At 36.6% G+C, this 72,089-nt stretch overlaps 1 protein-coding gene across 1 annotated transcript; it reads right to left on the bottom strand.

Moving 5' to 3' along the window:
- Positions 1-11,838: 11,838 nt before the first annotated feature.
- Positions 11,839-43,181, bottom strand: LOC134530612 (translation initiation factor IF-2, mitochondrial). Its single transcript, XM_063365605.1, has 15 exons — positions 43,119-43,181; positions 42,561-42,705; positions 39,732-39,846; positions 38,861-39,044; positions 36,850-37,010; positions 31,595-31,771; positions 31,365-31,414; positions 22,862-23,076; positions 21,780-21,984; positions 20,666-20,770; positions 15,459-15,582; positions 14,711-14,851; positions 14,419-14,583; positions 14,006-14,146; positions 11,839-12,266 (listed from the first exon to the last, which is right to left on the bottom strand). Exons 1-15 carry the CDS (start codon positions 43,151-43,153, stop codon positions 12,094-12,096), a joined length of 2,136 nt encoding a protein of 711 aa, XP_063221675.1. The 5' UTR covers positions 43,154-43,181; the 3' UTR covers positions 11,839-12,093.
- Positions 43,182-72,089: the final 28,908 nt, after the last annotated feature.

Here is a 72,089-nt window from a genome sequence, read left to right as displayed (position 1 = left end):
TTTCTAAAATGGCTTGTTCAAAACTATTCTATGCATTTTTTTTTTTTAAATATTTCCTACAGTTTTCTAATTGGGGACATCAAAGAGCTCTGTTATCTTTTTTTAATGTTTAATCATAAGATATTTACGTAGAATGGCCTCCGCGTAATTTTAGACAACATAGTTGAGTGGCATGTGACGAGGCCTTGTTATCACACACACTATTTACATAAAGTAATTTATATTGTTTAATATGGCTGAATTGAAACAAATATAAAAAAAAACGGAAAACAACTTAATTCTCTATACTTTTTCTGACGTGTTGTTACCGCCAATTATGGAAAATAAATTATTTTACGACAGCGATACGTTTTGCAGTGGTTATACAGTTTTGGTTCAATTTAAAATTATCCATGCACATAGTGTTCCATTTCTATTTTAAATAATTTCACCATTATTTTTCCATTAAAATGTTGTTAGGCTCGGGAAGAACATTAGACCATTAGTCTTTTCCAACTTATATTTCGCGATGAACCTAAGACAGAAGTTTTGTCAGCGGAATCCCGACTCATTCTGCACAACACTTTCATTAAGCTTAAGTTGGTGTGCGGCGTTTCGTTTCAACGTAGACAGCGCCTGAGTAACGCCTGAATGCAGACAACACGGCGCACGGTGGCGTATCACATTCGGTTCCCCACCCCGGGCGCCGGAACAAGGCAGCAGCTGAACACGCAATCAAATGCACGAATCCACAGTGAGGTGACCGAGGCCGTTTTCACAGACAACAAATGTTTGCGCGGTGCAGTAAAAGCAAAAGACAGCGATATAAAAATAAAGGTTCACTAAAAACCTCACTAATAGGAAGATAGTTTTCCTTTCCAGTCCTAACGATGTTTTGACCTTTGAAACTCAAATACAATATCAAAAAATAATTATTTCATTTATATTTTTTTTTGGTAAGTATGACTGGGCTTTGTTGCGACATTGACCTTTTTCTTTATCAGATACATATTTAACTATTTTTTTTAAGCAGTTAGTATTAAAAGGAAAGACCCATACTTCAGACAAATCCATCCCTTAAAAAGCCTTGGTCTTATGCTGTCCAAGAAGATATAGAAAACAAACGTATCCGAGTGGTTCTGTTCACGTAATAAGTCTACCATTTGTACCTTAAATTCAACTGTTATAACGGTACACCCACGCAAATACAAGGAACGTTCAGATTTTTGGAGTCCATACTATTGAGAAAACGTTTTGACACGAAATCAAGCCATCCGCTTGATAGGTGAGAGGTAAAATATTAAATATTCCACTTCCGGTGATCAATCTCAGGTAACTGACGGCGAACCTGATGTAATAACCCGAGCATTGGTCTCGCAGCTGCTGGATTACACCATCGATAACTTTCAACGTTGACTCAACGTCCTCCTAGCTTCACGTGGTGTTTCACACGTCCGCGTCACTGTCAGCGTGTTAATGTGAGGCCTGAAAGCTGTCCGCCAGCTCGCGTGCTACATCCAAAATAATTTAATTCATGAGGTAAAAAAGAAATTCAAGTTACTTTAACTGAATTTATACCATTTTTTATTTATTATTCCCCTTTTAAATACTCTTATTAAGAGTTTTAAGACTTAATTTTATTCTCAAAATTGTACCCACTATACATAGTAACAAACCGCCAAGTTCACACAGTTCACGCCGACAATACGCAAACCCAAATTAAAAAAATTCCCTTTTGGCACAGCCTACAGGTGTAGGTAGATTGCGATGTATCTATTTCTCCTGGAAACACTCTGAAATCTTCTATAAACTTCTGGAACAATTTAAGAACTTAATGCACATGACATCCCATACATTGTATAATTATCCAAAATGATTGATAAAACATTTTATCATATTACATGCAACGAATATAATTTGAATGTTTTTGACTCAATACATCCAGCATTGAATAGCTTAGAATGAATGCTTACTACGGTAATTATATATATATTTTTTTACTTTTATACACTATTTTTCATCCCTTGCACCAATACCTACAAGTATAAAAATTTGTTTTGGACTAAGGTATAAGTAATACTAGGATGGTTCAAAATATATTAGAAAGAATTTTATATTAAGGAAGTATTTATTTTTTTATTTCGACCCAAGTTTTTATGGTAATAGTTTATTTAATCCAATATTGTTTTAGCCAAAGGTGTTAGGTAATGTTTAGAAATTTTACAATAAATAATAACTGTTAGTTTAATTATTAAAAAAGTTATATTTTTTGTCTATCAACCCTGGTTATTTCTGCCCCTTGCAGTAATGGTTGGTTATATAAAAATTTACTTAAGATAATAACTTTAGACAATATGTAGAAAGTTTAAAATAAATAAGAACAGATTAAATAATGTACATGGTATGGAAGTTTTATTTATCTTTTTGTTCTAAAACTTGTATTTTTCAACTACTTGTAGTAACGGTTCGTCTTATCAAAAATTTTTTTTTCAGACCACGGATTTAGATAATTTTTAGATCTACAATTAATATTATAAATTTTACCAGTTACATAATAAGTTAGGAATTCTTTAACTCTTATCCCTGTTTATTTCGCCCTTAGCAGCAATGGTTGGTTGCATCAAAAATTGTTTCAGACAAAAGTTTTAGATAATATTTATAAGGTTTACAAACAGTTTGAACGGATTTGTTAGTGTACTACCTACTTACTAAAGGAGTTAATTTTTTTTGTCTTCCAACCTGTTATTTTCTACCACTTGCAGTAATGTTTGATCATATGAAACATTACCCTATTTAGGAAGACAGTTGCAAATAATATTTTAAGTTTTCACAAATAATACTAATAATAATAATAATAATAATAATAATAATACAACAACAATAATAATAATGGATTTAATAGCTTCCATGATACGGAAATTAATTATTTTTTTATTTCTACCCTTTTTTTTCCAAGCCTTGCAGAAATGGTTTGTCTTATCAAAAATAGTTTTAAACAAAATTTTTTAGATAAAAATTATATGATATACAAACAATTTGAATGAATTCAATTGTGTCCTTTGTACAGGAGTTATGAAATTTTTGTCCTCAAACCTTATTTCTTCCACCCATTGCAGTTATGATTTTTTGTATCAAAAATGTATTTAGACAAAAGATTATGGTATTACTCCTACGAGTTATGAAACATTCAAACGGAAGCAATATTCGTTATATTATGGGAGTTATAGCAATTTTTTGTTTTTCAAAAATTCTTCCCTATTCCTACCCCTTTGAACTCGACAGAGATTTTCCATTACTTTATTTTATGTATCAATTTGGAAGTGATTTGTGAAAATTTACGGCAGTAATCGTGTCTATAAATGTGATATATACACACACAAATTTTTGAGTTGATGATGGTTTTGGGGTCTGTGGACCATGAAACGAAAAACTGTGTACAAATTTTTCCGAAAGTCTCACCATGGTAACGGTTACAATAGGTACCTTTTTTCGAATTCGTTTTAAAGATATCGGAATACAGACCACAGAGTTAGTCATTGTCAGGACATGGAATGCTGTGACGTAGTTGTAGCCACTTTTTACCTCACCATCACCACTCTGTCATGACCATAACATTGCAAAACATGGTGCTTGACCACGTCTCTTGATGGTTAGTAAGTATGAATTAGAACCTCCGTAGTTTAACACAAGTCACTTTCATGAAATACAGCCATTTAAAACTGTTTCCACCAATATTTACTTAGTGAAATTTAATGAGTATAAAAAGTGTTTGTATGAGATTGTTAATACGTGCTTTCTTTACTGATTATCCGTTGAAAATATTTGTGACAGAACAACAAATCAAGCAAAGTATAGGGTTAAATCTACAGAAACAGCCCTTAACCAACAATAATGATTAGGGGCAAGATTATATAGTGAATAGCGATAAACCCGGAATAACAGCGAAATTAACTCAATATACACAGCCAAACACAGAAATGGAAGTCAATAAACCACCAAACACAGAAATGGAAGTCAGTAATGCCACGTAAGACCGAAATACAGAGAAATTCATATCAATTAATTCATATCAATGACTTCATTATATAGATATTAACATATATAGAATTTATTTCACAAATCATTAACTTAGGGTTTTATTTAAAAACCTACAATGTTATGTCCAAAGTATAAAAACATTACTTAGTTTCTGTCTATGGTTTTTCAAAGTAAATTAAATAAATGCAGTCTCTAGCTGTTATCATATAGTCATGCATGGGTAAAGGCCTATATAGAAGCATTACAAAAAAATGTATATGTGTAACAATTTTCTTTTAACATTGCATACATATTTTTTTTGATTACTGAATGTTTTAGTTGCAGATTTTTGATTAACTTACTTTCACATCTGAAGTGTCTTAACACAATTGTTGAAGCAGTTGATCAATGTAATTGTTCTTTATATGTACTCATTATTAAAGTGTTTTAATTTTTAATTATGATAAAAAAAAACCCACTGTTTTTAAGATGAAATTTTCTTTTTTATAATACTATAAAATTGTGGCTCTAATGACAAGATGAAAAATTTAATGCATGAAACCCCAGTTTAATAGTAAATGTTACATTTAAGTACACGCAGTCAGCCAATAAAATTACACATTCATAAAGATCTTTAAAATAATTTTCTCATTGTTAGTGTAGTTGTTGCCAACTTGGCAGCATGACCGAAATGACAAACTGCAGATTCTCTACCCAAACAAGTCCAAGCAACGGCAGGAATATTCCAGGGTTTGGCAAGAAATGTAACGCTGGCCTATCACTCTAGAGGTGGCTACCGGTGGTCCAACCAATTGGAGCTAACGTTACTGACCACGGTGACAAACCCAACGTTATTTCCTCCGGCCAATTAAGAATACTTTGTCAATATTGTTACAATGAAAGTTCAGTTTAAGGTAAAATCTCTGTGTATGTAAATTTCAAGTTAAGGACAAAATATTTTTGAGTGTTGGTGAAAATATGCAATTTCAGTTCATTTGTCCACAAATAACATTTATTTAGCTGAGAAGGCAGCTGGCTGGTCCTCTAACGGAACTGTGCGAGCAGGAGTAGGGGCTCTTGGAAACAGCTACAAAGGCTTCTTGCTCTGAACAGGGCAGCGAGTCAGTGGCGTAGGTCTGTATTCTCCGGGGTGGGGGTCATGCATCAACTGTCAGCAATGACCTCTCAAAGCTAAAATTACACACACATAAAACTGTTTACAATTAATCTATATTATTCTCCAAGAAGTAAACCTAATAAAAATATGTTGTACATATTTAGCTAATATTGTCTATCTCTTGCTGATAGGAATGAAACTGCTGTGTTTATCAAATTTTCAGTTTACTGGTCTGAAACTAAAACTCTACAGATTTTTGGTTTTACATTCATACATAATAACCACACTAATTATTATGAGCGGTTAAAAATATTTTCTTAGGTTCCTGATAGGGAACACATCACCCATATCCTATTCCATGGCTATGCTACTGGTGAAATCAAGCACACAACAAGGACTAATGACTTGGTCTTCGACGATTGTCCGGCGCAATCAATGTTACTGACTAATAAGTAGTTAAACAGTGAGAGCACCGAAGCTAAATCCATCTTTTTGCAGCACATTCAAATTACCGTGTTTTATCGCATAATCGTGACACATTTTATATTAAAATCAAGATTTAAAAGTAGGGGTGCGACGTTTATGCGTAAAAAAGTTACTCATAAAAACAAAACCCATTCATGGAAAGTACGTTTATTTAAAAAAGTTGAGTATACAAGAGCACGCCAAATAATTTAAATCCATAAGTCATGCAACAAAAACCTTTCTTCAACTTTAAATAGAAAAACAAAATCTGTGACTCAAACGCGAGCCACTTGAATCTGTGACGTGAACTAACGCTAAAACTATCGCCGTAGTACACACGTACCACGAAAGAGTGCGGGCTATCAAATGCAGCTAACTTGGCACTTGACAGAGAGCGCGCATTGCATGCAATCAGCGAAATATCAATATCGATATTTGACTATGTGTGTGCGCTCTATACAGGAAGCAACATAACAAAACATAAATGATGCCAACTAGTGCTGGCTATATTTTTATAAGCGGTACACCGCGGCGACGCAGACAAACAGATAAAGGATATAACGTTTAAAAAGTCTTCAAAAGAAAATATACACATCAGACAACTATGTATTTCTGTTAATTAAGTAAGTGGTAATATCTGAATAAATATTAGATTTCTACTTTAAAATACATCGTTTTATAGGAAAAAACTAACTATACAAAGTGCTCAGAATCTAATAGCTGGACCAAAACATCATATGGGTGCCACGATTATGCGATAAAACAGGGTAAAAGATTACCTATCTGAACCACAAAACATGCAGAGGCCAGATTCAGTACATATCACTTCCCTTTACATCCATGTCTGCAAATTGATAAGATGCTTGGATGCAATTTTTCACTCTTAAATCATTTAAAAACAATGTCTACAAAATTGATAAGGACTTGGCTTGCGTTTTACCAACTACAAGCTTATTATGACAAATGAGTCTTCGGTTATCTACAAAAAGGGTTTCTGAATCATGATATGTCACAGTTATATTTTTGCATACAATCCACCCTTCTTAATTCATACTCATGCATATTAACTCAACACCACTTTGAACTACTACATCCTTAGCTTATTAAATTTCACAATAACTTCATGCAGTTAACACAAATTTTTTATCTCATACTGGGATAACATTACGTTTTCCTAGCCTATTCAAATTGGTATCTGTATTTTGCTATTTTCAATGTATGAGATTGGTAAATCTTTAACTCTTTTTTCCTTTCAACAGAAAATAATGATGAATTTTGAAATTTTTTCTTTCAGTTGTTGTTTTACAGGAATGAAATATATTTTATATAAGCAACTGTATCTAGTTAATTTTAATAATCCAGTAATTTAGCAGTAAAGTAATATATTTTTTAACACATGATTTAAAGTTTTTGCAAGCTATGTGAGAAAAATATTCACACTTCCTTGGATTTAAACAGAAAGTACGTTATGCATGTACTTCTTACTTATAATCTTAGTAGGAGACAAAAAAAAAAAAAACTAATGAAAAAATGTACATTCCTAGCAGAAGGGAGAGAGAGGAGCATATACAAAATTTCATTTGGAAAAAGGGGGAGGGATGGGTAGAATCTCTTTGCTTAAATGTCTTCTGTTTTGTAAATATAAAGACATAGACATACAGAGATAGATATATAGAGAGGTATAAAGGGAGAGGGAGATATACAGAAATAGAACAAGAGATGCACTATATAGATACATAGAGAGATATGAATATAGACACACACACACACAAAAACTATGCATGCACATGTACATGCACACACACATGCACGTGCAAACACACACGCAATTACAAACATGCAAATGCAAATACCAGGGTGTCTACCCATGTTGAGTCACAGAATTCCTGTACAATTCCCGTACATTCCCGTACACTAATAAAAAAGTTCATGTACATTTACAGCTTACACTATCACTAATTAGGATAATAGCAATGTTAAAAAAAATTGTATAAAAAATGTTCAAAAAAAATATTTTTACCAAAAACTTGGATTTCAAGAAAATTTGTCACAGAAAAGTTAGGCCTACCTTTATGTTGATAAAATTTAGCTCATTCTAAGTTACTTTGCACTGCAGCCAAACTTTGCCACATGGCAACTGTCAAATTTTTGACTTTTATATTTAGCGGCTGTATATATACCTGTAACAGTTTTGTTGTTATTATTTTTGTTTCACATCTCTGTATTTTTGGTATATTTAACTTATACTGTTTGTGTATTAACTTATATTTGTTGACGTGCCCTATACCATTTGTCTGTATGGTCAAATGGCTGAAAATAAATAAATAAATAAACTATACGCACCCAAAACAATCGTGGCAGCAGAGCTGTTTTAGAAAGATGCATGTGACTCGCATGACCTTGCGCGCGATATGCCACTTGCCAAATGCCAATTTTGCCAACCAAGTTCCTGTCCAACAGAGTACAGTACACCCGCCCCTCGAAGTAACACAGTAATCCATCCAAAGAAAAATGGAGCACTAATCAAAACAGTGCTAATAAAATACATTTGAAACATAAAAGAGTGCATGTTAAAAAAATTATTGGTTTTACCACCTTTGAAATATGTATGTTTGCTGAACCATACTCCACATTTATTCTGTTTAAAAATTGGTTGTCTGTAAAGTCGGTTTACAGACGATAGTTTAACGTGACAACGTCATAACAAAACATTGATGAAATGATTGCATACTTTTATGAATAAAATTGAATAATTGTTATTTTAATAATAAAGGAATAATAACTTTTCACTTCACTTTATAAACAGTCGAGTGGAAGAGAGATAGATGCGGCGCAAGCGTACAATGAGTGTAACGGGACACAGCGTAACGGAACAATGTGCATAATGGGACACAGCGTACCGGAACAATGTGCGTAACGGGACACAGCGCAACGGAACAATGTGCGTAACGGGACACAGCGTAACGGAACGATTTGCGAAACAGGACATAGTGTAACGGAACAATTTGTGTGACGGGACACAGCGTAACGGGACACTTTTTTGTGCGTGCAGCCGGCGTTCATCGATTTATTAGACGTTGTCACGTCAAAAAGTTTTTTTTTCTGGAAACGTAATGTGCTGTCAACTTCAACTAGCGCAACCTGGCATGCATGAGATTAACTGACCTCGAAAGCTTCTGACCTTTCTCGCCAGATGGAAGTAGTACCATAAATATGGTTGTATAAACACGCTCCACGGATATATTAACGTAATTTTATTGCTTGTAAAACTTTTAACTAGACATAAGACAACAGGCATAAAAAATTGAATAACTATTACGGAAAAGTGAAAACTAATGTATTTTTTTTAATTCGTTCTTTTATTAAAATTATACAAGTTATCAATGTTCTGATGAATTTAACTGGTATTTCTGTAAGTAACATCAACATAATTTAATTTTGTAAATGACAGCTGTATGTCCATGATAGTTTTTTCTCTTGTTAAGTAAGCTAAGCACAACTTAAATTGTATTTATAGATAAAGAGATTTATTATGTTGCATTGTGTTTGATACAAGAGTGCCATTGCCATTATGCGTGCGTGTAAATTAAAAAAATTTGTGGATGAAAAATAACGCTACTTCAAAAAGAGCCCTAATTAATTGGCGCTAATCGAGCAGCGTTACTTCGAGGGGTGGATGTATACTCACACAGAGCAAGACTGGCTTGCAGCTGTCGCCGGCCGGCGCAATTAACTTTGTCATACGCGGTTAATATACACACGTGATAATGGTCGCTGGTATACAAAAATAATACGACACGGCATATAATATGATTTTTGATTCGAGACCACTGAAATCAGCATAAAATTCTTGCATTATACACTGGCAAATATGATATATTTTGCAGGCATGTTGTCTACATTTGTGGCCATAGGTGGCATGGCCACTTGATTTTATATTTATTTTAATTAATGTTGAATTATGGCTGTGACGTAATTTTAGTTTTAGTATTTGCCCTTTTTCTTTTTTTATAAGTATTGGTCTTTTATAAGTTTTGTTAATCTTATTTTTAAATATGTTTTTATATTATGTTTTTTTAAATGGTTTAGTTTCTTGATATTTAATTATATCGTTTTGGACTTTGAATCATAATACGGTGTACGACGCTCCCCCCCCCCCCTCCCCCTCCCCCGTGAAGATTGAAATGGACTGTTCCAAGGCAATAAAGTGGTGGGGGAAATACGTCAAGAGGGACAGAATGAGCTGTAGGAGTGAGTCGTCAGCTGATCGCCGTGGTGGACGTGTATGCGCTTCGGGCGTGACGAGCGCGGGTGATGGCTCGTGGTATTGGGCCTGCGGGGACTCGTGAATATTTTTTAACATAAATCAGCTGACGTATATTGAACTTCGGCAAATACTTAGATTGTGGCGGGTGCTGCCAAAGCGATGAAGAGTCTACGCTACTTTTTTCGTTAATGAAGCTTTTAGCATGTGTGCTAAAGTACAGCCGGCTAAACTCCGGGCCAGGAGGTCCGGGGTGGGATGCGACGTACAACGTTTAATCCAAGTAAGTGATTCCGGCTCCGAACTTTTGCCCCTGTAACCCCGGGGCGTTGATATAAACTTTGCCCACCATAACAGTGAACAATTTAAAAATGATTTTTGCCAAAAGACCCTGATTCCCACGTCGAGTGTATGTTGCGTCCTCGTACTCATTTTTACCGAACCTTCCATCAAGCATGCCATGAAGCGCCGTAAAATAAATTCACCCGGGTGTAATCAAGATGTTTTAGAGAGACATTAATTTTTACTAACTTTTACTTGAATAGTATTGTAATTTATTATTTATATATATATATCTATATTTTTAGAACGGTTTTTGTATCAATGTCTGAATTTATTTATGCGTTTATTGCAGTATTTATTATTTATTGGTATATATTAAAATGTGGCTATATTAAAAGCCTCTTATAACTTTATAGGGCAAATGGTTTTAGATATAATTGTAATTTTTTTGATATTTGGTCGTAAATTAAATTCCTTACCATGCTCATGCGCAAATGGTCTCATTAAAGTTTTTCACATTTCGAGTAAGTACGTTCTTTTCATTTTAAATACTATTAATCTGATCTCTTCCTTTTCTAAAAACTTTTTGAATAATTTATTTATGAATTTTGGGGCACTCGTTTTTCGGAGCAGCGTGCAAAATAATAATTTAAAAAAGATAAACACGATTGGAGTGTTGAAGGCTGTTCCCAGACGGGTGTCTAACTTGTGGTGGTGTGACACCGGGAGTGTCAACCGCGACACTTTCTTCCGATGTTCACGAAACAAAACAATCTTTTAATAAAAAGATTTATCATAAATAACTTCTGCACACACAAAGATGCATTATTATTATTACTTACCATCCGGACGAACTTTAACAATAACCACACTATACAACACGCAAAAATAAACTGGATGGAAATTTAAGCATGAGCGGGAACGACCATTAACGAACGACCACGCTAACAAAAAAAACTGGGCGAGTCCACGCGCCTTACGCAAATGGTTATCACGATTACGCGGCAACTTGTGTTGGTTGATCCCATCGCCTGCATTCAGCACTGTGCAATAAAGCACCAGTATATTGTAGAGAAGCAATAATCACACGATTCACTATTGTGTTGCAGTAAAATCTTTGCTTTTTAATATTAATATATAAATGTTGTTGACGGGCGGGGAAAAGTCAAAAGTTCCCGGACATCGGGATAAATTCCCGCACAATCCCCGTATTTTTCCTGGGCAGTATAATTCCTGTACAATTCCCGTTATTCCCGTTTTTCCCGGTTGGTAGACACCCTGAAACACGTACCTAAACACACAAAAAAAACCTCACACAAACAAACACATACAAAAACAACACACACAGAGAGAGAGAGAGAGAGAGAGAAAGATTTTTTCCATAGATGGAGAAATATAGTGAGTCTCATAGAGGAATATAATATACAGAGATAGAGATTATTTGTGTGTACCTACTTCAAACAAATACAAAAAAATTGAAAGAGGCATTGCAACGCATGCTGATGTGAGCATTAGCTAGTATGTACATAATTATGCTTGAGTTCATACTCTGAAGGAAATAAGGTAAAATTTGAGATCATACTATGTTTTAGGGAGGGTTCATTTAGATGATACAATTATTTTTTTAGGGGATTCTTTAGAAAATTGGAATTAATTTGAAATTCTACTTCCTTCATGCTGATTATGAAATAATGAAAATAAACATTCCTCATAATTTTTTTTTTAATAAAACCTTTAATGTTAATTTAAATTAATTTTTATAATTAGTCATTAAAACTATTGGCAACCAAAATTTTTTTGCTAAATCAAAACCAAAATTTATTTTTGGAATATTTGCACAGCCATATCAATATGCTAACATAATAACTTATGTTATTTATGACATAATAACTTATGTTATTTATGACAGAATAATTCATTAATACAGCTTGGATGGCTCAGTCTATGGTGCACACACTAAGGACAGTGTTCAGAAGCCCGGGTCCCAGCGAGTCTCTTGCTCTATGTGCCTCACGCTGTAGCACTGGAGCACGTCACCTGGCTCAAAGCCGACACTGTCGTCCACAAAACGCAACCCACACTCCACATCTTTCTTCACAGAGTCCACTTCGTTCTTTAAGTGCCGCATGGAGGCCAGCGTGCCTGGAACATAACCACTGTGCTATTATAACTAAAGGTAGATCACAGGTTACGTTGTTTATTTTGTATCTACTTCACTTAAAAAAAAACTGTAATAATATTTTTTTTATTAATTTATTTATTTATTTACAACTTAAGTGCCTTCCAACAGTCAAAGCCTCTTCGAGGCAGGCATTTAACAAATACAGTAAATACACACATAAACATTACAATTGTAAACAGAGTATGAAATAAACATAAAGCACATGACAAGGGCAAAAATATGACAAAGACATAGGGCACCAGATCAGTATATAAAAAAAACCACAGAATAATGCAGATAAAAATAAATTAATAGTTAAAATTTCATTAGCAGTATTAAAAAGTATTTAATTTTTTTATCTTTATCATACAAAATAATTAATTATGTACTTCATTGATATTTTTCATTTAGTAAAAGGTTTCAGAACTTTAAAGAAGTATGTATTTGTACAACACTATGTCAGTTCATGACTTTGTATTCTGTAGCTTTTTTGAAATAAATGAGTTGTTCTTTGTTGGAAAACAAGAACTCTCAAAAAAATTTTTAAAAAATTTCAGAGAAAAGGTAAACATTTTATAAACAATTTATCACAAAGAAAACATCTACCACTATTCTTAACTGCAGTATATGCGCATACAGAGCTTCGAGGGTTCAGTCATAGTTGAATTTCTCAACTTCAACCACAATAAGCATAGGAATACAGTAGAGCACCCCTCAACCGTAATTCCCACAAACGGAACTCCCGATATCCGGAACTAATTTTCCAAAAAAAATTAAAACATTTCCGCACTGGAACGAGGAGTTTTTGCTTTTGCCTGACTGTACATGTCTTGTAGGCGCGCACGCGCACGTTTGTCAGAGAGCTAATTATAGCCAGTCTTTCCCGCGCATTGCGTAAATACACCGCTGGTTTTCGCGTCGGACGTGAATTACTATAAAGATGTTTATGCTGTAAGTAGTTTAATTTTATTGTTTCACTATGTCAAGTAAACGGAAAATTCCGGCCGGCCCGAGAGTACACACGCTGACACACGTTATAGCCAGTAACATTTACTTCCAACGTGTGATGCTTTCAGTTTGTAGACAATAATTTAGTGTACAAATATGTATTATGTATATATTTATACGTTAATATATGGTTAAACAGTCTACATTTATCTGTATTTCTCTATCTCTGTGTTTTTAAACGAGATGCTTGAAGTGTTATTCTTGTGTATGTGAAATGTAAACTGTGCAACTGTGCGTGGCAGTGACTATACACTCTCCAGGAAGTGTGAATCACTAGCACGTCAACACAGAAGTAACACAACACTGCAGCTGTTGTCCTACTACCTCCCCCGAACCTTCTACATCTTCCTCTTCGCTCACGCATGCATGCACCCACCCACATAGATAAGAAACACCCGCTTTCCAGCTTGCTAGAATGAACAATGAAGGTCATTCATAGGCTCGGAGGCCGGCCCTACCGCAACTCCCCTTACCCGGAATTTTCCCATAACCGGAATAGACCTCCCCCCAATGATTCCGGTTGAGGGGTGCTCTACTGTACTAGTATTCTTAGGTAGCCTATGAAGTTAATATTTGGTCTGGTACAAAAGTCTAACTTTAGGCAGATTACATAAAATTTAACTAAATATTCAACTTATCTAGCTGTTGCAAACAAAATCTGCTCAAATAAAATGTAACCACTGACTAAACTACATCAGAAAGCCAAACCCACCTTCGTGTATGACTTCCCCTGCGCGCAGCACCCTGTAGCGAGCCGACTTCTTGAGCACGCCCTTGGTGCATCTGCAGCCAGCCACGCTCACTTTCTTCTTCCCCTCTGTGATCCGAAACTCTTGAAGCACAGTTGCCTCTCCTGCAAGACCACGCTTCTTACCGACTTTTCTTAGCTCAAGCCACATTTTGGTGACTTTTTGAGCAATGAAAATGGTTTACATTTGACTATTTGTGCATTTTACTTTTGCGAACAAGAAAAGTATAACAAAGTTATACATATTTGTACCAGCACATTTTTATGCCAAACTATAAAACTTGAATGATTCCAAAAAAAAAAAAAAAAAAGTTAAATTTTGCAGTATGTATCCTTAATTCATTAAACAAAACTAACATGACAAGAACAAAACTTACCTAGTACATCTTCCACAGGCTTTAAAGGCAGTCTTGAGTTGATTTCTTTCTTTACGTCTTCAAACAGCCTGTATATTACATTGTGAGGTTTTATTGTCACCCCTTTTCTCTTAGCCAGGGATTTGATCTTATCAGGTATCTGGGTATTAAATGCATAAATTATTGCTATAAAAGAAAAAAAAAACAATAAAACAAAATGCAACTATCTTATACTTACTGATTCTACACTTTTGCACTAATTAACAAGAATTTTTTAAAATAAAAATTACTAATACATATACAATTCCTGTACCATTGAATGCTTCTGCCAGCTCCACATCTGTTTCAGACACAATTCCAACACCATAGTGAACCAGATTCAGTTCACAGTCAGCATTGCAGTCATAAGTTTCGAGCACATCCAATATTGCTTCCACTGAACCGTCCACATCACCTGCAAGCCAATCACAAAATTGTTTACCCATGCCTTCAATTGCATTAATTTTACATGTTTAATCAACTGCTACAAAAGAAAAAAGGTTTTCCTCACTATTAACACTAAAACACAATGAAACTAAAAATCTGCAGTGTGAGCAACAGGATACTCATTGATTAAAGAACTAAAATAAAGTTAACAGTACTGCCAGAATGTAATTCTGATGAAACTTTTGATACTTTGATACCTTGATAACTGATTACGTGATTATACTACGTCAAATCATTAATATCTACGTTGTGCCAGCTAGCAAGGATGTGATCAGCTGTTCAGCAACTGAACTTTTCAACAAGAAAAAAAGTAGACTTGGGTTCTGAAGATTTCTTGTTTTTCACAATTTTTTTTTGTAAACTTTGAGGAATGTTGCAGACCGTCAGTGGATTTCTCAATGTACTCCCGATTCCACCACTAATTTATTCCTTCAATGTCTCATAAGCATCATAATCTCTTAATGGCTCCAATGTCGATGACACGTGAAGCACAATCCACTCCCTAACATAGTACTTTATGTAACACTTTCTGTACATAAATAAAAGCTACCATATCAGAGACAAGCACAACTAACCCTTAACGATGACGCCTACTTTTGGTAAGCTATCGTCCTCCTCGTATTCCTTCTTCCGAGGGCCGGTTGGCCTCAGTTTATACCTTCCCATCATTCTCTTCTTCTCCAAGTTTGCTTTGTAAACCTACAACACAGTAAACAATTTAAACGGTTGCTATAAAGTTCAGAAACAATTCTTGAATATTTACTTGACTTTTAAGTAAGTTTCTTTTAAAATTAATTATTTTTCAGTAAAAATTAAATTTCTCTCTCGAGTTTAGCTCAAAAAAAGAATTGTTTATGGGCTGTTATTTATAAAACAAAAATTATACGTATAAATTAACATGATTGAATCCTAAGTAACCTACGGTTTAGTGCTAAAATATGTAATAACAAATCCTTACTAATATTATAAATGCGAAAGTAACTCTGTCTGTCTGTCTGTTTGTTTGTTACCTTTTCCCGGCTGAATGGCTGGACGGATCATAATGAAATTTGGCAAGGAGATAGATTATATCCTGGGGATGGACATAGGATATCTTTTGTCTAAAAAAATAAATTTTAAACGGGTTAAAAAAATATATCTCAATTTTATGTAATGTGTGTCATAGTCATAGATATACAAACTGTTAGTGTCATTCCTCTATGTCTGCCGAGCAATAGCTTTCAAGCCATTACATTACGTTTTGCTATTGTAAGGAACTAAGTAGAGAGTAAGAAAAAAATAAAGATCTTGACAGTTTGTAGTGTCGCCATATTTGTTTCAATTTTCAATACCGTTTTTGTATATTACAATTTAAATTGCAGAAAAAAAATCATGTTTCATAGACACATAAATAGTGAGTGTGTGTCATTTCTCTATGTCCACGAGGTCTCGCCGCATCAATTTTCTCCTTGCGGCGAACCCGTCCGCTTAATTAAATAAACAGCTTTTATCGTTGAATGATTTCATGATTTATTTCATGAAAATCTGCTCTCATAAAAAAGTTAGTTTTATAGACATTTAATAGGTCTCTCTCTCTCTCTCTCTCTGAAGATCAATCTATGAATCGTTACAAATTTATTTCCTTTATTTTTTTAGTTTGATTTGATACAATATGATTTCACTAAAAATCAATTTCTACCCCTTCCTATTTTCATTTCTACATTACGAAGTTTCACTTTTTCCACGTGGAGGGACTCCACGCAATATTTTTGCATGCGATTAAAAACTATTTTTTAATGATGCCGAAGAAGTATAACTTCTCATGCGCGTACCTAAGTACACGCAACCATTTTTTAAATTTAATTTCTTCTTATATATTTTCTCCCTACCTAGGGCACTCATAATTCTTTTAAATTTCAAGTGTATGTTTTCAATGTCATTCGAGTTGTACAATTTTGGAAACATACGTATTTTAAGTATTATGACAAATAAAAATAATTAGTTTCACTAACATTCTTAGGTTTTTATTGTGTGGATAGTTTCAAGTTTAATATTATGTAGGTACATAAATTCTTAAACTTATAAATTTCTTCAAAATTTATTCATAGGTTGGTAGGGCCTACTAATATTTTCTATTTGTCAATATTGTAATTTTTTTACAGTACCTACTTATTTGCAAGGAGTTTGGTTTAGTGTTTATAATTTATCTGCTGAGCGTCAAGAGTCTTAGGGCTGCCGAGACCGAAGACCAGAAATATTTATCAATTATGTAATATATTGTTGAAAAATTTGAATTTTACTATTTCAGGAAAGTTGATATTTTTTATTAATTAGAATAGTTACGTGTAATTGCCATCTTCCTTTATTTCATATTAAACATTATGTTTGTTTGAGTGTGAGATAATTTTATTTATGTATGTTTTAATTTCATTTAATTTCTTATATATATTCTTACCTACCTACGTCTATTAAATTTCAGGCGGATGTTAACATTGTCATTCCAGTTGTATACATTTTTTTGTCAAATTAGTTGTTATTTATGCTTTTTGTTTCATTTTGGACTATGTTTTTTTTACTTAATTCAAAGTTTTGTGGTGTGTACAGGGAGTGATATCTCTATTAAGTTCTATACTCCTTTGGATAAGCGGAATATTGCCACCACAGTTTTACATATAAACAAATCCTACAAATGTTTTAAACATTATGACAAATAAATAATAGCTTCAAAAACATCCTTAGTTTTTTTTGGTGTGTATAGTTTGAAGTTTAATATTATGTATGTACGTAAATTCTTAAACATACAGTTATTTATTAATTTATTTAGATAATTATTCATAGGTAGGTAATAAGCTTTCTATTTGTCAATATTGTTATTATGGTAGATAGGAGTACAGTAAATGCCTACATTCTTATATTCCTTTATATCTCTTTCGATTTGGAGTGTTTCCGTGCCATTCGGATTCCCCCCCCCCCATAAGGTGGTTAAAGCCCCAAAATTTCGAAAGTTTAAAAATTTTTAAAAATCTTTCTCTTTCGATTTTAAGTGTTTTCGAGCCATTCAGGGTACTCGAACCCCCGCCCCCCTCTGGGAACAAAGCCCCAAAATTTCGACAATTTCAGGAATTTCAAATATCTATTCTTTCGAGATGGAGTGTTCCAAACCATTCGAGGTCCTGAACATTCACTTTCCGCAAAAGTGAAAGCCCCAAAATTTCGAAATATAAGAATATATATAATTGGATGTTGGCATGTATGACGTCGATAAACTCTTACACCGTTTGACCGATCACCATGAAAGTTGGCACATCGAAGTGTTTTTATCATGGAGAAGGTTTTTATGCTAACCATTTTTTTTTAACTCGCCGCTAGATGGCGCTGTAGCGCATCAACTTCTAAACCTTTCAACCGATCGCCATGGGTAAACAGAAAACCATAGGTCACAGATACACAAACAGTAATTATGTGTCATTTCTTAATGTCCACCACACTGGACATATCGCTATCCATTTTGCTGTAACTCGCGGACAATATATCACCCGGTGTTCAGCCCGGGCAAAGCCGGGTACTGCAGCTAGTAAGTATATATGTATCTAAAGCAATTGCAAACATTTAGAAAACTTAATGCCTAAAAGACTTATATAGAACATAAACTAATTTTACATAATGCCCAACAGCCATATATCATAAGTATGAATGATTCCAACTAAGTATTTTACAGGGTTTCATTTTAAATTCTTTTGGTTGCTGATTCGCAAATGTGTAAGAAGTCAAGATGTAGGGTAATCTCTCACCAAAACAGCGTACATTCATGAACAAATTTATCACGACTCCCATGGCTACACCTGACGTGTCCTGTATGCCACTTTTAGTTAATTTCACACTAATATATATATATATTTTTTTAAATTTAATGACTTTTTTCGAATGTATTAATTATAAAGAGAGTTATTTTTATTTGTTGATCAAATTATAATATTTTAAAATTCTTCAATTTGTACTTACTCCAGGCCTTCGTATTTGTATACCTATCTCTCAGTAACCACAGACCACTGCGTGCTGCATGGCTGCTTAGACAAGTGCGCCTTGCAGTGCCGCCTTGCACATCCTGTCTTGCGTTGCGAGACGGTGTACCACCATTTCTTGTGGTGACAGCACGGCTCCCAGACACACTAGATTTTTTCCCCTAGCCTGTCCGCCTAACATTTTCTGGTCACATCAGCAGCGTGTTTCCTTCCTCTTTCCTGCGGTGTACCCTAACTTGGTCCATCCGCATGCAAAATTAGTCCCCACCTGAAGCCATGTTGTATTATTTGCAGAGCCCCCCTGCTCTCTCCTGGCCAGAACTAGGAACTACAGCCCTCCCTCTTGGGCTTTTCAAGGCACACTTAAGAGAACTATGTGGCGCTGTTCCAGCACATGGGTGGCATTTTGTCGTTGGGCCGGCTATTAAAACACTTTGTTAGTGATTCTCTTAGCATAATATTCGGTGAAGTCATCTGCTACATAGATGCGTGAAGAGATATTTATTCCCTATTTTTTCTTTTATTGGTAATAATTTAGTGAAATTATATTTATTTTTTATACATGGATTTCACTTCAACTTCATCTGGTCTTCTCCATTTTCGCCATGTCTTGATTCTGAACTACCACATGATTTGGTAAGTGGATACAATATCATTCTAAATGCTCCCTTAAAAGCTAATGTTTTCCTCATTTTTGGTGTAGCATCATTTTGTTCATCACGCTGTATGGCACGTCTGTGCATTAGATCCAAAAGTACTGCATCTGATTTCAGTGCCTTTCTGCTCCATGTCGGCTTCACCTCCTTCCAGTTTTCGAGCTTCCACTCAATGCTTTGAGGATGAAAGCAGAGACTAAATTCTTTGTTTTGAGATCTGTCTCCAGTTTTAGCAGCTGGTGTGCCATCCGACGACTCTCATAAAGACTGCCTTTGTTCTTACTTTTAAAATTCAAGATGTAATTCACGACTTCGGCTTAGAATCCATGACGTTATGAAATTAATGATCTGTACTTCCTTTTACATTTAAAACATTTTTGAAAGAGGCCTCCTTTTTAAAATATTTGTCAACATTAGCCTTTTGCTGGAAGTTGTAGCTTTTTTAAAACTAAGTCCAGGATATTTTTCTTTTATTTAAACTATCTTGCAATGCACATTTTTATTTCTGATAAGTAAAACGATCAAAAATGGATTGTTAAGTACATTAGATTCTAATGAACTAATAATGTTTCATGGAATTAAATGCGGTCAGTATCCAAAATTTCTGATGTATAATTTTTACATGAGCATTAGAAGGTCCAGTATTCATCCACATATGTATCTAACTAAAACATGTTGTGGGAATAATCAAGGGACAAGGTTACATCAGCTCTGACTAGCAAGGAAATAGGAAAAAAAACCAAAGCAAGAAAATTAGCTGAATAACTAAATATTTAAGTCATATATAGCATGTGTGACTTACAACTTCTCAGACTACAGACAAAGTAACATGCCTATATGTTACGGGTGTTTTGGCACTTCAACACCAACTCAACTACACAAAACTATTTAGGTATTTTCCTTCTATTTATGTATAAGTACATAATGACAGAGAATAAGGCAACAGAAAAAACAAAAACACTCAAACTAAATCATCAAAGTGCCCAAAACTTCAACCACACAATAACCTTCATAACAGGCAGAAAAATACTACTAATTTCTCAGTGCAAAACAAAGCAAAGTTACACCTAGGCAAGCTAAACATTTGTTACTTATGAACATGAAATGACAGAAATGGTTACGCACTTGCATGTGTTCCTGAGCCTTCTTCTCTACCACCTCCCTGGCTGCTTCCATCTTCATTGCCTGCTGTTGTGACTCCCTCCACCTCATCACCTCGTGAGCCCGCCTCTGCAACATTTACTCCAATGCTTGGACACACAGCATCCAACCACTGTTTGCCAAAGAACATACAGGTGATAACCAAGTAACATTTATAAAAAGATTAATGGCAAACAATATATTAGTCCAACCACTAATTTGCCATGTATAAAAAAAAAAACTAACATTCTGTTATTTACTAGAATTTTTTTTCTCTATATTATAACCTACCTATCTGAATTTATATTTGATCCCTCCAATGCTGAGTCATATAATACAATTTTGAGAAAATACAAATTTCAGCTTCAAGTCACTGTGACATATTAATCATTTAAAATAACTTCAAACTGTTCACAGAACCTATAGTTCGACTGAGCCTAAAATACAATTCTGTTGGTATTTGCTAAAGCAGGCTTTTTTATGGCCAGTGTAGCTTTTCTATGAATAACTGATTCATCAAGCAATACATTAATGCATTTTATTCCATATATTGCTGGGGAGTATATTCCTGATTGAAAAGTCAAGAACAAATTAATGGAATATATTTTATCAAAATAAATTCTGGCTGGCTGCAGCAGTGGCATAGCCAGGATTTGTGTATGGGGGTGTTAAGAAGCATGCCCCCTCCCCACCCCTTCACTGTATTAAAGCGGGGGGTCCGGGGGTCCTCCCCCAGGAAAATTTGGATTTTAAGGTGTAAAATAGTGCTATTTTAGCAGTTTTCGGTACTTAAATTTAAATATTGTAATGGTAAAATTTTTTATTAATTTTTAATATGAAATTTGTTTGAGTGATGAATAAGAAATTTAATTAAAGATTTGGTGCTAAGGGGGGGGGGGGGGGGTTTGAACCCCTGAAACACCCCCCCCCCCCCCTGGCTTAGCCCCTGGGCTGCAGCAATCGAGATGCAGCAAGACTGGCACTCCGGCCTCCCACTGAAAAAAGGCCGTACCACAGGCGTGCGGCAGGATAGCTGATCAGCAATCCACGAAATGTTTGTCCGAGCGCGAACCAGCCTACGAGCAGCGACCAGCCTCACCTCCGACTCCACCTCGAGGAGCTCGTCGCCGGGAGAGGGCAGCTCTCGCCAGCCCAGGACCTCGACGGGCGTGGAGGGTGGTGCTTGCTCCAGGTGCTGGCCGCGCTCGTTGAACATGGCGCGCACCTTGGCCCAGGCCAGGCCCGACACCAGCACGCAGCCCTTGCGCAGCGTGCCGCGCTTCACCAGCGCCGTCGACAGCTTCCTGCCGATGCCACACACTGCACTTTCCCTTCTGCTATTGATGAGTCCACCAACAGTTCTGTACCAGGGTGAAGATCTCTTCTGCGATAGTGCCTCGGAAACATCACTTTGTGCACAGTTTCCAGGCTTCTTGTCAATGAGTAAATTTATGTCATAAAATGAATAATTCATAAAACAATTTAAAACAGGTTATGAAGTAGCACAAAAAAATAATAATGGATATTTTCTATACAAATATTACCTGTTTTAGTCAGCTAAAAATTATTAATGACCAGAAGAAGTGAGGGAAAAGTCAGGGAATTCAGTTTTGTGGGTTCCATTGGACACCTTTCATTCAATTATGAACCAAGATAAGATATGAAGTACAGTTGTAGAGTCCTGCTAATCCCAAACCCACTCATCCGGACATCTGGTTAACCTGGATGGGATGTAATCATTATTTTGTTTTGTTTTGTTAATTCTAAATCAGTTTGAAGGTAAAACATATTGGATCTATGAGTAAAATTAAGCTATAGGAAAGTTATATTTATGAAAAAATTTTTTTTTTTATAGTTATTGACTTATTTAAAACTTGTATTACGTGCAATTTAAGGCAATTTCCATTTGATTGGTTTGATCTCATCTAGTCCGGAGAAGCGAGACTACTGTGTCAAAATAACAAAAAATAGCATTCCTTAAAACTATAGTTTCGAAGTTGTAAATTCAAGGTACTACTAGAATTTGCAAATATTTTTTTCAGGTACTACATAATTTTACAGTACATTTGATAACCAGTATAAAATATAATTTTTTTCACCCAATGGTACTGGACAAAGTATTGCATTCAGCAATCAGCAGGTACACTATATAAATATATTATAGAGTCGGAGCCGGCCTACCCTCGGTACGGGTCCGTCTTGGACTCGATGACGACCCCTTCGACCGGCCCGCGGGGGTCGCCCCGCAGGTTCATGAGCTCCGCCTGCAGCACGATCGCCTCCATGAGGAGGTCAAGGTTGGTGCCGTGCAGCGCCGAGATGGGCACCACCTGGACGTCACCTCCCGCGTCCTCCACCTGAATGCCGTGCTGGACCAGCATGCGCTTGGCACGCTCCTGCGACAGCCCGCCCCGCCTCGCTCAAACACAGCCCATCTCTTCACTGACCGAGCTTCGATCAATAGAGGTTTCATGTTATCCTAGCCACCTAAAGCGCCATTACCAGCAAGGACCATTGAAACATTTGTTTGATGAACAAAAAATGATTTTAACTGTTGTCAAAAGCCTAGAAATAAATAACCTTATAAATGACATTTACTGGTTGGGCAAATCATAGAGTGACGTGAAAGAATCTACACTGAAGAAAAATTGGTAAAACACCACCCACAAATATATTACTTGACCATCTGAAAACCCAAGAAGATTTTCTTATTATGTATATAATGTTTTCCATGATTTTACTTACCCAAGGTTGCTGTGGTCCACATTAATTTGGTTAGTCAAAACTATACTGTATTCCTCTAATGAGCAAGACCCCAAAGTTAAAATAAAATTTTTACCACATTTTACTTCTTGCATTATTATTTACACTAAAGTAAAATGACTTTACTCAGGCATTCCAGTATAGTAATTCTGCATTAATCGAGATGCTGTCATGCAGATTTTTTCAAGTTGGATTCAGACTGTTGACTTTGGATGGCTAGCCATTTATGTTTGCTCAGAGCTTTTCATTAGTATCTGATTTAATTTCATAACTGTTTTTCCTGTTTTCTAGGGGGTATATTTCCATAATGATTTTTGTAAGAAGACCAATGCATGTCTGTATTTTTCTTTCTATAGTAAAACAGCTTATTACAACTTGTTTCAAATACAGCTGTACTGTACCGTATATTATTTTTTCTTTGGTATTCCCGTTAAAACTATTATGACACACAATTATATGGCAAAATCACTAATCTGGAATGGGAGTAGTGCCTAATGTAACAGAATAAAGAACTTTCACTGTACCCCCATTTACTCCATAAAAGAAGGCACACATTTCTTATGTGTGTGGTTGCGTAATTTGTCAACAAAATTTTGTTTTGTACAATTAATTCTAACGCAAATCTGATGAGCCATCATGATACTGAAGATTAGAACGTGAGGCATTTGGTTATTCAATGGGTAGGAAAGGAAATATAAGAACCCTACGAAGCTGGAAGATTAACTAAATAATGTATGGTATAGACTTCCGTACCTGAAAAGTTTTGTGAAGCGCAATGTAACGAAAAAAAGCTGCATAAGCAGAGCCATAAATGTAAAGAAGAAATAAAGGCAAGCAGACCCCAGCTAAAAATAAATCCCAACAAAATAAATAAATAAATAAATAAATAAATAAATAAATAAATAAATAAATAAATAAATAAATAAGAATAGTGTGCAAATGACTACTGAAAATCGAGGTTAACATATATATTTGTAAAATGATGTACCTTTTTTGCCCCTCTCCATCACTCCACTGTCACTCTGTCTCACATTACTCATTTCATATGACAAACAAAAGATACAAGTCTGTCTCTCATCTCACCCATCCAGACCCTGCCCCAGATGGTAAAATACATGTGGATGTAATGTTTCTAATATCTTACATGGGCATAAATAATGGTCTTTATGTCAACGAGTTATGCTACTGTAAGAAAAGTTGGCATCTCTAACATAAGCCCTAAAAATACATCTGACAGGTAACCCTTTCATACAATGGAAATCAGTTTAGTTCTGGAATTTCTATCCAACTAAATAATGGTACTTCATGTTTACTGCTTCATGTTCATTTACTAGCACATTATATTGAAAGATTAATTGCTATCGACCATTCTTTTCTGGTTTCAGGACATGTCCAATCCGTCTCTTTAGACACCTTTTTGTGGCATTTTGCGACTGGTGCAACCGAAATAAGAATGCAAGATTGTCGCAGATGGTTCCTCATACCGTTTTAATTTCCCTTGACTCAGTTGGCACTATAGGAGCAACTAGTGTGTATCAAGGGGCCAGTTTTGGCTATTCCTCGCACTAGAAATTGTGTCTACTTGTCTACCAGCGGTCGACCTTGTGCATGCTCTGGCGGGACTCCTGCCTCATTACGACCACTGAACGAGGACACAACGCAGTGAAATGTTCTAGAGCATCTGAGCCTCCTGCAACTCTGCAACACCTCTCACGACTAGGCTCCATAGTGGCGAGGTACCCACTGAGACCCTAACAAGTGTCTCAACACCTCCCCGCCCCCTTCCTGAGGAGGTAGAGCTCCTGAGTAGAGGGAAAAGCGTAGAGGAAGGCATCTCAAACTCTTACTTGCATTGCAGTTGTTTTTCCCTAGGTTAATTAAATTACACTACATATCAGATATCAACATTTAGAATTATTATAATCATCAAAGAAGTCCTGGCTAAAGGTCTCCACAGTACTGAATGAAATATTCTTTTAGATATGTAGTTAGTAAAACTATTTTTTTTAAATTGGTAACTGAAAATGGGGACGTCAAATTGGAAGTTGTCATATTCAAGGGCAACCTGTATTCAACTTCATGATCAAGGATTAGGGGACAGAATCTGGATTTGGATCCCAGTTGTGCCATCAGGAATTTGGTTTTCCAAGGTTTCCCAAGATCACGCCCAGGATTCTCAGATGGTTCCTTACTACAGGCTGTAGCCCATTTCATTCTCAATATCCATGGACTGTGTTGTGTTACTGTCTCTCATAACCTCTCTGGGGGAAGGGAAGGGGGAAGGGGTGTAAGGTCTTAAAACATAAAAGTATATACCTAGATGTAATGGGTATAAACACTTAAACATTATTTGAGAATTTGGAGCAGTGACTAAACACTACCCCCAGTTTCAATCTAAGGGCATTTATGGCACTGTCAGTAACAGGAGCCTGGGAAAAACTTAATACATAAAACAAAAAATTACAAACTGCAAACGTTAATTTGTTCCCACAGCACTCCATGTATAACAAAGATTAACAATTTAACATTTTACAGACTTTTTAAGATGTTAACTGTAGCTGGACTAATGCACAACATGAACTCTATTACTATCCTGCATGGATAAAAATGAATTAAAATATGGGCTCAGCTTTTGTGAAGAGTGGTCACTCTTTAAACAAATATCAAAGCTAGGTATCTATGCAAGTACACATTTCAACACAATCACAGTTTCAAGTAGATATAAAATGCCAATTCCAGGACTGTTACATATTTTTTATGTTACAAATTGATAAAAGACATATCACTTTTTTTACTGATAAACATTGATGACAGATTCATTTTTAAATGTTAAAAATTGACAAAATATAGATTGTGTATTTACTGATAAAATTTGTTAAAAGATTCCAGCACTAAAGGGAGAGAAAGAGGCACAAGAAAATGCAACACAAAAATTTAGTGAGATGAATAATGAGGAATAAAAGTGATGTAAATAAAAGTACCACTACAAGAAAAATTAAATTTTGGTTTAAGAAAATGATTTTAAATTCAAATAAACATTTTCTATTTATATCTTCAAATTTGTATGAAATATTCAAAACATTCTGTTGTTTCTGTAAAATAAAATGCACCACAAATAACACTGTCATATTTCATAAATAGAAGTACAATAAAAATTATTTTAGTATTCATACAAATATAGAGAATTCTACATCATACATGATTTGTCAATTTTTTTTTTTAATTTTTATATGATATAAAAATTGTTTTTCATTTAGTAATTTTAAAACATTTTAATCTAACATCCTCGCATAAAGATCTGGTAATGTAATTTTAATGTTACCATCGAGAATATATTTAATTTTTTTTTCCAAAGTTAGTAACAATAATTTGAAATTCTGTAGCTAAATACTTTCTACGAGTTACTAGTTTTTGCAGTTTAGTGAAATTATATGATTTGTTCAAATTGTTAAGCAGCAATTCCATTTTTTATTTTTTCAAATAATATATAAGTAAAATATTTCTGTAAGAGAAATAAAAAAGATAAAATGCATATATGTTATAGAATTCTCTTAAATTGTTAAATTTTTTTTTTTGAATTTATAAATTTTTGTTTATTATATTACAGTATTTTTTTATATAAATTATCAGAGAAAATTAAAAATAAAAAAAGAATCAAACAATTTAAAATGTGTGGTGATAATATATTCCTGTTAAAAATATGCTTGTGTGTATTGATTTGGCAGAATTGGGAGCTTACCAAACTTTTGAATCATTCACCGGGCCTTGATGTCACACCTGATTCGAGACTTTCCCCTCCCCTTGGTGATTTGTGTACTTTCTCCTCGTGTTGCCTAGCGACGCATCCCCTCTCGCAAAGGATAACTTGTTCTGATTATTACTGCTTGCCAGCCAGCTTTAGCTTCCTTCTTTAATTAGCCTCTGAGGTATCAACATGAATACTGTATTGAGAGCTTTAATATATTTAAACCAGAGGGTATAGTGTACTGTTCTCTTGTATTTAGCCTTGCGATTGTAACGTATAAGAAAGTTATATTCATAAAACATACATTTATGCAATAAAATGTTTTTTTTTAAATTCCTGCCACAATGTTATAACATGTTATCACTTTACAAAGACATAAGATTGCAGAATTTGCCCCAAAAGGGGTTTTTCACCATGTTCGTTTTGAAAATAGTATGATATTTTTGCACACAGTTGAAACTAGTTTCAGTACAAAACAATATTAATTAAATAAAATAAACTGTGTGATAGTAATGTGCAAATATGGAAAATATATTTATAAAGTTTATCTTAAAAAGCATTAAGAAACTAAATTACATAATACTGTTACGAACTAGAGAGAGGCCGGGACACGTGCAGGTGCAGAGCTGGCTGACGGCTGCCGCAACATAATATGCACCGCGCGCGCCTGGAAGATAACAAGGATTGTCTCTTTCCCCACTCCTTCCCACCACTCCCCGCGCGGCACCCTGCCTTTGACACGTAACTGACACCGGACAGCTAGGAGTTACGCGAGCCGCCGACACGTGTTTCGAGAGATTTCTACCGTCGTGTCGACGAGGACTGACGCGACTGGGCCCGGCCGCTCTCGTGAGTTCTGGAATTGCGCCGGGGCCTATATATATGCCCGAGGACGTCAGTTGGAGAGTCAGTGGAGTTCAGAGAGTTCAGACGGCAGCCTTCCCGCGGCGGAGCTAACAGGGCGATAGTTCCGCGGGTGCGGCAGAGTGGTGAAGTCCTTGGACGAAGGTTCCGGGGCAGGGAGTGAGTAAGTTCAGTGGAGTCGGAAGTTTTCCCGCGGCGGAGTTTCCGGGCGATAGTGTCGCGGGCGCGGCGGAGTCCCGAGCGAAGTTCTGAGCGATGCGTCGAGCGGATCCTCGGCGAAGGCAAGTGTCGACAGCGGCGGAGTGCGGCGACGGAGTCCCGCGGCGGAGGCCCATGAGGGGCGCTGCGGCGAGAGTTGCGCTAGAGGTGCGGCCCAGCGAGGTGTGCGGTGTGTGAAAACGAGTGACTGGGGAAGCAACATTTTAAAGTGCAATTGATTATTTGCCATTTTAGATTATTTGTAAGTGACATAAGTAGTGGAAATAAATAAAACTGTGTGTGTGATAAAAATCTTTAATTGGGCTATCCTTTACGAACCCACGGTAAATCGTAACAATACTTATAAAATCCAAAATAATAATCATTCAACTAAGATATATAAATAATGTAATGAGAATAATTTTTTTGATAAATTTTATTCTAAAAAAGAAGATACATAAATCAAAATTTAAAAACTGTTTTACTGAATATTCTAATATAAATCATTGAAACAAGAATTAAATAAAGACAAAATATATGATAAAGTACTGTGTGAATGTAGAAAATATGTTTATAATGTTTATATCAAAAAGCATTACAAAATTACTTAATTACACAATACTACTGAAATTATTTGTGGTAGTTAATAAATAAAAACACGCAACTAAAAAAATAATTAATGTACAGTATATGCTAAGAAATAATATAAAAAATTAGAAATATCTTAAACACTGTTTTAATATTACTTCCTTTTCATTAGTTTTTTTTTAAATTTTTAAATTTTAATTAAAATAAAAACTGACTTCTATAAAAGTGATAAGAATTTATAACTTTAGCTGAAACTGTAAAAATAACAATACTATATATAAGCAGAGAAAAGTTCATTTAATTATAAGAATTTAAAAAACAATATTATAAAATTAATAAAATAAGATCTTTGAAAATTTACCCCTTTTTTAAAATAAAAATATACTGAAGAAATATATGAAGGAAATAAAACAGTTTTGAAATAAATATTTCACCTTTATACCAATGTGAATTTGTAAATCCAAGAAATTACTTTACATGGAGAGTTGGAAAATTTTTGGAGAAACTTAACTTTCACCAAAGAGCGAATTCTATAATAAGCTAAATGAATCTGATATAACTGATGATAACTATTAACATACAAAATTTGTATGTAAGCAAGTTAATATAAAGCATATCATGACTTATATTAAAAATCTAACTTTATTCTGGTGTGGATATATTTGAAAACATTAGGGACAGTTGTATAAATGCATATAATATACAGGCTGAGTCTGAAAATGACAGACAAACTTTGGCTGCAGGTTTAAAACAACAAAATAAGTTGGAAACCTCTATACGACTCATAGTCTTAAGTGCTTCCCAAGGCTGGTGTACGTCTTAGAAGTTGGAGCTGAACAACATTTTTATTGTAAATAAAATAGACAGTATTGGATAATGACTATAATTTGTTAACTAATTAGAAACTCCTGATAATTTATAGTCTTTATTTTTAACAAATAGTTTATCAATCTTATTTTTACTTTTGTATCTTCAACATAAAAATTATAAACACCTTGTCGTAAACATATTTTGCATTAATAATGTCATGTCTTTCAGAAAATTTTTCCCAAGATGAAGAAAAGGTTTAATCCACTGCATCTCCTCTAGGGAAAGTTCTCTCTCAAATGATGTTTAATCCAATATTGCTGGATAGTTTAAATTCTTTACAGGTATGAGAACTAGTTGTGTTGTTATAATTTTTCTTTTATTTTTTTTGTTTTTTTAATTGGTCTATATTTTTACCAATATTCTGTAATTTGCAAATCCTTCAACCTATTCATTTCATAATCAGCTTCATGATATTTTTATATAAATTCTAAATTTTATCTGTGTAACTTAATTGAGAAAATTGGTTGAATGAATTTTTCTTTATATAAAATCTTTTTCTATATACATTAATTATAAAAGTACTGAAAGTTTTTAAAGACAATAGTTTCCTCCTAATGACCAAGAGAAAATTAGAATGTTTAAAACAATAGAATTGAATATTGATATTTCCGTTTTCTTACCAAAATTATGCTTATCTCTATGAGCAATTTAGATTAACAAAGATAGATAAAGTTGAAGAATATAAAAAAAAATCAAATAATACTAAAGGTTGTTCTAACTTTTATTTTCTTTTTCCATTTTCTAGAGAATAAATATCAAAACATGGACATGAAATTGAAGCTGTTGATAACCTAAGTATTATTTCAACATGATGAATGCTGTATTAAGATGTTCAGGTTAAGAAATTTATTTAGTACTTACTGGTGTTGATAATAAATATCAAGTAAAATCTATTAATTCATAGTGACAGAACAAATGAAGTAAGTTACCCACTAAGATATCGGTTTAGTTTTATCAGAGATAATGCTGAAACTTATTGAAAAGGTAGTTATAAAATTACATTTTCGTAGCTCTACTGATAACAAATGTTCATATAAAAAACAAACCATCTAAAAATCTTGATTTTTTCAAGAAACAAAAAAAAATTGCCTCTACCTCAAAATTATTGATATTTGATTATTATTTTTTAAACATCATCTGTGCTTATGAATCACTCTATTAACACATTTCTCCAAGTTTCATGCATCCTTGGTTCCCACAAAACACTGTGTCAATAGTTTGTTTTGGTGGAAACCCCTTGAACTAGGGTTATATTTGATATGAATCCTTCAATTGTTTGTAAGTTTTCAGACAAAGATTGACGATGGTTATATATATAATGTTATTCCAAGTATAATTTTTATTCAAAAAAGAAACTATGTGGCCTACCTTTGAATACGAATCAAACACAGCTAATGCAATTAAAGGAAAACTATACAAAAATTCTAAAATACCTGTATGTTTTGATTAATGGCAATTCTTGGAAAAAGAATAACCTTCAAGTCCTATTACTTTCAGTTTTCACATAAAATATCAATTCGATAACCTACAATTCGACATGCCACATTTTGTTATTGTAGGGTACCAAGTTAAACAGTAAAAAAATAACTGTCCTGGAATCTGCCTTTTATATCTACTGTTGTAAATGAATATACTTTATCTGTTGTGTTTACCTACAATGTCTGCTTCTGGTCTGTCAATCTTGTTTATGGCAACAACAATGGGCACTGAAACAAACCAGATAAACACTGTAAGCACAAGAATAAGATGGTAACAAAGAAGTGTTTTAATTATTAAGTGTGGTTCCAGATGCCTGAAGTTTACAAAATGCTGGGCAGAAGTAATCACAAAGTGCTATGAAAGTACGGTACACAGTAGTAACACACAAGGACCTACAGGATTCTCACCCCTTGCCTCCCTCGCCATCCGGATGGACTCGACGGTCTGCTCCATGACTCCGTCGTCTGCTGCCACCACCAGCACCACCAGGTCTGTGACGCTCGCCCCCCGCGCTCTCATGGCCGAGAACGCCGCGTGGCCAGGCGTGTCCAGGAACGTGATCTCTTCCCCGGAGTCCAACTTCACTGGACAAACAAGTCATGAGTCTCCGCCTGGATTAACACTCCCTTCTTTCCCTTCAGCAGTACTGGCACGTCTCTTGCCACTATCACAATGTGCTAGATACATACCAAAGCAGTACCTAATTATTACAATTTTTCCCATAAGTCAAATAAATTAATTTAATACAATAAGAGACTACGTAGAGCTTTTTTTTTTTACAAACTGTTCTGCGTAAAGTTTGGTTGGCTATGTATTAGGGAATGAGGTGGCCAGTGAGATAGCTGATTCTGAAACAGCCAGTCAACTTGAAGACAGTTTACAAGAACATAGGCGGGGCGATTCGAGCTGGGGACGGCTCCAACTTGCAAAACAAATGCCTGCTAGCAATACCATAACACGTCCCAGCACGACAACAGGTGGGTTTTGCCTCACGCGATGGGTAACGATAATGTTGAAATAAGCTGACAATGGAGAATTATCAGCAGAACTAGAGGGAGAAGGGATAGTGGCGTAGGAAGCAAGGATGGAAGGCTAGCAAAGTAAGGGATTGTAGAAGTAGCCAATCAGTGATGAATAGACCTCGAAAACAGCACATAAAAAATATAAACATTATTTAGGTAAATAAACTAAACACGGTTATAAGTAGGCTTCATAAACCAGTGCAAAGGCGAGTGAAGGCTCAGTATGAGGGAAGTCACTCAACATACCACACAAAACTAAAACTGGTGAGTTATCGGCGGAATGATGCATCCGCTTAGAATAAATAACACAGTGAGAAATTAATACTGAGAAAAATAAGCTGGAAACCCTGTAAAGACAAGACAGAATACGGTGTAACCAGTCCAACTGTTTACAATCATATTATTATTATTTTGATTATTATTGTAACATTAATTGTATATTTCATGAGCCGATCTTATGTATTTAATTATTTTATTGTAAAGAGGACAACCAAAGTTTAACATAAATAACACATCTAATTGCCAGAAACAACACACTTTTTAACTTCAGGGTCCTCTAAGCACTATTATTTGGAAACTTTATTCATTTGCCTTAGTTCAGCACTCTTACATGCTAATATCCAAGTTTTATTTCACTATGCAGTTAATTTGGTTTGCTGATTGCCCTATAGCTCCTTGGTTGCTAGGGACGGAAAATAAATAGTGACAAGGAAGAAGAGAGAGACGCCATCGCCATCTTGCAGCGGGAAGACGTTTCTCGGGCTGGGGCGAACCAAAGCCTTGGTTGCCGCCCAAGTAATTGAAGACTCGCGTCATCTGCGGTCGTGTGCTATACAGAATTCTCCATACTATGATTTGCGAGAATAGTTCTAGACTGAATAAGTCTCAGATAGGGAGTATCGGCGACATCTAGTGCCAACTTCCGCATCAGTCCCGTTCGTCCCCATAGTGGTACCGGACGACTGATGTCAGTGCCAGCTACGATCGGCCACGACGTTTGGTGAGACAGATTCAAATTAAAACAGATTTTTTTAGGATGAGAGGGAAGCCGATTCTTCTGCCAGACACCCGGCGATATCAGATCTTCGGTAGCTCTCCAATTTCAGCTTCCAGCGTCCAGTGTTCCAGCGTTGCGGTAGACCACCTGGAGGTCCAAGGAAGAGAGCCTCAAGCCTCCGACGGCTTCTAGCTAGACCCAGCATGGTAGTCGATGTGCCTGTGACCTCATTTACATTTACTTACTGACACAAAGGTCTGACAAAAATGCTAACATACACTGTAAATGATTTTGGTTGTTCCTCTCGCTGAATTGCATGTTGACAGTAACTTCACGTCAATATCTAAGAACCCATTAAAATCGCATGTTTTCCAGCTATTCCTATTTTATTTATGATAAATGTCAATTACGTCTAAAACAGACCTGGTCAAAGGTAAATGCAAATTTTCACTTGTCACACAACACTACCAAATTTATTTTTAATAATTACTCTCTTGACAGTAATACAATGCAGTGACGTCCTAGCTGGATTAGCAGTCTGGATAGTCAATCCAGCAGCAGCGTTCCTGAGATCTACTGCGGAGAGAATAGGCGACAAAACCCTGAGACTATTCATAATTTATGATAATAATTATTGGCAGTGTAGACTTTCACGATATCTACACCGCAAAACCCCGCGACAGTACCCAAGAGTCGCGACAGTGGCACCCATTATCGTGGGGCTTGTACAATTGGCCACCACCATAACCACTGTGACCGACCAAGGAAGGGGAATACGTGACAACGGTAAAAAAAGCTTTAATTCAGAGGACATTAGGAATCACTAGATTTCATTAGTTGATGAAACTTTTCGATAATGTTTAACTCTTATCCCTGCCAAGGCCAGATATTGTTCTCTCTAATGTCTTTATATACTATGGTTCAGAAAAGTAATGTTAATACCATTACATTGTGGTTAATAAAAACTACTGGATGACTCTTGAATCCTTCCATTATTGAATTCAGTGACTAATCTCTTCATGAATCACTAAGGATTTGTCACCCTTCCTGCCCTCTACAGGACTGGACACGTGATGGAGATGGAGATAGAGAACCTCACACATAATTCCCCCCCCCCCCCCCCCCCCCCGGCCATAAAAAAAAAAATATTTACCTAGAATATTTTAGGAATAGTAGGTGTGAAAATAAATTACAAGTGAAAAATCATGGAGATTTCACTGCCATTCTCCTTCCCAATCATTACTCATATTCATTTTGTTATCATATTTCTAATTCCACATTTTCTCTTCACCACCACAGTTATAACTTGCACAGTCCAGTCAATTACCAGCTATAACAGTAAAAGATTAAAAAGAAAAAAATAACACACCCTATTCTTATGTTATAACAAAGTTATAGGTACATCTTTTATGAAACCGACACTCCACTAACCCAGACTGAATATAAAAATAAACCATTGAAAACAATTACATCTGATATTCTGAAAAAAGGATAAATTTTTTTTTGTTATCTATGCTAAAAATAATTTTTCAACACAATATTGGTTTAGCAGGATTGTGTCTCCAAAAAAATAAAAGAGACAATCTCAATTATTGGATCATGAATTAGTTTATTAGTTATTAGCTGTTTCTGGCAAAACCCTGCATGATTTTATGAGCTACAGCATTTTTTTTTTTAAATTGTGGATTATCCAAAAGTACAGTTACTGCAGAGACAAGTTTTCTGCCTAAGGTGATGTGAATTACAAACATGCTTGTAACGTTGCAAGAACCCTGCCCTCCTAGCTAAATACTTTTCTTTTAAACTATTTTTTATGCATGTAAATATTTCTTAAAAAATCTTTCTAATTATATTTTACCGTTGTCATGTATTTTAGGGTTGATATTTGCACTTGCTTTGTGTTTTAAGAGACGTTTTCAATCATTACTATTTCTTATGTAATTATTCACAAAGAAGTCGCTGTACTAGATTTTTGCCTGTTTAGGCCTACTTTTTCAGGTTTTTTCTAAATAAGTTTAATTTTGTCAAGTAATTTGTATTATGATTGCTGTTTTTAATGTTCATTAACGTGTTGAATGATTATAGAACACGGGACTGTGTCTGGTGTGATGGTTAGAAAGAGGCATGAGAGGCCTGTAAGTGTGAGTGAGAAAGAAACAATGCTTCCCCGCCAACAGAGATTCCCCACTGGTCGTGGGAACTAAGTGATAACTGCTGTCTCACGATGTGGGAGAGAGAAGGAAAATGTAAAGCCCCTGGCTCTATGGGCGGAAAACTGTTTTCAATGTATGTTCTGTCTTCTGATTGGCTTGTAACTTGTAGTGTGAATGAAGCGTGCGTGTGATTGGTCGGTGAGGTCATGTGGCTTCTCCTCCCTGCGTGGAGGAGACGTGTCATGAGTTCATCAGGAGTCGGTCGATCGCTGCCAGGCGAAGCCGCGTTTCGGCGGCTCTCTGTTTTTCACCAGGTGCGGCCGTATTTGAGGCCATACTGATTTTTGTATAATTACAGATTTCGGATACTGAAGTATTTAAGCGAAGTTATAATTTTTAATAATTTTCATCGCCCGGGCTGCGAGCATTTCTCGACAGGCAAATGTACGAATGGAATGAGTGAACGAAACATTGAAAGTGTTTGGATTTGTCAGTGCAACATTCTAATTTGAAAAAAATAAAACCAAAAATTACAATCGGTGTTGAACATCTGTTTATTTTTGTATGTAACGAACCGTTACATGCTAAATTCTTGACATGGCATTAAAGCATAAGTTTTCATTCCATCAAAGCCCACGCACAATGAACAATGCTGACAATGTTAGACTCTTGAGTGTTGTTCATTTGTAATGTTATGATCTGCTTTCAAGCTAAGCATGTACATATGTGTAAAACCCTTCCATAAGTTGCCATTTACCAGTTTTTTTGATTAATACATTTCATTAATTTTCATTGCACATTTTTTAAAAGTAAAAAAAAGAAGTGTAAAATAAGTGTAATGATTCAATACAGCAGTCTCCCGTTTATCTGACCTTCACTTATCCAACATTCATATTATTCTATATCCCACCAAAAAAAAAAAAATGCACCGATCAGCAACCAAACTGCAAGTTGCAAGGGTGAGTGTTCTCTTGTTATTCATTGCTCAAGACTCTACTGCAGCTAATTAGTTACAACTTTTTTTTTGCAAGATTTTTTCTTCTTGTTATTTGTACAAAATGAGGTTCTTGTGTAAAATTATAACGTAGATTGATATTTCTTAACAACACCCAATTATAACACATTTTTGCTTAACCGACATTCGGCTTGCCTGTTTATGTTGGATAAGCAAGACTCTACTGTACATCTACACATTTTAATAATTTTTTAAACAATCAGCAGTCCTCCATTTCCCAGGATGTTTTGAAAGTACAGTACAACACAGGGGTATGCAAGGAGAGTGGATAGGGGGAAGGGGAACATGACTACTGAAATCATAAGAAATCCTAATAAATCCAAAAAAAAAAAAGGATTTGAGAGTAAAAAGGCATTTAAAAAGGTTCTATACCTCCCCCCTCCCTTCCAAAATGAAATTCTGCACATGCTCCTGAACACAGGAGCTAAGAACCTGCTGAATACTTTCCAAAGACATGGCGTGAATAACACGATACCTGAGAAAGCCCCAATGTGCTGGGTGATGCCCCCGAACTCAGACTGCACCACGGATGTATGGCGGAGCGAGTCCAGCAGGGTTGTTTTGCCATGATCCACGTGCCCCATTATCGTCACCACGGGTGGCCGCTTCACGAGCACTGAGGGGTCGGGCGGGGGGCTGTCACCAAAACACACAACAATACAGCATTCAGAGCCCAACACCTTTGTACTTTACTCCGTTAACACTGAAAACCAACACACAACCATTACGTAGGAGGTAGTTTTGGGCAAAACATACTCAAAAATTCACCAAAATATATATTTGCATAACTATCTACAACATTATGTTATTAACAACTAAAACTATCTAGGATTTCTTACAGAAATGATGGTCAAAACTCTATTTTATTGTCCAGTAAGTGTACAATTTTCGTTTAAAACACACTGCAGTGACATAGTTACCAATAGAGAAATACCTAAACAAAATGTTTAATCTGAAAATAAAATAGGCTCTACTAGATTCAACAGCATATATTTCCTTTGATAGAGAGGGTCGGGGCACCCCAGTTCAGTTCCAAGATTTTTTAAATGCTTTGGTTTACCCTGATAGAAGGAAAATTACAAGTCTATTGCTAACAGTAAGACGGATTCCCTCCGCTCAAAACGTGTGCCGGGCGGTGACGTCGGCAGGTGCGCGCGCCGGCGGGTATACGCGAGCCGCGAGAGGCTGCGGCCTTAGGGCTATGCGGGGTGCAACGGAGTCGTCGGCGAGTAGAGCACTGGATCGGACGGTCCCCAGGATATTGGAGGTGCTAGGCTGACATGTTTATGGGTCAGCATGATAAGGATGGTCTAACAGAATTCATAGAAAACCTTTAAAAAAAATATATATATATGCACTGATCACATTTATGGGGCTGCTATGGTGCTGGGGAAAGGGGAGAAAGGGAAGGGGGGATGGAGAGAGAGGATTGTTATAAAAAATAGTTTCTTGGGTACATTAAAAACATAATTCTATTTCCAGGCATTGTCTGGAAAATAAGTAACATGCACGGGCTGCACATAAAACTTAATTACCCTTGGCAAGAATACTACTGCACAATGAGTTGTTGACTTTCTGTTTAAAAGGCTAATGATAAGAGTTGCGAGAATACTACTATTCCTTAACAAAAAGAAAAAGAAAAATCAAAATCTTGAATTTTTATAACAAAATAAAAAAAATTTTTTTCATTAATGTTCATCTTCTAAGCAATTTTTTTTCCATAACTACAAGAATAATAAGAAAATTAACAACGGTTAAAATCAATAAAATATGTGCTACTTGGTAAACTTATCCAAAACTCATAGAATTTAATTAATTAAGTAATTAATGTCATTATTTATTAGAATAAAATTATTTTAAATTTCCGAAATTTAATATTTATAAAATCTTACACGACTGAAATGAAAAGTAAAGATAATTTCACATATGAGCTAAGCTACAATAAAATTTTAACTAAATTTGAAGGTACCATGAATTGAATTCACTTCCATTTAAAGTAATGAAACAGTTGAAGTAACCTTATATTTCAGTTTTGAAGTTATATCTACATTCAAGATTCAAGGTTGTCTTCTAATCAAATTTTTAGGTTATCTTAATTAGACATCATCTAACAGTAAAGGTTGTTTTTGCAATTGATGTCATATTTGAGGTTGTATTACGTTGAAAGTCATCTAATGTTCGATGTTAGAGGTCGTCTTATGTTCGAGGTCATCTCATGTTAATGGTCATCTTATATTTGAAGTAGTATTGGTACCAGATTTTTTTCCTTTCATTCCAAGAATGAAATCTAGCAGTAACTACGAATTGTGGTCTTATTATCAGTGTACTGGCCCCATCCCAAATTTTTACGTGATTACAATACATAATTCTCTCAGCATATAACAGCATTAAATCAAACACATTAAGTAATTTAGGTACAACAGTAATGACAATAGAATTCATAAAAAAAAACCTCTATAGTATCAAACGTAAGAGTGTGAACTAACCGTTTCACTGCATCTTTATTTTTGACTTCTTCTGTCTTCTGTAACTCAGGAGGCACAGTGAAGCGAAACTTCATGCCCGACTTCCTCACAATTTCCTTTATCACCTGCGGGTTATCAATGACCGAGTATGGCTCAGAGTAGTCCGAGGAGTTGTCCACAAACACCATCGCCTCGAAAACATGGTCTGGAAGCCATACAGAAAATATCACACATTGTTCAATAATTAATAAAAAAAAAATTACTGATTAAGTGATTATAGGTACGTGCATTCTTCAGGACAATACTAAATCAATGTCTTAGCTGGGTGATAACTGCAAACTTTGATTGTAACAGTTAAACTGCAATAAATACAGTGGCAATGAAAGAAAAAAAATCAGTGCAATGAATGGAAACACTTTATTTTATATGTCAGTCTACACTTTAAAACTCTTAACTGGCTGACACAGTGAAAGCTTATTACGATAATAAAAACTGATCTAATAAGAGTGAAGACTTGGGCATCAAAACAGAATGGATAAATTCAAATTGATATCTATTAACTTATCAATGGAGCCAAGATTTTATGGTGAATAGCTGTAAAACCGAAATAACTTAAGTCAATACACCACCAAACACTGAAATGGAAGTCCATACACCACATAACCCCAAAATGCAAGGCAAACACAAAATGCAGCAAAATAATTACCTTATCTTGTAAATTAAAATATCAAATTATTTTCATAATAATTGCAAACTGATTTTTTTGTATTTACATTAATTGTATTGACAAAAATGTAAAATTTAAATATGAAAATATTTTGGTACCAGTAATAAACATAAACCACACAATCCATCAAATAATGTTTCCTTACAGGTTTAACAGTTTACTTACCGATGTTCTTGTGCAGTGCCTCGGCGAGCTGCTGAACCGTCATGTTGTTCCACACGTGCACAACTTCTGCCTGCACTTTCGGCTTGGGCGAATACTGGATTACTTTCGGCGCTTTCTGCAATTACAAATGACAGCTTTGTAGACGTTAGGTCAATCACCACAACAGGTACGCACCGTGAAAAGTCTTTAATAAAGTATTCTACGGTTCGGCACATGCTGTAATCCTGCACCGATTGAGCCACTTGCATTAATTTTTTTTAGAGTATTTTTGTTGTTGGCCTAAGCAGCCAGCATTTTCAGTTTGTTCAAAATTCATCATTACTGTTGGTTTTCATAATGACTTTTAGAAAAAGACATCTGAATCATGGATGTAACATATCAGAAAGAAACTGCTTTAAACAGTTACGCTCATCTGTACTTTTTTCTATATAGCAGCTCATTAAAATTGGTTTTAAGTATTACCATTAAAACTATACTGATATTTGATAATCCTGCAAAATCGGACCCGAATGTGTCAGATTGAAGATCTTTCGCTGTATGTACTCTCCACTTTAGGTGCTTGCATAGAAAAAAAAACCACTTTATTCATACAACTGCGCCATGATACAGGTAAAATATTTAGTTTTAAAAACATGGGAGCAAATAGAAAATTTGTATACCCAAATCTGGCTCTTGGTTATATACTTTCACTGGATTTTCATCATTAATTCCCTGTTTTTTCGAAGCATCTTCAGAATGAGAATTTTCCAGCTAGAAATACTTGTATAATTGGTGTAGCAGTTTTCTTGGGGTCTCCTAATCTTTCTTTCCATATTCATTCTACCATTTCTGCACTTCCCTCATATTTTTTGGGAAGACGACAAACAACAGTACTTAATTTGTTGCTGTTAATAAAATTAATTTTACATTGTTCCCAAGTATTTTCTGTCAGTCAAGAAGGTTTGAAAATACAAAACTACTTCTTCTAGCACTTTATCAGTTGGATCAGATGAGAAGTAAGTTATGTCTAAGTTGACATGAACAACTGACAGTAGTCGACAGCAAAATGTTCATATTTGATGGAATGCACTGAGCAGAACAGTGTCACAAAGTGCAGTCTTCAGGTTTTTGAGCACTGAGAATAGTTACATAATATAAGAATAATTTATTTAATGGTTGATAACATCTACATGGTAATACTCGGATATAGGGGCTTTTTAGAACGGCAAAAAGAAAAAAAAAACGTTTTCACACACTACACACCTCCCTAAATTTACCCTAAAGGGATGGTTTCTTAATTTCTACTGGTTCGTGAATAATAACATTTTAAAGCTTACATTACAATACCTGTGTTTTCATACTGCCGTCACCATTCATTGATTACCCGCGATCGTGTATCTCTTTGTTTAGTACAAAAAAATGTTGCCAACTATGGATAATTAAAAATACCGGTATGCTAATTTCTCCGTTTCATATATTGAAGTTTTTTTCCTGAATCCTAAAGACTTGATACTGATGGCATGATCCTGTTGGCTTACTCGTATGGTACATGATGATTGCTGTTTTAATTCATTATGTCGGAAGATCCTGGGTAAATATGTAGTTTAGCGGTAGGTATTTCTGAAAAATAATGTTAAAAATACGAAAAAAAACTTTTATTCTATGCTCTTGAACTTCCTCTTTTCATTAAACCCGGCGGAGATAAGAAATTCCAAATACTTTAGGAGATATCGCCATTTTTATTTTGCTATACAAGACCTGGGCAATCATTCGACCGCCGCCATGTTTTTATTTTGCCGTGTGTTCGTGAATGCCTAATTAATTAAAATGGTCGATTAGGTCAGGTCAGTTACATTATAAATACTTTCAAACTTAGCGGACATTAAAAATAATGTGAATTAATTTTAATGGTTGTTTAGTTTTAAAGTATTTATAATGTAACTGACCTGACCAAACAAACCGGGACAAAGGATGAACAGTAGGAACTCATGTAATTTTCTTTGTACTTGTTACTTGCGCAACAATATCCAAATAACAAATAAAACATTAAAATTTGAAACGTTAAAAACTCACCTAAGTTAGAGGCGGGTACAATTCCTTTGCCATTAGTAGAAAATGATGTAGTCGTTCACCTACGTAGCGAAAAAAAAAATTCATACTCGTAAACAAGAAACAATGTGAATGCACAGGTATTGTGATGGAAATTAAAAAATTCGGTATCTCCTAAAGTATTTGGAATTTCTTATCTCTGCCGGGTTAAATGAAAAGAGGAAGTTAAAGAGCACAGAATAAAAGTATTTTCGGATTTTTAACATTTTTTTTGCATATACCGGTAAACTACATATTTACCTATTTCTTTCTTATTTCACAATTTATTTTATGTGCAGGATCTTCCGAATGTACAGAACTAAAACAGCAAGCATCATGAACCACAGGATAAAGCCAACAGGATTACTCCATTAGGATCTTCCAACGTACTGAACTAAAACAGCAAGAATCATGTACCAACAGGTTAATGCCATCAGGATCTTTTGACGTACTGAATTAAACGAGTAAACAATGAATGGTGGCATCAGCGTTAAAACACAGGTATTGTAATGTAAGATGTAAAAATTTAATTTTTTTTTACAAACAAGTCGGAATTACAAAACCATCCCTTTGGAGTAAATTTAGGGATAAGTGTAGTGTGTGAAAACCATGTTTTAATTTTTTTTTTCATTCCGTTCTAAAAGAAGCTGTGATATCCGAGTATTAACCTATATTTGGCTAAATCAAGCAGGGTGAGATCATACTTAAAAATAAGATACAAGGGATATCACTTCGATCAGTTCGATCAGTGACGCGACTCACCCGCTCTTCCGCAGTCTTTCGCCTCTTGCAAGCGGCCGCGGTGACGTGCAGCAACCGGCACGCACAGCAGCCGGGAGCCGCGGGTACCGTCCCCGCGCAGCCCCTCCACGGCAGGGCCACCTCCACCAGAAGCTGGCTCTGCAGACTGACACAGACAGCAGCCGTGAGCTCGGCGTTCCACTCAGCAAGAGCAGGCACCAGTGCTACGGCCAGAGCAAGAGATTATACTGTTCCGGGCTACTCGCCAGTCACCTGAACAAACCACCTATCCCATACTAGTATATTCCCATATCCTAGAGCAGTGAAATTTCCATAGAACTTAAAAAAAAAATAATTAAAAACATATTTAAAACCACTAACATTTCCTTGTCTGTCTCACAAAACTAAACTAACCTATAACCAACAATTCAAATCATTGCTCAGTAAAGCTAAACAATTATAAAATATTCACAAAAAGACACTAGAAAATTCTGTTAAGAAATGTAATGATGATTTATAAAATTCTTTAAGTCTGTCGAACGTAAAATATAAAAAAAATAGTGTAATGTTAAACTATACCTCCTCCGAAAAATTCTCATCAAGGACGCCGCCATATTTATAATCTTTGTCAACAAAGGTTGAAACAGTAACACCAACGTGTCAAACATTACCAATTTCCTCGAGATGGTTAGTCGATTCGGGTGTCTCTGTAGAACAGACAATGGTCGTGTACGTAAGTCATAATTGACTTACATTCAAAATGATAGATTTTTCGAGTAAAACTTTATGATATCAAATCATGTAAGGATAAAATATTCCTTACAATAGTTAAATAAGTAATATTTTTCATATTTGTGCTTTGAATGAATTTCTGTTTCAATAGAAAATGCTTACAAGTCAAATTATGATTGAAGTACAGGTAGATACGGGCAAATCAATGTGACTGGATTAGAAAACTGTGATTGAGATTCAATAATTCGATAGCAACACCCATAATGCAACATTCTTCCAATGTAAAGTAAATGAAACTCTATGGCCCAAAACATAATCAAACAAGAGACCTTTTTCTGCTTGACTTTCTTAATCCATGGTTGGACATGTTTGATAAGTTTATTTAAAAATATTGAGATATATATTTTTAAAAAATACTATGCTGTTGAGCTATGCTGTGCAACTTTGATCCGACATTGTAAGGGAAGTTCAATCAAATGCAGTATATGAAGCAGTTTCGATGGGGTTCCTGGAAGTGTCCATCTCGGAGAAGGGCCTGTGTCTGCTGAATTGGACACTGGGGCTGCTGAGCATGGCGGGCTTGGTGTTTTCGCTGGCGCTTGTGTGGCTGGCGGTGTTCGCCAAGCGGTCCGTCTGCGACCTGCTGGCGGCGGCGACGGCACGCTGGGCCAGCACGGCACCCCACACTTCTATCGCGCTAGCCGCCCTGAGCGCAATGCTGCACCTCGCGGGTTGCTGTGTGGCCGTGGTTGCGTGCCGCCGGCGGTGGGTCCCCGGCACCAGGAGCCTGTTGCTCGGCTATGGCTTCGCATCGCTGGCGCTCGCCACGTGCTGCGTCCTCGGCATGGCAGCGTGTGCGCTGCACTGGGCACATCTCTCCTCAGGTCAGTGTTGCCAGCAATAGTAAACACAATTTGGATACATTCATCTATACATTCGGGTATTTTCGGATACAAAAAGTTCTCAGTTCTTGTATCATTCAGGTACATATATATAAAAAAAGTATGAAAACAAAATATTGTTGTCTTCTTTAATACAAATGTCATATATACTGTTGTGTTAAATCTCATTATACCATGGCAACTTAAAATTTTATAGTTAAATGCAATATTGGCTTTACTGATACGGCCCGTGTGTATGATTTTAAAATATGTCGTTGAGTGTTTGAATACGACAATTCCAGTATTCCAGTCACATATGAAAAAATTGTATTTTCAGTTTAAAGGTTGGTGTAAAATTATTATTAATATTACCTGTAATATAAGTATGGCGACTTAAATTTGTGTTGTGCTTCAATAGTGTAGACGAGACTGTTTTCAAAGACAGATATCCCTGATCCGGTTGTCTCCGTCTTACTGTTTACCGCGCCCTGTCCCATGGGCTCTGCCCCACTCGGGGAGTATATGTCGGCCCGCAAGGGTTTGGGAACTTGCGCATTATAAATCAGCAGAGCGAAAACTTTGATAAAGAATGTTTACTTGAATCTAGCTGCAATATGATCGTGTGATTCTCCAGAGATCCTTAGAAATATAGCGTTGCCGAGGCTGTTTTCAAAAAGACAGCCTGAATGTTTAGTGTTAGTATGCTGTGGACAAAGCAAAGACCGTTTTTAACCCTTATTGGTTTTCCATTTCAAGTGAATATTGTACAATGTTTTTTTTTACTATTGATTTTTTTTCCTTTTTCCTAAATTCGGGTACATTTGTGTACCAGAACGGATTTTCTCGGGTACTGGGTAAAGACATGGTAATTTGGGTACGTATGCCCGAATTCGGGTATGTATGGCAACACTGCCTCAGGTAGGCCCGAGCGAAAAAAAACACGATTACGGATTACGAAATTTGACAAACGGAAGACTGCTGGGTTAAAGAGCGCTGTCTGTGTCTTTGATCGCTCGACAGATGCAATGATGAGCTTGTTCCTCGTAGGGCTGCACGCTGACATCGCCGCGGCCATGGCTAAGTACGGCAACGACTTAGCAGTCAAGGCGGCGCTGGACCGCATGCAGGCCGGGCTGCAGTGCTGCGGTGCCAGGTCGCACCGCGAGTGGTTCCACCTGCACTGGCTCCGCTTGCCGCCAGGGGTTACGCCCGCCGCGTGAGTACTCGCCTTTCAGTCCACACACATAGAGACATAGAGACTTCTTTACATCAAGTAGAGTAGGTCAAGGTGTTAATTTTATGAAAAATCCGATGACTTCTCACAGAGATTGCAGTGACCCTATTTTCATATTTTCTTTCCAGGTGTTAAAATTGTTGTTTATATCTTTTTATGTCATCCCCCCCCACCCCACGCACTGAGGGAATGGGAAGTCTTCCTTCCCTCCCCCTCCCCCCTCTCCCAGTGAGTGGGTGATGCGAAGCTCCCTGCCCGCACAGCGGCGGCACGGCGCGTGCCGACGTGCCCTTCAGCTGCTGCGCGCGGGACGCGGCGGGCCGCTGCGTGCACCACGGGCTGTCGCTGGGGCGGGCCGGGTCGCTGTGGCGGGCCGGCTGCGGGGAGGCAGCCCTGCGCGCCGCCGCCCCTCCCCTGCGCACCCTGCTGCTGCTGGCCGCCGCGCTCGTCGCCACGCAGGTGCGCCCGGGCAGACTACGGCGTCAACTGCAAGCGTTGTACAAGCGTCGCAATCGAAGAGTGACTCAAACTGTTTTATATAAGCGCATGCGCGAATACTGCTTTGGGGTTCTTTTTTTCTCTCTCTTGCAGCGCGAAAGAATATTGCTCTTTCCCCAAACTAGTAGAGGGTGAACCTGTAAACTTTATCTGGAAATAGGATGTAGACCCTCCCCATTGGAATCTCTTCGCTCGAGAGAGGTTGACCGTTGGATTGGTCGCGTAATGGTCGAACGACAGAGCTCTTTTTCGCCGGCCTCCACATTCACCTGAAATGACGCACCATGCGATTATTTCCTTTTGAGGCTTTATAAAATATCGTTTCTACGTTCCGCCACTACCTTATTGATTTGCCAGATTTGAGACACAGACCGTGGGCCTAAAAAAAACTGTACCAACGATAAATTAAAGATATTAAAAATAATAATAATAATTTGAGCGTATCTTTCAGTACTCGCCAGAGATGTTTAACATCTAACCTAGGTAGCGAGAAAATTCATATGTTCTCATGTTGCAAATACACTTATAATACGAAACTCAGACATTAAATATAACGTAGACTTCTTTAAAGTAATGCCGAACGTAATACATAAGGTAAGATGCCCATATATCGTCCCCCATTTGTTTTCTTGTTATAAAATCCAAAAAATTGGCTGGAAAATTGTAGAAAAAATATGACCTGGTAGCTTGGTTACCTGCCTATTACATATGTAAGCAGAAAGCATTTTAAGTGAAAGTGTAATAAAAAATAAATAAAAATAGAAAGAAAAAAAATTTCCATTTTCAAAAATGGGGTCCTAATTTCGTCCCCCTATTTTTAAATGGCAAAAACTTAAAATACATTCGGAAGTCATCATCAAAACACTTATAAATGTTTTTGTACACATAAATGATACAATACATGCTTTTATAAATTTTGTGCCATCAATAGAACTTGCAAACAAAACATTGGAATTGAAATACAAATGATCTATTTTACAATAATTTGCAAAATGTCGTAGCTTAACATTTAAAAATGAAGGAAAGTACAAAACATTGTTAAGAAATGGGTCAAAGCAACACACATTATTGTATATTTGTATAAAATAGAAAAGTAATATTTTAAATCAATATTCAAAATACTAATCTGTTAAAAGAGAACAAAAACCATGAAAATTCGAGACAAGTGGTAAAAATGAATAAAAATTTGCATTTTTGACTTACTTCAAAAAATAATTAAAGAATTTCATTTAACTGTCCAGGCAAATATCACAAATGAATTTAGCATATTTACAATGGGATGTACAAAGTTCATGGCACCACTGAAAACATTTTGTACATTTTACCCACTTCTCTCCATGACGGTCAGCAGAAAAAGGTTTGCTCAAAAAGGACAATTAACATCGTTCTCACTGTCTTCGCCATAAGTTGAAACAAGTGAAACACAATCACTATCACAACTAGAAGAGTCAGAGACAACTTGTTTCTTCTTTGATCGTTTAGCTGCTTTCGCTGTTTTCTTAGTCTTCTCTTTGAGAGTGGATGTAGATGCCTGTACTACTTCAACTGAAGATTTTGATGTAAGCTTACTCTGTTGAGATGATGGATCACATGAAGAAATATCCAAAGCAAGTCTCTTTCGCGATTTTTTTGGTTCCTTGTGTTGAGATGTCTTACTTGCATTTCGTTTCTTTTGCTGAGCTTCTTGTACGTTACCCTTATGTGGAGTTCCTGTCACTAGAATTGCTGTCCCACGTCGGTTGATGTAGATAGCTGTATTATTGGCACATCTAGAAAGTCTTTCGGACTGACCACTGGTTGTACTGGAGTTTCTTCTGCTCTCCTATTTTCAGTTACGACTTCTGGGTTTAGGGTTGGAAACTGATCCTCGGTAAATATTTATGGATTGAACGGAAAGATTACTGTTTTCTTGAAACAATTTACTGTGGTTTGCAAGGTTGCAGCACGTTGGTAACCCTCTGCAAACAGTTTCGCGACCTGCAGCTTTCGCACAACCCTGTTTGGGTTGTTGGCTAACCAATTTTCAATGGCTTTGGCGTAGTACGACTTTAAGGGAAACATGAATGCAACATCGAGTGGCTGTAACTTATCTGTCGAGTGAGGAGGGAGACACACGATTGAGACATAATTTTCACGAGCTTTATCAATGTCGTCTATGTTCCGTGTGTGGGTAAAATGCCCGTCGAGAACAAGTACCACTGGTTTCTCCTTCGATGGCCTAACAATTGAAATGAAATGGTCAAACCATTTAGAAAATAGGGCTGCAGTGATCCGGCCCGACTCACTACACCCACCAATCGTCCCTGCAGGAGCTCCATCAAGTAGTTCAATTTGCCAGTTTATTTTTTTTTTTGGGAATATAAGCAGTGGTGGAACATACTGCCCTGCAGCAGACATTCATGTCACAGCAGTTATTGTCGCTCCTCGTTCGGCTGAAGAAAGCTTATGCACTTGCTTCTTTCCTTTTGCTGTTACAATTCTACTTGCCTTGTGCTGGACGATGGAAATACCTGTATCGTCTACATTAAAAATTCTTGTTCCATCAAAATCTATTTTTTCCAGCTCTTTTTTCAAAATGCTAGAGGAAAGTGTCTACGTTTTCTTTTTTGAAACCTTGGATTCTTGCGATTGATAAATTCTGAGGTTGCCTTATTGTAAGGCATGGGTTCCTTTTAAAGAAAAGTCTCTTCCATTTCAACCCTGCGCTCTTTGTCTCATTTGAAAAGGGATGTGGTAGATTATTCTTTAGTGCTAACTGATAAGCCATTCTCCTCAGATCACTGACTGTCAATCCATAGTAGTTGTTTTCCATCTCCAAGCAGTATTGGACTAACAATTTTTCCATTGCCTCTGGTAGCACTGGGTGTCTTCCAACTTTCTTTTGTACACATTCCTCAGCAGACAGCTCTGATTTGACATAATCTTTCAGCGTCGCTCTTGGAACATTAAATAACTTAGATGCAGTTTTATAGCCCATAGTCTTCTCTTTTACAGCTTTCACTGCAGCGATCATAGTCTTTATTCCATGTTTTCCGTTTTCCCATCTGAAATGTATGAAATAGGCCACAAATCGCAATTCAAGCTGTGTAAGGACATACAGTGAAAAGCAAATAAACAACCGTTAATATAAGATATATTTTCCCCTTAATAATACAATGTTGCTGTATATTAACAGATTACAGAATACAAAATTATAATTATGTATGTAAAAACCTTATAGCTTGTAGAGAAATATTGTACTATATAACAAATTCAGCTCTGTGCTGTTTAATAACAATTAAAAAAAGGTTGGAAATTAATATTTCTTCAAAAGCCTATTAAATAATGTGTAATTAATAATTATTTATAAAACTTATGCTGGAACATAGGTCTGTGTGATATGTATGGCACTGGATTTATTTTTTAACAGCCTTTGAAACACTGGTCTAAATTTCGTCCCCAGGACGAAATTAGGCACTGTACATGGGGACGGAAATTGGACAGGTCGAGTCTTTCAAAATGGCCGTCTGTCTCTCCCAACACAAACACGAACAGAACGAAATGGCACATGAATATGAAAATAGAGGTTATAAGTGATACATTGCTATGTTGAAGCAAAAAAAATAGCTTACCTTTCAATGGAAAATGTCCTTGAACAAAGTACAATTAACAGGTTTTTCTCTTTGCTATAAAATATAAACTTAAATTACTACACAGAGCAGAAAGCGATCCGCTTGCGCGCCTTACTAGATGTCTACTGCGCTGTTCTCTCCGAGTTCCATCGACTGCCGATTGAATGCGGCTCTTACTAGTCCGGAAACCATGGGGGACGATATTAGGTCAGGGGACGAACTTCGGGCATCTTACCTTATACGCAAGTTGTGTTTTAAACATTTCTGAACGCGAATCACACGTAGCTTCCGCACACGCCGATAGAATTCGCTGCCGCAACAGCTACGTCGACTATCGAATCATTCCATTTGCAGACAGAAATTTAAAACTAAGTTATATGAAGAAACAGCTCCGATAAAAGAGTAAAATAGTTGAAAAAAATTTACCAAAACCTGACTTTGGACCTGTTTTTCGACAAGGATTTCTATTAAAATTCATTAAAGAGTTAATCTATAAAGTTTTCCTTTGGCTTTGTGATGTTTGGTTTGAGCCATCCGCCACAGATGTCAGCACCGTGGTTACACGGTATACCGCGGAACTGGCGCGAGCTTGCTGGCTGGCGGAGAGCAGACGAGGACGACGGCGGCGGTGTTGCAAATTGCAATGTCTTGTTTTTAATTTATGCGATGCATTAACAGGATATTCGCGATTTAATAAATTTGCTAAAGCATCTAACAAGTTTTCTACTTGCTGTAGCTATGCCGCTATATGGTCGTTGACTGTAGAACATGGATGGTAATGCATGGGTTAGTTCCTTTAATGTTATCTTCAGTTAAAAAATCACACAAAAATCTGAATATTTTGGTTTTAATAGCAATTGCTTAAACCGATTTATTTTATTCAGTTATCACCTTCAGGCTTTTATAATATAATTGATTGAATGTATTGGCAGGTGGCGGGCGGCGCGACGGCGCGGCTGCTGCAGACCGGCCTGGGCGTGGGACGGCGCGGGGCGGGTCGCCGCAAGGCGTGGCTGCTGGGGGCCCCGGGACCGCGGCCGGTCCCCGAGGAGTCGCGGCCCCTGCTCGGCCAGGGCGAGGCCCTCGCGCGTCTTTCAACACAGCAGAATTCTCTGTTTAGAACCACTATCGGAAAATGAATACCAACCAGTAAATTATGTATTTTTTTTTAAATTTATTTTGAGGTGAGACAAATAGTTAAAATTACCCATTCTCGTTTTCCTGTTCACATAGTTTGATTGTTTGATTTATACGGGACGTGATCTGTGATCTGCGTTTGCACCCATAAATTTGTTCATTTATTTCGAATCTAATAAAAACTTATTCGTGCATCAATGCACATTTTTGTAATATTATTATTTTTTTTAATTTGCATCTTTTTGTAGGGAAGTTTCCTTAACGAGATAATGCACGAGACACTTTGTCGTAATTTATTGCTTCGATAATAATCGTAACCTACATGGGCACACATACGGCGTGCAGAGATTCAGAAAAAAAAAATAAAAAAATTAATGCGATTTGAAAACTGCTCTAGATATCATAACGGTATCTGCTTAAGAAAAACATTTATGAATGAATACTTTGGGGTCGGATGAGTAGCTAGGTTTATATATTTCGTTGTTAAACTGTATATTTAGAAGAATGAAAATGCCTAGAAACGCGTATTTTCAGAATAATTATTAGGCCTGAAACTCCCGGGAGAGATTCTTGACAGCACTCAAGGGACACGTATTACAACTTTATCTTCATTTCTTCGTCATATAATGTTATGGCCAATGCATACATCTCACAGTTGCTCCATGAACGAACGACGCAAAAATTACGCGCCAGTTTAGAGCCTTTAGCTCAGAAGCGATACCGCGCTAGAAGCACCAGCGAGCGTTGCACTTATCATCCCGCCTCACCAACACAAATACACCGCTGACTAAGCGGGCCGCTTGGTTGCGAATGAATAGCAAACGTGTGCAACGTATAGTTTTCGATACGCAGCTAGAAGTTAGCCAGAAGCATGCTGTGGGCTGGGCGAGTACGACCGAGATGACGAGTTTTGGCTGGCGGACGGCTTCATCTCTCCTTCCTGCCACCACGGTAACTGCAATTACCTTGATCACGGTATGAGCTCAGTCATCAGTCAGACGCGCAGCGAGCCGGAAACTTGTGCATGTTTTTTTTAGTAATGAGACATGCAATTATATTCATAGTTTCGTTTGATTGCTGGATTCCTGTTACCTCAGGAGGAATAAAAAAAAATAAAAAAATCATTACTCATTCAATTTATATGCCGTGGGACAGCTGAGAAACTATCATGCAAGACGAATTTCTTTCTCCTTGATGTCTAACGAAGCCCTCCTCTTATGACCGGGAGGCGTGAGAGAGCATCCGCATCCCATTTATAGATGGGAACTAATTGTGACAAGTTTCTTGTATCAGATAAATTAACTCTCACTGACGAAAAATTATATTTAAGTAATTGTTCCAATTATTAAGAAGTGAGGGGAGTTAGTCATGGTGCCAATTGCAGCCATGGCTGACCAATCCCCTCCTAGTACATGATGCATGCTACCTCTCCAGCATGAGTAGAGGGTATAGGGTTCGGCCTGAGACGCACTTAGTCTCCTTCCTAACCCGAACCCCTCCCAAATACACTTAGTTTTTAGTTAGGTTAGGAAAAAGAACTCTCAACGCCTAACTCCCGCATGGTAGACTGTATCTACTCTTTTCTACTCTTCTTCCTGAACCATCCCACTGTTTCCCGTAACCAACCTGCTTGTAATTAATTCATGAATTTTTGCATCCCGCATGTAATTGCCCAGGGATTGCCCTGTATCTATGCAGGCTTTACCTGGGCCCAACATATCTAGTTTTAAGTCTAAAGTTAAGAAGTGAGGGGAGTTAATCATGGCACCAATCGATCACCTGACTGGAACTGTGTGTTCCAACACGAAGAAGAAAGATCCACGAAAGCGTAAAGCTAATGCCGGTAATATTGTGCGGATCTCCAAGCAGAAAGTCGTCTTCGAGAAAGATTTTACTGCGAACTGGAGGTCCTGAACCTTTCCGCGTGACCCATCTTCGCGAATGGGAGCTTAGGACCTTCTACCTCGAAGATTTTGACCACTAGCCTATTCGCGGTGACTTCTATACCGAAGAGATGCAGCGCCTACGATTTATCCTGACACGTACTACTCAGTGGAGAAGATTCTCAAACGAAGATATGGATGATCCTACGTCAAGTGGTGGGGCTTTGCACCTCGCTATAATTCGTGGGTAGCAGATGCAGAAACCAAGAAAACTAAGATTTTATTAATTTCCTTGTTTTTTTCTCTTGTAGTGGAGTAGAATTATGTAATATTTTTTTTATTTGTAATTTTGTTCGGTTTTCCCTTAAACTGTACTTTTTTTTTTTTTAGAAAATTGAAGTGATATTTAATTAAATTACCCTTTTTTATTGATCAAGGATCGACTTAAGGACAGTACTTGATCAAGTCAATCATTATATTAAAAGGTGACTTTTTATGATTTTTTGGAATTTTGTTAAGGAATTTTTATCTAAATAATTACAGATTTCCTTGATGGCCGTCAAGATGGTGGATGTCAGGGTAGTAAATACCCCAGCGCGTAAACATTAAAACGATATGGTGGTACCACACACTAGCAGACGAAAACAAGTTGACGGACCCAAGATAGCTGCCATGACATCATATTGTATGTCGTAATATATCTTGGTTTAGTGGTGGGGGACAATATGCCAGCTGTCACCACAGGAGGAGGATACGTCGCCATGTTTAATCGATTTATCTCACCGGTTTGAAACGAGGACTCCATGTAGTAAGTACCTTTTTATTGAATATTTTATTAAAATCGTATTTAAATATTGTTTTTATAAATTTTAAAAAATGTTCCCGATATTCCAGTTTAATAATTATGGATTTTCAAGATGGTGGACATGGCGTCATAATCCAAGATGACGGAAAGTTCTACCGCAACGAAAAGTGCAAAACGAGGGACAAGGGCGCTCGATTCCAAGATGTCTGAAATTTCTAGAATTCAATATGACGGTCGAGATCAAAGTCAAAGGTAATCCAAATTGACCATCATGGCGTCACAATCCAAGATGGCGGACATCGGCCTTGGCTCCACACGCAGCACCTCGTAGCTGAAGAAATATTTATATACTACGCCAATATATACATTTTTATGTTAAGCAGTATAATATACACGTTTTAGTACATATAAGGATTCTTATCCTTTTCAATGTTTCAGGATTATCAAGTTTTTAAATTGCGAGAATATACAAACTAAAAGTAATGCATTTATATAACGCTGTAAAGTATTTCAAAATGTTTATATTTGGTATGCATTTAAACACTAAAAATTTATTTTTGTAACATAAGCTTCACATTTATATTTTAGAAAACACTACTGTAGAATATATAGAATTCACGTTGAAATTCTAAAAAAATAAGTAGGTAGGATACTAGATTTTTACGTATTCTGTAAATGGAAATCTAACAAATAAGTTTAAAATGAACAAACATATGCTTGTTTATTACAAATAAATAGTTATGGCATATAGTTGATATAAATAGGCTATATATAGACACACACTAAATTGAAAAAAAAAGTGTAACTGGTATAACAAAAAAAATATTGATTATATGCATTCATAATATAAACATTTCGGTACCTATAGGTACTTTCTAGCGTAATGTATACACTCGTAAGCAAACAGTAACGGTTTTTTTTTTTACAAATTTCGCACATATTTGTAAGCAATTTAAATTATAAGTGCTTAAAGCTTAAACAGCCTAGATTCCAACAGAAAATGAGTGTAGTAGTTTTGCTAAGATAAAAAAAAGTTTTCTACAAATTAAGCTCATATTTTTTAAATATTTTAAATGTTTACTGCACAGCCAAAATCCCAAAACACTTTATATCCTGTAATAATTATCGTATACATATTACAACGGAAGCAAATGTACAATATATTTAATGATATAACACATAAGTACACACATTTTCACGAATAAAAAAAACAACCAAAATACCATTGATAAAATTAACTATTTGGCAAAATATATGGCTGGAATGTTCATGGTTGTAGCGAATAAAAAAGGACATATAATTCGTGCAATAGTTCATAGCACTTGTAACAAAACTTTTCTTCGCTCTAATTATTTATAAAAAATCTTATACATTTATGATATAGCAGTTGCCTGTAATTATTATTTATTTTTTGTAAAAAACTAGGCAGAGTATAGCATATAGGCCTACTTTTGGTAGCAGGGTCTAATGGTAATCCTTTTTTAATGTTGTTCTACTTGCCATTTTCTTGTACCTTCCTTTTTACTTGCATCATGAATTCTACGTAGAATGACGTCACCCTTGGTAGCATCTTGTTATAGAAAAATTGTCATTACTGCTGTAAGCCACGAAATGGCAATCCAGGTTGTTTTAAATGTTGTCCCTGATTTTGGTAATAGAAACTGCGAGTTGGTTTAAGATGAATACCGTATTTCTGTATCTTAGCTCTTGTCATACGGCATTTCGTAGGCGTAACGAAACTGTTTAACCACTCTGCTGCCATATGTGACGAATGGGAAGGGAAAATTTATAGAAATACCTGATTAATGAATTATATCAATATAGGCAGTATTTAATAAAATTCCTTGTTGATAATCAGGTGCATTGCCGGGGTTTAGTATTGAGCCGTTTCATTACATATAAATTAAAACTTCACTCTGCAAATGTAATGATTTGATAGTTGACGTAGCTTGCTCCGGCAGAAAATTCTAGCAGCGGGTGTAGAACTACTTGTGATTGGCGTCAAGAAATTTAGTTGACAACACAATTTGCGTATATATATCACCTTCAGCATTATTTAAAAGAATGCTACGTTAAATTTCGTGTCTGAGTTTCGTATTTAAAATATATTTGAAACATGAGAACACATGAATTTGCACGTAACTGCGGTTAGAGTTTACACTGGCGAGTATTAAAATCCGCGCCAACTTTTTTTTGAAGTAAAACTTCTTCGCTAAGGGGGCTACTATTTTCGAGCGTTACGAAAATTTCGATTGCACGAGAGTAATAGTGATGAGGGAATCGACAGAGGAGGAGAGTGCGTAAGTGGTGACGCCACTCCAACGCATGCACTAGCGTGGATAGGTACTTAGCGTAGCATTCTATATGCTAATTGTAACGGCTGGGGGGAAGACGGCAAGGGAGAAGAAATAGCGCAGCAGTGATGCTGCGGTAACGCTGTTTGTGTTTGTCTAATCCTCAGTTTTCGTAACGGTTAAAGTTTGACCCTATTCATAATTTATTAATTTGTGTGGAAAATAATAAATGATTTCTGCAATTAACTTTATAAGTATCAATCATTTTTTATGAATAGTGTATAGAACGTATCGATTTAAGAGATTTGTTTTATAAGTGTCATATATAAGTGCAATTTATGTTCGATTGGAGTATATATATTTTTAGTTCTTTCATTTTATTCAGCTGGAGATCATAATTTAACATCATGCCTAAAAATAATAAAAAGGCACATTAGAAGTATTATCAAAAGCAACGTAGGAATAGACCGCAATAACAGGCGCAAAAAGTGTCAGTGAACGGATGCGAGAGTAGTTACAGGATGCGGAAAAAGGCTTCTTTTTTTCATTGGATGTCATACCCGCATTCACACACACATTTTTTTTAAATACACAACATAGATAAACTGCCAGAAGTAAGCACAGTAAACTTGTGGAATAAACACGTGTCAGTGTTAAGAAGACTACAGATCGCCGCTCTACCCTCTGGCTCTGGGGTAGAGCGTCTGACTTGTGACTTGTAGGACTCAGGTTCCCGGCTCGGCTCCTCCAAGGCAATTGGTGGCAATTGGTGGAATTTGTCTGATAGGAATACAATCCCTTGCAACAAGTCAGGCTACCAAAGAGACGGTGGGTGGAAACAAAAAACCTTCCAGAGTGACTTCCAAATGGGAAACCCGTTTCTTTTCTAGGGCTCTCCATGCTTAGGCCATCCAAGTGTTTCTTCGGGGTCGTGGAGTTTTGCAAGAAATTGTTGTTAGTTTTGTATTATGATAACTGTAGCATTATCACCCCACCATTGTATAGTAAAATTTCAATGAAACCCGAAAAATTACGAAAAAAAAAAAAAAAAAAATTAAAAACACACGTTAGCATTTGTGTTCATCAGTCAGCGAATGTGTCTCCATTATAACCGCAATTTTAAAATTATGCTGTAATCCTCAACTCCTTAATATCTTTTCATTGACTAATTGCGTGTTAGTTTAGTACAAGATTTCCACAACAGAAACTTTTTAACACTAAATTTATGAAAATTATTTAAAACAATTTTTATAATTACTTTTAATACATTAAATTTGTTATTTTACACATGGTAACAATATAAAATTTATTTAATTAAATTCAATAATGGCTAAGAAACTTAACTTATAAAAAATACATCTTATGATCACATTCATGTATAGTATTTAGCTATTTTATACAACTCCAAACTTGATGGAATGTTGCATACTTGACCCACAAAACATGAGGAATGCCACTGTATAGATTAGATTCCAAAAAACCACCCCCTTTTCCACACATTAAAGCTGAATTAAAACACTTCTTGATGTAATTTTTCTCAGCGTCACCGTCTACATATGATTACTGTCAATATGTTTCACAAAAATAATTTATTATATATATATGTATTAAAAAAACTAATCACATCCCATATCCCCCCAGATGTTTTTCCTAATTCACGTCAAGAAATGTAGTAGAAAACACATTATTTTCAAAGTGCAAGACAAGTGGAAAACCTTGAAGTGAATGCGAATATGGTAGAACGTAGCAGAAATGTAACTTTCAACAAATCGCCAATGTAAAGACTTATACAATAATTGATGATGATGAGCTGTTTTTCCCATTACTGAGCACAAGAAACACCACGCAGATGACAGCCGTGACATCCCTATGCTTGTCAAGGCAAGATGATTCTGCGATGGTTTGCCATTGCTTTCCGCGAGGGATGAATGTGGAATGTAAATCACAAACACCCAGTCCTGAACCCAGGGAGAAGGTTTGAAAATCCCCTCCCCAGCCCGGTCCACAATTCAGTCACGCTAGCTACTACACCATTGGGGTGGATCTGTACAAGAATTAACACCTACAAAATTCAGGTTAAATCGGATCTCTCTGGACGGTGATGATCGATATGAATTTGTGGACGTTGAGATACAGAATTGCACCGAGTCACCAATTGTTTATAATTTGAACCTATTTGGAATTGGTGTAAACAACAGTCTTTTTTACTGTCAAACAGCTAGCAATGATCATGATTTTTCTTATGTAAGTTTATAGACAAACCATGTAGTTCGTCTACGATCAGAAACAAAACACTTCAACCAAAGTATGTTCATTACCTGTTTTTTTTTCTTCTTTTGGATGGTCACTAAATTCGTTAAGTGTACGTGTAAATGTAAATTTGAGCAAGTGATTTTGGTGATATGCACCTGAGCCTATAGCCTCATGTGTCGTAAACTATGTATTAGGTCCAACCCAACACGGTTATTTTACACTGAATATTTATACAGAACTTGTAGGAAACGGAACATAAATGTTATGATCGCACGAAGATGATACATACCAGATTTTTTCTAAGTGCTTTGAAATACTGTCCTAGCGTGTGTACTAACCCCAGCCCATCACAGCACAGCCCCTACTCTCTCTACGTAGGGTGGTTCAACCAGTCAGGAACAGGCGTTCTCCGACGAATCGGAGATCTGGTGAGTGGCTTGTGTGCTTGCCACGTGTGTAGGTCGTGAATACAGCTTCGCCTCGCGGTAGCTGCGGGACCTTGGGCGGAGACCGCGGCGCCGGCTGCAGCCGCCGCTATTCTGGGTCGCCACTGTAAACCATCTCCTAGTGCCGACGCCACCCTCTCACACTCGCGGCATGCGCGTGTCCGCGTGACCGCGGGTGCGCCGGGCACTCTCGTCTTCCCAGGCCGGGGTCCCCGGGGCGACACCACAGTTCCCGTGTTGGTTCAATACTCACGGAAACAATTCCATTGTACATTTGCAGCATTACAAGTATACAAATGATGTGCAGTATTGACTATACTCCACTGAAATTTTTTAGATTATCTCGTTCACGCTTGATGTAACATCCACACCGATGATAAACGTTCAGCATGATCTTGAAAATTATTCAAGTGGTCTGTGTGTGATTTATTTATTTGTTACAAAAATACTGGCATAAACAGAGTTATAAATGATAGACAAACTAATTATTTTTTTAAAACTTAACTAGAGCGTTATTTTAACGTAATTATCGTTACTTTAGATATTACTTCTTTTTACAGCTAACATAATTACACATAATGAAATTAAAATTCTGAGACGGTAGTGTTTGTTGGTCTCTATTTGAAGCCGCCGACCCATCATTTGCCAACCGGGGCATTAAGTGTGAGCGAGACCATAAACCGAGGTTTCTATAACTCGCAGTGTGCGTTTTATTTCAGATGCACTCCACACTTGAGTTCAAATCATTTGAGTCAACGGGCGTGGTGCTTGTATTGTGGGATGATTTTGACACACGGCCCTGTGGGCGCGCTGGATTATAGTGTGATGCTAAATTGAAGTTACTTTTTCGTGTCGTTGGCGGGGGATGGGAGCGCCCCACCAGTTATATCGGCTAACTGGCGTGATGAAGTATCATTATGGTGAGTATTGGAGACTTTTATGTGTGCTGAAATTTCAAGTGTCCTTGTTAAACTCGGCTAGCGTGTGTGAGCCACTCCAACGAAACCCTTGGAACACATTATATGGATGGGCAGTCAGCCCATATGCGCATGCCACAGGTGATTCAGGCCTACACTCGCACAGGCATGTCATCGTGTGGTCGTGTTGGTGAACGATAGGGAAATGTACAAGGGTTAGTGAACTACTGGACTCCCTATGAACTGAACTGTTGCGTTCCAATAACGGTCCAGTCAAAAGTAGACTAAGCCAGTTGCTGCGTAGAAAACCCAGAGAGGGCTGTTGTCAGCAAATCCTTCCCTGAAACAAAGAAAGGTGTGTTAGATTTTTCCTGATGCACAGATCATTAAATATGGTACTCGAGCAGAGAGTGTGCCCTCTTCGGTTTTTATTATTAATTATTAATATTAAATAATATAATTTTGTGCATTTTTGTTTTATTTTTATTATAAATGTAAATTTTTATTTTCCTTAATACAACTGTACATGCCAACCAGAGCCCTGCCCTGACAGGCATGCATGCATCTCGGCCTGGGTCCCCAGTGGGAGCTGGGGCTGAACCCCCTACCAGTTCTCCTGCACGGCCCTGCCTTGGTAAGGTGCGAACATGTGTGTTGTTTTGCGTGACAGGAGCTCCGCGCGCATGTGAACACGCCCGGAGCTGGAGGGCGACTAAGTTGGCGCAGGGCGAGCAACTAGTTTTTTGGGAAGGGGTCGTTCGAGACTAACGGCTGCGCGACCAATCAGCAGCAAGTATCATATTTTTGTAATGTAAATTAGTTTCAAATTAGACAGTACTAAAGTAACGGCTTAGACTACCTACATCTTTGCTTCTAGTTTACGGCAGTCAAAAAAAGTTTGTATACACAAAGTTTATGTTGATTGATTATAGAAATTATATAAATTAAAGAACTAACCAAACTATTTAACCTACAGAAAAACACAAATCTATCTTTTACGTGAATGTTTACCCTGTTTAAAACAGAATGCTAAGCTCGGAACAACTTTCTACGAAGATTCAATTAGCTAAAATACGAACAACGCATCGTTTATTTGAGGTGATTTGTTCTTTCAAAATTCCGTAAATTCAACGTAATTTATAACAGTGTACATCGATGGGAACAGCCTACTTTCAAGTAAAACTTTCTTAATATATCTGGATGCTATCGAGACCAAGGACCTAACTTCTAGAATTGGTGAACGTGATTGCGTCGCATGTTTCAGTTTCACAAGTTTCTTCGACTCAGAAGTGATCTTCTGAAAACCTTTTTTTCTCGGAGTTCTCCGTTAGAAGACAATCCTCAGTATTAGTTTCACTGTATCTTCCTTTCGCAGAATACCGGATACGACTTTAAAATCTGTTCGAATTTAAATGATGTAGACTTTCGTAGGACAATTATTTGAAGTGCAAAATTAGGTGGCGAGGTATCTGGGTTTGAATCACTGTCAAGCCGTTGTTGTGAGAGCCGTTTTTATTTATCCATACTAATATTATAAAGCTGAAGAGTTTGTTTGTTTGGTTGTTTGTTTGAACGCGCTAATCTCAGGAACCACTGGTCCGATTTGAAAACTTCTTTCAGTGTTGGATAGTACATTTATCGAGGAAGGCTATAGGCTATATTATATTATCAATAACATTAGGGATCCTTACTAAAAGTCCAATTTAGAATCAAATGCGTTGGAGGGGGTTAGATACAACATGCAGTACACGTACGAAGTGTGTGTTGACTATGCCGCAGGAGCTAGAAGTTTATTTCCTATTGCCTATTAACATTGTTGCCACGCACTAGATGCCTTATCATTCTTAATTTTCCCATACAAGTAAAAAACACCCGTGTGATATTAACAACGAAGCAATCAGTACCCTCATATAGAATACATAGAGATAGTGTGAGGTATAATGTAGATATAAAGAGATAAATACAGATAGAGAGATACATAGATGTATAGGACTATAGATGTAGATAGAGATAAATATATATTTAGAGACATGGATATATTATTTGTATATGTGTAACTACTTCAAACATATTACAAAACAAAACTGAATGAGGCATTGCAATGCATGCCGAGCATTAGCTAGATAATGGAATCTTTTCAATATTAGTAATCCCTTATTTTGTAGTTTTTTTTCTATATTGCTTTATAGAGTATAGATTACATACAGACCAGGTAAATAACTATAAACTGGCAGAACAACGTCTGTCGGGATCTGAAAGTGATATAAATTATTTTGCACACTTGACATTCAAATTAAGAAGACAATTACTAACTACATCTGATCTTAAAAACAGTTCCCCTTCACCCTGTGTTCAGCCCGGGCAACGCTGGGTACTGCAGCTAGTAATATATAAGTTTGGATTTCGCCACATCGTGATTATCCCTGTCATAAAATCATAGCTATGTATTGCTCAATAAAATAATACATAATATTTCATATGTAAAAGAAATGAAATTATGTGTGTGGATTCCATACACTATATTTATGTTAATAATATTTGATTGTGTAATGTGCAATAAAAATTGCTACTTAATTGGTCAATTTGAATTTAGAAGGTATCGAAATTATAATGTATTAAATCTCCGCAATACTAAGTAATATATTAAAATAAAATACAATAAAAATCTCCCTAAATAAAATAATTACTACAAAAAAATTGTCTAACCTATGTCCACTTGTGAAAAACTTCGTAAGTTTCCGCTGCAATAATATTTGCAATATCCTTACAGTACATAACCAAAACCCTAGTAAATAACCAACAGTTTGGCCTCTTTACTTATACGAACGTTAGGATGACTAGTGCTGTATATGGGTAAGTATTTAACTATTGTAAGCAAGGAATTATATGCAAACACTTTCTCGAGCAGTTTCTGCTTTTTTACAAGGCATCGCAAAGAAAATTTTCCTTGGTACAAATACGACTAATTGATCTCTAATTCTTTGTGTTTAAAAGAATACGACTAATTGATCTCTAATTCTTTGTGTTTAAAAGAATCTTCCGTAAATTTCAGTTATGTGAATTATAATTTATTATTTCATGATTTGATTATATAAACCCAAAATCAGTTATCATAAAAACATAAAAACAAGTTTTTGATTTATTGACAGAACTATGTAAATGAACATAAGCTTGAATTGAGGGTTTTTTCTTGCCATGTTTTAGGTTCAGAAAGGAGGAACTAACATCAATTCAATTGCGTTTTTTTTTTAAATTTTGACAAAGCTATGTAAATTAACATAAACTTGATTTGAAAGTTTTTTTTGTCGTGTTTGAGGTTTAGAAAGACTGAAAGTTCAAATTCGATCTTGTCTCGCACATCAAACTTTTTATCGTGCATGTGCGCAAGCCACTGAATCGGCGTGCAGTATTTCAGTTGGCAAAGGGCATTGTCAAGCAGACACCGTACGATTATATATAGGGATATGTATTTTTTGGAAAAAATATCTATTAGACTGCACTAAGGTGTGCCCGCGCCAACGGTTTTTTTTCGTGTAATTGGCGACAGTTTGTAACAGAAGCAAGTGCTTTATTTGTCCAGGCCATTCAGGACGCGTTTGCCACACAGTAAACATACACCTGAAATAAACTCAACCAATCACGAACACACTAGTCTCGAAAAATTTTCGCGAAAAATACATGCCACTGATTATATGTTTAAGTCGATAGGTAGGGACACACATTTTTTCGCGAAAAGATTTAAAGAATAGATGTGTGCTAAAACACTGTAGTATCGTATGTGTTTCGTGACTGGCTGAATTACATTCAGGTTCACGTCTATATTCGGTACACGAATCACAGCAATTTTGTTCGGAAACGAACGCGTCCTGAATCACCAGGCAAAATAAAGCAAAAGCTTCTATTGCAGTCGGCTGCCAATTACAAGGAATAAACCGCTGGCGAAGGCATATTGAAGTCGTTTAAATTGAAACTGTAGATTCGTTGGTTTTAATGGCATATTCGGAATAAAAATGATCACATATAATATGGTATAAAGGTCAATTTTGATCTAAATGTTAAGGATTTAAAACGAAAAACGTGGGGCTCATGCGATCGACAATAGCAAGGCGTGTAGGAAGTAGCTTTAGTTGAGAAAACTCACACAACAGTTCGTATTATTTTCTGTGAAATAAAAATTGTTAGTAAAATATTCATGACCAATGGTCTACTGCATGCGCCCCACGTTCTCCGATTTAAATACCACAAATTATATCACAGATTTTAAAAATAAACAATCACAAAATTTTAAGACAATCTCTATGAAGTTAGGAATCTGTATGGGGGTAAACATCTTTACGGGGCTAGGAAAATAATTTTATACTTTTCAGTTCGTTTTAAAAGCGTTGTTTTTTAATATTATTTATATTTAATTATTATTTTTGTTTTTTTTCTTGTGTGTGTAATTTTGCAATTAATTTAATTTTTAGTACAGTTTAAGTATATGATTTTATTCCTAACCCCATACAGATTGTAATGAAGATTTGTGATTGTGAATTTTAAATACTTATAAAAATACTTGAAAGGTTTAAAACTAAAAATGAGGGGCGCTTGAAAACGAACTCACTATAGGATTTGCGTGTCAAATCTATTAACGAAGTTCTAAACTAAACTGTCATCAGCGCCGTTAGTTCGTTAGTTGTGAGATTTGCTAAGCGGAGGGGGACGCGGAAGACTGCCATACTGGAAAACTACCATAATGACAGAATTCCGCCTGGCCTCTTTATCGAAAAAGGCGAAAAAGTACCATAACGTAAAAATGCCAAAGCAAGACGGAATTCTGCCATATATTCTTATACCCTCCATGGAATCAGTACAGCAGCATTGCTCTCGAAGTAGTGTATAGAATACTCGGTAGGTAGCGTAGTCAACCATCTAGCTGTTTCTCAGGTTAACTTTAAACCCTACAGATAACGCTTCTGACTGTCATAGTTGCAATCACAAATCACCGCATAGACCGCGCACTAGTAGAAACAAATGTTTCCAAATATGTGTTATAGGAAGCAGCACTGTATTATTATTAAGTACGACGATTTGTAAAAAAAAATGTAGTTTTCCATTATGGCACTTTTCCTCCTGTTTTGACGGAGGCGACGGAAAAGTACCATAATGGAAAACTGCCATAATTTTAAAGGACATAGAGGAATTCTGCCAAAATTTCTTATACATTCTACGGAATGAGGAAAACGGCCTTACTCGTAAAATCTTAATGTAACTAACTTCATAGAGTTTACATTTTTCCACACTGTAATAATTAAAATAATTGTAGATAATTATTTAATGAGTGCAAATCCAACGCAAATATTCAAGAGTTTTCTTAGGTAATGTTTCCATTATTAGGGTGATAGAACACAAAAAACTCAAGATATTAAGGTTTTAATATCCATATTAAATTATGTATTTTTAAGATGCTGAAATGCGAAGAAAATATTGTTGTGTAGTGTAGAAGGCACAGGTCAAGCAGCACAGACGCTCTAGGGGAGACATAGGCTCGTACATCGAATGTTGGTGGGCTTTGCACAGGCTTGCCGTCTTTCAAAAATAAACTCTGCTAAAATTTAAGTATTTTTTTATATTACGAAATAAAAAATATTACTATGCGTAGCATATTATTTTGCTTCATTAAAACTGTCAGATCAAAAATAAATTCAGTTTTTTTGTGCCTTACAGCACCTATAAACGAATTATGACATAAAATAACAACAAAAAACACATTAACACAAAGCATACACTGATACATATCAATAACTTCTTTTCTAAGTAAAATCTTTTGATGCAGAGAAAGTTATAAATTTAATAAGACCTAAAGATCTTCATGTGTTGCTAATAGTATTATCTACATGTTGGTGAAAAAAAGCTTGGAATCCAATATAACTCGATGATCTTAAAAGTGGACACCACATTTAATGTCATTACTTACTATGTGATGATTCTGATTAATTGAATTAGTTTTTTACTAAAGGTTATACAATAAATGCTATCGTAATTCAGAGACGTTTGTTAACTTGAAAATCAGATCTGGTCAGCTGAAATATCTTGCTGAACAGTTTCACAAACATATTTCCCAAATATATTTTTTTTTCACCAGTTCTTAATTACAGTAGGAATATCATTTATTAAATATAAAAGAGTAGTTGAGATAAACTACTACTTTGCGGAACACCTAATACAATGAAATTGCATTTGTAAATTACTGAAAAGCGTCTATTTGTAAGATAATTAAAAACAAACACACACACACAGATATATATAATATATAATATATATATATAATATATATATATATACACCACGCATTGCTTAACGAGGCCTAAAATTGATAATTTTTTAATCATAAGATTGTGTTGGAAAGTATTAAAGGCTTTGCTCATGTTGAAATAAATATAATATTTTATTTGTATTTGGATGTTATACTGGTACACACACGTAATATATATATATATATATATAAAATAAAATACGTGTGTGTGTGTAACGACCATCTACCTGATTGAAAACAATGTGGTTTTTCAGAAATAAAATTTTTAGTAATAAAATTAATGTGTCTATAAATATTTTTCCCTCGAAAACTTCTCAAATACTACATAACAAAGGTATTGGTCAATACTTTGTGACTAAAATTTAACTGTCAATAATACTTCAAGAAAATGGTTGAACACACAACATCGGTATACATCCACCCACTGACACACACTTAATTCAAATATTTTATGTACAAAAGCAAATTTTTTAAAAATATTTGAGCTTTATTTACAGTTACTAAAAACTAAAACGCTACAAAACTAAAAAAAGAATATTTTTGTAAAACTCCGCAACCCCGGAGAAACCCCCGGAATGGCCACCACATGGGGAGCCCAGGAAAAGAAACGGGCTCCCCATTGGAAGCCACCGGGAAAGTTTTTTTTTTCAACCCACCGTTTCTTTGGTAGCCTGACTTGTTGCAAGGGATTGTATTCATACCAGAAAAATGCCGCCACTTTGTCTGTGCAATCCGCCTTGGAGGAGCCGGGGCGCGAACCCGGGTCCTTCAAGACACAAGGCAGGCGCTCTACCCCAGAACCAGAGTGGTAGAGCAAATACTCCCATCTGCTGCAGCAGGTGAGACCATACACCAGAACCGAAACATTACGCACACTAGGAATCACCTTATTGCACAATACAAGACAAATGGACAAGGTTAATTGGGACTCTGTGGTGAACAGCGTACGAGGAACACTTGTAGCTGCACGTCTACGAAATATAAACATTATTTAGAGAGTGCACATCGTTAACATGTACATGTTATCCAAATTGTGGTACGTCTCACAACTGATTCCCATGTCTCGTGGTACAGAGGCACAAATACGACAATATGTCGGTTGGTTCGTATGTCATGGATTTCTATTCCGAACAGGTCGTGAGCAGATTACACAGAAACCTCATATCGGTGGATTGGGGCTAATTGACCACCGTCTGAAGGCCAAAGGCCTGTTTGGGAAAACTAGTGTCCAACGATTAATGACCGACGATGTAGTCTTCGTGGCATTACATCACGCCGTGTGGACGAATGAGAGGCTTCTTCCGCGCACCTATATTGTAGCACTTCATGACTTGCGATCGCAGATAAATGAATTGCCCGACGGAGAGTGTGTAACTACCCCGCTATTATACGACAAATATTGCCAAACGGTCAAAATTATTCCCAAAATACAGTCAAAATGGCCGTACTTCAACTGGACGCGTATATGGAAGAACTTAGCGGACGACGAATTATCATCTCTCCAGGCGTCAGCTTTTGCCTTTGTCAATGATCTCACCCCTACGAAGGTTAGAAGACGACAAATCTCCCTCGACAATGACGACATTTGTGACCTCTGTGGCCAATGTGATACAGCGCTTCACCGAGTCACTAGTTGTGTCTACTCTAAACCTCTGTGTATTCTGGTTTCCAACTAAGCCTGTGTGTTTCCGCTACTGTATGTGTGATCATTCCGTTTCCTGTGAGTACTGTGTGTACGTTCCGTTTCCTGTGTGTACTGTGTGTACGTTCCGTTTCCCGTGTGTACTGTGTGTACGTTCCGTTTCCTGTGTGTACTGTGTGTACATTGCGTGTTGGAGCCGAGTAGACTTTTATCCATGTAGCTTCATAGACATGTAGTTTCGTAGCCATGCGGTCGTTTAGTCATGCAGTCTCGCAGCCATGTATAACTCGGAACCAGCTAGATCATTTTAGACTCGTAGCCTTGTAGCCTCGTAGTCTCTTAGACTCGTAGCATTGTAGCCCAATATCATTGGAGCTGTTGAAAGAAAAGGCAGTTGGAGCATTTGGAGCTGTTGGAGCTGTTGGAGCATTTGGAGCTGTTGGAGCATTTGGAGCTGTTGGAGCTAAGAAGTAGTCGTTGCACGTCTATGCAGGGCTAACTGTTTATAAGATTTCTGGCTTTCGCAAGTGATCCTGTAGTAGGATAGAAATTGTGTAATAAATATTATGTTTGTAAAAGAACTTGTGGTGTTTTATTTCTCGAACCTTACACTTTTCTGGTATTTAAATTAAATTAATTTTAGCTTCGTCCAGGATCGTGCCAAGGACCTTAGTCGACCTAATTAATCAGTATATTGTTTGCAAATTTATTTAATGAATTTATAACTTTTTCCTGAATTTCTAGGTTAATTATTACGAATATTCCAAGATGTTGGTCTTGATGTCGGATAGGATGATGGTAGCAGAGGATTTAAAGTCTCTTTAAGAATGTTGAATGTGGTTTATTGAAATTATTATTTTTTTCATAAAATTAAACATTATTGCATCGATCGAGTATCGAACCAAGGACTGGAGTGGATCGAATCAATATGTAAGTTAATGAGTGATTTTTTTGATGAATTTTGGATTTTTTCTTGCTTTGCTAGCTACATTATTACATGATTTCAAGATGGCGCCCAAATTTCAAGATGGTGGGGGCACCTTGGTAATAAATGATTACTGCACTGTAGCGGGTTAGAATAAAATTATCCAGATGGAAATGTACTCTATAATACGAGTACACACACAAGATGGTGTACTCCAGCAGGTTGTAGCTCCTGGTAGCATGTACTGAATATAAAATGTCGGATCCATGATGTTCGACAAGGACATAGTCAAATTTCAAGGACAAAGTCAAATTTCAAGGTCAAGGTCAAATTTATAAGGTAAAGGTCAAAGTTCAAGGTCAAGGTAAAAGTTCAAGGTCAAGGTCAAAGTTCAAGGTCAAGGTCAAATTTCAAAGGTCAATGTCAAGTTCAAGGTCAAGGTCAAATTTCAAGGTCAAGGTCAAAGGTGTGGTGACCAGATAATTAAACTAACATGGTATCAGCACACTCTAGCGGACGAAAACAAGATGGTGATCTCCAGCAGGTGATTTCAAGATGGCAGCCGTCACGAAAAGTGCAACGGTGGTTTTAAAATTTTTTTTATTATTTAATTAGGTTAATTAATTTTTTAATGATTTTTAAATTTTTTCCCGAATCTCTAGCATTAAAATTACGGATTTTAAAGATGGCGGACATGACGTCATGCTCACTGGCGATATATATATGCGTTTGTAAAAGTGGTGGGGGTCAGTCTGCCAGCACCCACCACGGGGGAAGGATCGGTCGCCATTTTTAATTTTTTTGCCCTCACCGGGTTCGAACCGAGGACTCCGAACTCCGTGTCGTTAATGTTTTTTTTAAATATTTTTCATTAAATTTTTATTATTTGAATTTTTTTATAATTTTTAAAAAAAAATTTCATTAAAATCGGATAGTAAATAAAGATTTTAAAGATGGCGGCCGTAACAACAATTGCAACTGTGACTTCATAATTCAAAATGGCGGAAAACACAACGCCGGAATGTTCGAGAAAACAAAATGACGTCATCCAAAATGGCGGATCCAAGATGGCGGATCCAAAATGGCCGAAGTTATCTACTTGACCCGTTACGCTATGTCCCGTTACACTGTGTCCCGTTACGCTGTGTCCCGTTATGCTCATCCAAGATGGCTGCCGTGACGTCAGAATCAGATATGTGGCTCGGCACCACAGGCACCACACCCTGGACCCTGTGCCCGGATGCCCATTCCTATACTACTCTCGCTAAAAACATAATGCTCGAATCACAATACCCTGTAACATCCCCAACATGACAAAAACAACACCACAGCTATTAAGAAGTAAGCTAGTAGTGAAGTCAGCCTACGAAAAGTGAACCCCAATAACCCATCAGAAACATAATGAGGGTATTATCAATGATATAGTAACGTAAAAATATACTCTTTTGTGAAATCATTAATGCTTAAGTTTATTTTATTGTTCTTTTGATAGACATTACATAAAATAAACTCAATTGAATTGTCACCTCAGTAATATATATGGCTATACACCTGATGGTAACAATCTCTGTCGCGGCATTTTAAACATATGATATAAATCTTGCAATATTTTACTCACATAACCGTCGGTTGTCAGGGAATTGTTATTTTCGGACATTAGATTGCATTTCATTTCAACTAGTGACCTGGAGTTAACACATGAATAAGAATCACAAGACTTTGTATGCTGCTTATTTCTACAAATTTTTTCTAAGGTAACATACATAATTTACTCATGTCGTTCGGTTATTAGGACTGTATGGTTGCGTTTTAACTTATGGTAGTTTTCCATTATGGCACTTTTAAGTCTCCCCAAGGCGGAATTATTTCATTATGGTAATTTTCCAGTATGGCAGTCTTCCGTCGCCCCCTGTCAAAACAGGAGGAATTAGTGCCATAGTGGAAAACAACCATATCTATTTTAATATCGTATTTATAAGTAACTTATACAGTGCTGCTTCCTATAACCCATTTTTGGAAACATTTGTTTCTACTAGTGCACGATCTGTTGAGTTGATTTATGACGAACTACAGAAAATCACCGCCAGAAGTGCTATCTGTAGCCTTTTAAGTTAACCTAAGAAACAGCTAGGGGGTTAACAGCGTTACCCAGTGACGTAATTTATACGCTACTTCGAGAGCAAAGCAGTTGTACTTATTCCATGGAATGTATAAATAAATATGCCAGAATTCCGTCTCGTTATGGCAGTTTTCCGTTATGGTACTTTTCCGCCTTTTTCGAAGAGGCCAGGTGGAATACTGTAATTATGAAAGTTTTCCATTATGGCAGTTTTCCGTCGCCCCAAGCGGACGGGTCTCGCCCAGGAAAAGGATAGTAATTTACCAGACCTTATAGGCAACGCCTGCGAGTGCTGCGTTATGCATTCCGCACCACTGTACTGTTTTGCTCGTAACCTAATGCCTCGTATCCAGGGGCTTTGCTAAACAAAACCAAACAAATAGTTAACGAACCAACAAACAAACTGAAAAGAAAGCTAGTTAATAAAAACGCTTTAAATTGGTTACAGTGAGTCATCCCAAGAAGATAGACTTATTCTATAGTGAACTTTTTCCTAGGTATTTTTAAGACCTACAATTCTATAGTACGTTAATTTGATGTATCATTCACATCTGTATAAGTCAACGTAAGCTATATAATTGCCCTAAAATAATTTTTTACGGCTTGATTAATCGAGATTTCCTTATTATCTTAAAAATAATATTCTAATATTATATTTATATATAGTATTGTAATAATATATACAAATAATAATTATAATCATAAACCTTTCGGAAGAAATTCTCTAAATGACGGCGACAACCGCATCATAATCTAGTTTGCAGTTTAGAATAAGTAAGCTAACAAACAGACAGACGCGTATAAGGACTTTGTTTCAAACTATTTAATTAGAAATAATAATTAAGATTTTTGTAATCCTTGCTTGAAATTTATTTACTTTTAAAATTCCTCTAGAAAACCTTTTTTTTTTGTATTACTGAATGAGAGCTTCTTTTGAAAATTTTTATAAGGTATCCGGTTCACGTCCCGCTACAATTTAGATTTAGTTTCGTTTTCATCCCATAGTTAACGTTAGTTTTACGTCCTTGTTCGATGCCACAGTATGGCTGTCAGGAATTTGTGTGCCAGCTGAATATGAGTTTAAAACTTTAATGGGCAACACACACACACATGTGAACCATAACCACGCAGTCTCTTGAAAGTGTAAATTTTCACCCTCTCGAAAACTTTCCGTGTTCCCAACGAAGCGACTGTCATAAACTGTCAAGGATCAACGAGGCTCGCAAGTTGTCCCGGTGTTGTCTGAACTGGCCACTGGTCGCAGCACCTCGCCGTCCAGCGAACACCGAGTGGAGAGCCTCCCCGAGCCGCCGCATCGATTGGCGCGCCCTCGGCAGCCCCGAGCCCTCTCTGACGGCCGGAAGGAGGGTCGCGTCGCGAGGGCGCGCGGGGGAGAGAGGGGGCGGGGCCCCGCGGTGCCGTATCAATAGCGGGCCGCCCGCGGCTGTCATGCAAAGTGGGTCTTTGAGGACAGAGACGAAGATCCCGCGAGCTCCGGCGAGCAGTTTGCCCTCTATCTCCCCGGGGCGCAACCTTCCCTTCCTTCTTCCCCGCAGCCCCTCCCAGGCGCCGCCGCGCCGCCGCCGCCCGGGCAAACACCGGCCTTCCTTCGGCCGGACGTCGCTGTACGTCGACCCCGAGGCCCGAACTAGGTGTACGCGTCCCAGGCCGAGGTCACGCCGCAAGAGGGTTCTTTGCGCGAGGACTGGCCAGCCATGGCCTCGAGACTAACTTCCCAGGTTGAAACCCTGCATACACACCGGGTAAAACCCTGCGCTCAGAAACGAGGGGTGCACATAATTTGTGTAGGAGAATACAGTATACAGAGGATGGTCTGAATGAAAGGTTGGTTGCGGCAGGAATAGAGTCTACCATGTC

Source organism: Bacillus rossius, chromosome 3 (genome assembly GCF_032445375.1).
Source record: "Bacillus rossius redtenbacheri isolate Brsri chromosome 3, Brsri_v3, whole genome shotgun sequence".
NCBI classification, from domain to species: Eukaryota; Metazoa; Arthropoda; class Insecta; order Phasmatodea; family Bacillidae; genus Bacillus; species Bacillus rossius.
The sequence above is the reverse complement of the archived record's forward strand: the minus strand, read 5'-3'. Positions and strand labels throughout refer to the sequence as shown.

Coding starts and splice junctions, on each gene's coding strand:
- LOC134530612 (XM_063365605.1), bottom strand. CDS start 43,153: ATGGCGGCGTCCTTGATGAGAATTTTTCGGAGGAG. Junction 39,847..42,560: donor GAAAGACTGCGGAAGAGCGG/GTGAGTCGCGTC, acceptor TTGTAATTGCAG/AAAGCGCCGAAAGTAATCCA. Junction 39,045..39,731: donor GGCACTGCACAAGAACATCG/GTAAGTAAACTG, acceptor TATGGCTTCCAG/ACCATGTTTTCGAGGCGATG.